We start from the raw sequence: 72,089 nt of genomic DNA, 5'->3' as shown, positions 1-72,089 counted from the left end.
CATAGTCTTTGACTCAGCATCTGGGTGGCTCAGTCATTAAGTGTCTGCCTTTGGCTCGGGTCATGATCTCAGGGTCCTGGATCGAGCCCCACACCGGGCTCTTTACTCTTTACTGAGTAAACAGGGAGCCTGTTTCTCCCTCTCCCATTCCCCCTGTTTGGGTTCCCTCTCTCACTGACTCTCTCTCTGTAAAATAAATAAAATCTTAAAAAAAAAAAAAAAAAGAATAACCATTAGCATAGACATGCTTCATGTTGACAAGTTTCAGGAGCAACAACATGACTGGATGGGGCAAGGCTGAGGTTTTTACAACTTGATCTTTGCTCTTTTGCACCACAGCAGAAAACAAAGCCCAGGATGTCGTATCATGTGAAACTGTAAGTGTTCCATTCATGTGTATTGAACTAAAGTCAAAACTAATTGGGAGTCCATAGTCTCTTATGGTTTGCCTCCCCTTCCAATTTCCCTCAACTTCCTTCTCCTCTCCATCTCCCAATGTCCTCCATGTCATTTGTTATGCTCCACAAATAAGTGAAACCATATGATATTTGACTCTCTCTGCTTGACAACCTGAGGGTTTTGAAGGGGCGGGGGTGGGAGGTTGGGGGAACCAGGTGGTGGGTAATACGGATGGCACGTATTGCATGGAGCACTGGGTGTTGTGCAAAAACAATGAATACTGTTACACTGAAAAATAAATAAATAAATAAAATATTTTTTAAAAAAAGGTATGCAAAAGTTCTAAAATAAAAAAAACTAATTGGGAAAGAAACATTTTTTTTTCATTTGTTTATTTACAGCATAACAGTGTTCATTGTTTTGGCATCACACCCAGTGCTCCATGCAGTACGTGCCCTCGCTATTACCCACCACCTGGTTCCTCAACCTCCCACCCCCCCCCCCGCCCCGCCCCTTCAAAACCCTCTGGTTGTAGAAGAATGAAACTCGACCATTCTCTTACACCGTACACAAAGATAAACTCGAAATGGATAAAAGACCTCAACGTGAGACAGGAATCTATCAGAATCCTAGAGGAGAACATAGGCAGTAACCTCTTCGATATCAGCCACAGCAACTTCTTTCAAGATATGTCTCCAAAGGCCAAGGAAACAAAAGCAAAAATGAACTTTTGGGACTTCATCAAGATCAAAAGCTTCTGCACAGCAAAGGAAACAGTCAACAAAACAAAAAGGCAACCCACGGAATGGGAGAAGATATTTGCAAATGACAGTACAGACAAAAGGTTGATATCCAGGATCTATAAAGAACTTCTCAAACTCAACACACACAAAACAGATAATCATATCGAAAAATGGGCAGAAGATATGAACAGACACTTCTCCAACGAAGACATACAAATGGCTATCAGACACATGAAAAAATGTTCATCATCACTAGCCATCAGGGAGATTCAAATTAAAACAACATTGAGATACCACCTGACACCAGTTAGAATGGCCAAAATTAGCAAGACAGGAAACAACATGTGTTGGAGAGGATGTGGAGAAAGGGGAACCCTCTTACACTGTTGGTGGGAATGCAAGTTAGTGCAGCCACTTTGGAGAACAGTGTGGAGACTCCTGAAGAAATTAAGAATAGAGCTTCCCTATGACCCTGCAATTGCACTGCTGGGTATTTACCCCAAAGATACAGATGTAGTGAAAAGAAGGGCCATCTGTACCCCAATGTTTATTGCAGCAATGGCTACGGTCGCCAAACTGTGGAAAGAACCAAGATGCCCTTCAACAGATGAATGGATAAGGAAGATGTGGTCCATATACACAATGGAGTATTATGCCTCCATCAGAAAGGATGAATACCCAACTTTTGTATCAACATGGACGGGACTGGAAGAGATTATGCTGAGCGAAATAAGTCAAGCGGAGAGAGTCAAGTATCATATGGTCTCACTTATTTGTGGAGCATAACAAATAACACGGAGGACATGGGGAGATGGAGAGGAGAGGGAGTTGAGGGAAACTGGAAGGGGAGATGAACCATGAGAGACTATGGACTCTGAAGAAACTCTTTTTAATCTCTATCAATTTTAAATTTCAAAATTCTACATATGTTGAAAGGTCCTGGGTTTTTTCAAGCTCCTTCTCCTGACTAAAGCAGTAGATGTATAATTCCTGTCCTGCTGGTTCCAGAAATACTATAAATGTAAGATATTCTAATGACTTTAGCTATCTGGGTGGTGTTCTTCCAATACATACTTTTCATTTCTATGATACATTCTATAACACACATATTTAAAACATTTTTCATTTATATGCTTCTTTTTCTTCTTGCTCTCTTTCTCATTTCCAGTCTGTTCTTTCCATTATGAGAAACAGAACTGAGTATTTAAGAGAGGATTCCCTCTTTAATAAAAGAAGAAATCATGTCCTGTATGGCAAATTTTCAAAAGCAAGAAACACTGAAGTCTGTAACCTCATCTCTAGATTAGGATGAATAACTTTAATTACTCAAAGGATATAAAATTGGATACATGCTTTAAATCTATTATTGAAGTCCTTAAACCCTGTGCCTCTGACCTAAGTGATACACACATACATTACGCAATCAACATCCAATGAAAGTAAGTTCCAGGCAACCCATCCCATTTATGACCAATGTCTTGACCTCTCTCATCTCTTTATCTGCTTTATGATTTTTCTTGTAGCCATAGATCTCTGGAAAATTCCCCATACTTGCCCCACCACCATCCCACCCCTTACTGATGACCAGTTTGCCATAACTAGTTTTGATCTTAGATGACTTCTTCAGATATGGTTTTGTCCTTATCTTTGGCCCCATCTTCCTCTGGCTATTGTGGGTAATTAACATTCAAAATGCTGCCCAAGCCGCTGTTCTATAACCCACACCCACCTATGCGACACTGACAGGAGGAGCAGCCTGACTTGCCTGGCTTCTCATGGTAAGAGACTATAAACATTCAAACTTTCAAATTTGAAGGAAGAAAATGTTTGAACCAGCACAAAGTATCACCTTAACATTTGGTAGAGTAGGAATAGAAGGATATATATAGAACAAAACCTCCCTCCCATATGGTCATCTTTATATCAAATAAGTCTGAACATAAAAAAATGGACATGGTTTCTGTGGAGAGGGGCAACTGCTGCCACTTCCATTGATCTCATATAAAGAATGTTACTGCCAGAATTTTGCCAGGGCAACAAGTTAGCACACTGCACTTATCTTTAAGAAATGTCTGTTGGCATCGTTTCCCCCATCAGAACATGTCCATTTACCTTAATCAGTAGACACACAAATAAATGCATGTCAGTGTTCCAAAGATGGACAACAAATGCAAGTCATGGCCAATGTGAGAAAAATTAAAGATGCATGCCATGGTGATTATGAAAGGCATGTCTCCTTAATTAACAGTAATAAAAATAATAATTCAAAAAAAGAAGAAAACAATAATTCATATTTGTGTATTGCTTACCATCTGCCAGAGCTTTCGCTAAGTTGGAACCTTACAAGCATTGTCTTAGTTAGTCCTCACCATGACCTATATGGTAGGAGCTATGACTATCTTCATTTTGCTTAAGAAGAAACAAAAGTTTTTTTAAAAAATTATTTATTTGAGAGAAGGAGAGAGTGTACACACACAAGCATGGGGTGGGGAGGGAGAAAAAAGAATCTTAAGCAGATTCCACACATAGAATGGAACCCAGCATGGACTCAATCTCACACTCCTGAGATCATGACCTGAGCCAAAATCAAGAGTCAGACACTTAACCAACTGAGCCAGTCAGGTGCCCCAAGAAACAGAAGCTTAGAGGAGCTGATACACGTTCCAAGACACAAAACACATGAGATAAATTCTCTTTTTTTTTTTAAGATTTTTCATTTATTTATTTGAGAGAGAGACAATGAAAGAGAGCACAAGAAAGAAGTTCAGAGGGAGAAGCAGACTCCCCATGGAGCTGGGAGCCTGATGCAGGACTCTATCCTGGTATTCCAGGATCATGACCTGAGCCAAAGGCAGTTGCTTAACCAACTAAGCCACCAGGCACCCTAAATTTTCAACGATGGAGGAAGGAATAATAGATCCCAAAAGTCCATTAAGAAGCCATCATGTCTTCCCAATAAGAACATAGATACACCAACCCAGTCAGATGAGTATAAATATTAATTTAAAAAGTCAAAAAGGAAATTAGTAGAAATTTATGTATTGACCAATTCCACTGTCTTTAAAACATCCTAGAAGAAGTTACTCTCCAAGAACTCTTATGTATATTCCTCTTCCTATGTGAAGTGACTTGGGCAGCATTTTGAATGTTAATTATCCACAATAGTCAGAAGAAGATGGGGTCAAAAGATAAGGACAAAACCATATATAAAGAAGTCATCTAAGATCAAAACTAGTTATGGCAAACTGGTCATCAGTAAGGGGTGGGATGGTGGTGGGGCAAGTAAGAAATCATTATTCCTCAGTGACTACATCTTATTGTGAAGAAGGTATTTTCTTCTTCAGATTTCAACCTTTCAAGTTTCATTGCCATTTCAGTTTTGTAATATTTTCTTCTCTCTCCCAAAATTAGCTCAAATGTACATCCTGGAGATATTACCAAGAAATTAATAAGGGGGTTATAGAAGAGGGAAAATCACCTGATTTCATTAGGTGACAGAAATTTGACAAACTCAGATGTTCTGAACCATCATATTTGACAACAGGACTATACAGACTTCAGAGTTAATCAGAAACTCTCCTGTGATAAAGCTACCCACGTGCTTAAAAATGCTGATGAAGAGTGAAGGAAAGATGGGCTGCAACACAGGAACACTTACAACACACACGCTCTTGCAACTAACAATGCAAGTAGTTTTCACTTTTTTGTTTTCATATAAACCTTATAAGTGCTGGAATACAAATGAACTCTTGTGCACAGGAAAACATCATGGGTAAGTGTAGGACAGAGTAATAAAGGAGCACTAGAAGACCTGGCAAGGGATCCAGAAATCTGTTTTTGATTTTTCATCAAGCCCACATCATAACTCCTCTCTATCATGGTTCTAAGTACCTCCCAGAACTCGGGAAAGTATCCTCTTAAAAAGATTTCAGATTAGGGGCGCCTGGGTGGCTCAGTGGTTTAAGCCGCTGCCTTCTTCGGCTCAGGTCATGATCTCAGGGTCCTGGGATCAAGTCCCACATCGGGCTCTCTGCTCGGCAGGGAGCCCGCTTCCCTCTCACTCTCTCTGCCTGCCTCTCTGCCTACTTATGATCTCTCTCTGTCAAATAAATAAATAAAATCTTTTAAAAAAAAAAAGATTTCAGATTAGAAAGGCTGTGGCCTCTCATCCTATATCCTTCTTATCACACACCTTCAAGATCCCACTTATCTCACTGCCATGATTAACCTCAAAGATCATAGTTTAATTCGTCCCACTAGTTATTACTTTGACAAACAAATCTACCTCTAAGGGAACTAGTGAGCAACACTGGACTTGTCTTTATCAAAGCGTTCATCACATTGTGTAAGAATAACTCAGGGCTAGCTTCCCCAGGGCTAAGGCAAGGTCTTGTTCGGTTCCCATTCCTAAAACTGGCAGTGCAGCACCAGTATCTGGAGAATAGGAGGTACACACGCAGTAAATGTTTTTGAAGGAAAGAACAAAATCTTTTGGAAAACACTGGGCAAATATGTCATAATACGTCCTTCCATGTAGTTTATAAAACGTTGGACATGGGGGAGTTGAATGTTTTCAGGCTTTTATTCTAGAAATTTTATTTGCCAAACTATTTTTAAAGATATTTATTCATTCATTCATTCATCATTCGTTCATTCATTTGGGGGGGTGTGGGGGGAAGAGCAGAGGGAGAAGGACAAGCAGACTTCATGCTGAGCATGGGTCCTGAGGTGCGGCTCCATCCCAGGACCCTGAAATCATGACCTGAGCAGAAAACAAAGAGTCAGATACTTAACCAACTGAGCCACACAGGTGCCCTTGCCAAACTATTCTTAAATGTAGTACTAAACTGTAAGAACGAATTGATACAGTGAATAAAAGAGGTGATCTTGGTATGCTTTCCTATTTTAAAAAAGTCACTTGAAGTTAGTTTTCACATCATATAATAGTTCTCTATGAAGTAAACATGTTTAATTTTGAGCCCTGAATATATCAATGAGTGCTACAGAGAGATTATCGTATATGCCCTTAATTCTGTCAATTTCATCTTACAGTTTAAAACACACACACATGCATAAAAGCAGCACAAGAAGAGGTCAACAACATTGCAGGGTAGAAGAATACGCCATTCCAAAATGTAGCACTCTAGCATAAGAATTATTCTGAGCTGAAGGCAACTGAGGAAAAGCAGATACAAGGAAAGCTCCCTGCCGTCCCCCTATTTGCCTATAACAGGACATAAACTGACAAAGATGCCCCTTCCCCCTTCTCTACCAGGAAGGACAAAAGTTGCTCAGCAGAGACAACTTTGGACCCTTATCAACTAGACAGAGATGGCACCAGAGGAATCTGCCTAAGAGACTTCACTCACTAGTCCTTACCTTCCATTAGTTTCCCATATACTGGCCTTCCCACAATTTGTAGCCTCCTAGAGACTCAAGGTCCTCTTCCCTTTGTCCTGTCACTTCACTAAAAATTTATTATTTCTTTGCTAAAATGCTAACCAAACCTCTGAGTTACTCATCTCTAGTACTCCCATGTGATACGTGCAGCACATGTTAATAAACATCTGTTTGCTTTCTCCCATTAATCTGCCTTTCGCCGATCTGACTTACATGGCCCCAGCTAGAGAACTGAAAACGGGTAGAGGAAGAGATTCTCCCTTCCCTTCAGCATCAACGGTGTAAAAATTAAAATGGCATCTGTGGCAAAACGCAAGTATTCTTGTATCAGTGACAACCGTATTTTGCATTCTCACAAGGTTCTTGCATAAAATAATTATTCACAAAGTTTTCTTGTTTGGTTTGTATGTTTTTAATTTCCTCATTACTTCCAACCTTTAAAAAAGCATCACTGAGAATAATATATTCATGAAGAGCAGAGTATATGGAGAGGCAAGAAAATGTCAACAGCAATAAGCCTATCCTGAAGAAGACGACTGAGGGTACACCATCCACTGTGGGTTTTCTAGGGATCACTTAGAAAAACGATTAAAAAGTTTGGATTGTTACATATAGATAACTATTTAAAAACACACACAAAATTAAAGGACTCCTTAAAAGGCTATTAGGATTTAAGCCCACTGATAGAAACAGGATATAACTGTATTTGACATTATCTGTCCCAAATTAACTTTGTGGTAAGCTGAACAGGATTCCTTCTACAAAGGAACAGTATGGCCTATTTTATATGAATTGTTTTAGAAAGGAATAAATCCCTGGGATTATCCTTCTCATAAGGCCTGGTGCTTTGGAGATGGGCATGCCACTTAAATTCTCTGTCTTCTTTGTCAGTTCTAATGATGTGTCTAGACATGCAGAAGGAAGTAAAAAATTGAAGCAATCAACTATATCATTTGGACAGAAAATCACATACAGCTGAAATATTGAGTTGATTGGATAAAATGAAATAGACTTCCCGCCAGTCCTCACTTTTCACTGCTCGCTCAGACACAATTCTTGTCTAGTATATAATAACTGGGCTCAAAATCGGCACAAACAAATAATTTGAAAATGTATGCAATTCAGCTAAATTGCTGGTAGTCAGTTCATCCTCATCACAGAACTAGAGACCCCTAGTCACAAGGAAATAAACCACCAGTTCTCCACGGCCACAATTCCTTGGCCAGAATCTAAGTTTGCATATATAGTACCCCAAAATAACTGGATTCAAATTCACATTTCGGCCAAATATGCAATCTGATCTTTGGGTTTTCAGTTTCTCTACATATTTACAAAATATCTATTTTTTAAAGATTTTACTTATTTGACAGAGAGAGAGAAATAGCAAGAGAGGGAACACAAGCAGGGCAGGTGGAAGAGGGAGAAGCAGGCTCCCCGCTGAGCAGGGAGCCCGATGTGGGGATCGATCCCAGGATGCTAGGATCATGACCTGAGCCGAAGGCAGACACTTAACAACTAAGCCACCCAGGCGCCCCCCAAAAGATCTGTTAACTAAAACCACTTCTACAAATATGAAAGCAAGACCAGAACTTTAGGCATTTGGGTGGTATTTTGGGGGGAGACAGAAAGAAAAGAAGGTTCCAAGAACCTTATACATAAGTTATCTCCTGAATCCTCACCAAAAAAAAAAAAAACAAACCTGTCATTCCTCCATTCAACAACAAAAACAGCATTTGAGTGCCCACTATGGCAATACAGGTAATGTGAAAGGAGATGACCCCTCCTCTCACGGAGCTCACAGGGAGACTGACACTGAGCAACTGTTCAATACTAAGCTCTGGGCTCTAATGAAAAGGAATATAATGCTCTGAGAGTCTATAACAAAGGAAGCTTATCTAAACTAAGGATTTAGTCTCTCATTTCAGAGATGAGGCCACAGAAATTCAGAGAGGTTAAGTAAATTGATCAAGGTTACATAGCCAAGAAGTTTTAAAGATAGGATTCCTTTTCTGCCTAACTCCAGAGCTCTATGCTCTTTCCCTTATGTTTCTCTGGGGCTCACTAAGACAACTGCAGGAAAGAGACAGGACGTAGTCAGAAGCCAGGAAGATTCTTTGCAGTGAATTATATCTCCCTTTCTTCCAGCCCAACCAGTTTAATATTTCCTACAAAGATTCCTCCAAATCTGAGGAAAAGGTTTACAAACGCTCGCAGAATAGTGGTGCCTGGGTGGTTCAGTATCTGTCTTTAGCTCAGGTCATGATCTCAGGGTCCTGGGATCAAGCCCCAGGTGGGGCTCCTTGCTCAACAAGGAGTCTGCTTCTCCCTCTCCCTCTACTCTTCCCCACCACTTGTGTTGCTCTGTCTCAAAAAAGTAAAAATCTTTTTAAAAAATCCTTAAGACTTGATTGATTCTGATTTTGCTCATACACCACAGCTCTCTGGCTCCATGCTGGGACACGATGTGGGTAGCTGAGCTGGTCCATGAATTCCTGGTTGGCAGTTATTGCCCACTGTCCTATGTTACAAACATGATGCAGGAGATAACTATGAAAATACTCTTGAGACCCAGAGTAATCACGGGTGAAGAACGTGGCTATTACTCTGTTGTGTGAATTATCATTAGAAATTAGCATTAGGTTGATTTCACACTTTCTGTACTAGCACATATTGACAACTTCTTCGCATCTTGGTTTGTTACTGTTAGGGTGACCCACTGGCCCAGCTTTCAAGGAACTTTCCTAATTTTAAACAAAAGTCCTAATCCTGAGAAACTCCTCAGGCCCAGACAAATGAGGACATTTGGGCACCTGAGTCACTGTGCTACTCAGGGACCAGAAAGCTATAGGGTGACTATACATTTTGGAAAAAAACAGCAAATACACCTATTTGGTGATCTGGGATTAAAATATATGGGGTGCTCAATGACATACCTGGAAGTTCAAAGAATTTCCCCTCATTAGCAATGTCTATTTCACTGCAATGTACAAGATGGTAATCAAGTGCATTAATGCAGCACTGCCATCCATCCCTGTGTATACATACACACACACATCTGCAATGCATCGTCTCAGACGATTTGCACCTTCACAATCCATTAAATAAACCTGTGCCTTTAGCATACATTGGAAGACAAGCATGGCCTCCACGTCTGGGAAGTATGCACGTCACTTCACACAGCTACACAGTCCACTGCAGTTTTGGCCAACATCACCCACCAGTCCCTTAACCACTCCAGGGCACCCCTCCCCCAGAAGGTCAAGTGTAGTCACTACTTGATGCATCTCTAGACTTTATAGCTACACTGCAGTAAAAGGCCTGCTCTTCTGGCTACTAGGGGTCTACGTAGCGCATATGATGGGTGTTGTTCCTTTATTCCTCTATTTTTGTTTTCACAGATGAAGACCAACTGATGGGTAAAGTTGTCTGTTTGGTTTTATATTTTCCTACAGAAAGCAAAAAAAGGTCAAAACTGATATACAGTGAACTCACGATTCTCTTTACCAGCACAAAAAGTTGTCAAATGTTGAAGACCAAAGTCTAATTGTTGTATGAGATCTATATGGCCTTGACATATTGAGATGCATATTATCACCTTCCTCCAAAGCAAAAATAAAACAAGACAAACAAAAAATTATGACTATGACACCAGAAATTTTACTAGATGAGAAAGCTGCTCTACAAGGAGTCATGCTATCCTCCATCTGAGTCAGTATATCTATTCTCCAATAGGCACAATTTCCAGTTTCAATTTGTGTACTACATTATGAGAAAAATTCAGCCCTCTGGAATCTTAGCACACCCCTTAGGTAATCAACAGAAATCTCATGCAATTAACCAAGGACGGATTTTGGCAAAAGCAAATGGTTATTTCAGGGTGTTACAGGAAACAACCCCACAGCCTGAAAAACATGTCCCTCATGATTATTATAAGTCATTAAAGTATTTTTCTCTCTTCCTTACAAAAAAAAGTGTAGCTATGTAAGTAACACAATGTTATTTTCTTAGTGTTATTACTTGAGTTATTTAATATAAACAAAAATCAATATGTAATAACTTGCTATAAAAAATAAGATCAAGTCTCCATCTTCACACCCTGCTTCATCAAGCAGAGAGAATGCCAGTCAAGCCAGAATTGCTTTAGAAGGAAGAACCCACTTGTTTTGCCACCAGTGTTAACTTTTTTGCTCAATTCTATCTACTGGAGGTCCTTTGGGGGCTCATGTTCAGCACACTTCTGAAGCTAACCAAGGTATATATTACTGGTTTCATTATTAATTTAACAGCCACCAATTATGGAATATTGAATGTATATCAGTCTTTGTCTTAGGCTTGCTGCATAAACTATTATAAATCCTTACAACTATGAATGATAGGAGTTGTGTAAATTTTACTGATAAGGAAAGCAGCACAGGGGGGCTGATTAACTGCCAAGACCACCCAATAGGAAGCAGCAGTAACAGGATCAGGCCACACGCCTGTCAGATTCTGTTCACATATCCATGGTACATAGCATGACACTCAGATGTGTTAAAATATAACATAAATTAATATTTTTGCTTCTCTCAAATTCTTTTTAATAAAAGTTCTTAATTTTGTAAAACACTGGCTTTTTGTTTTGTTTCTTAAGTGGGGGCACAAACAGGTTATCAGACTATTTTTCCTGTGATATCTGAATTTTTCCCCCCAGTGTGTTTGTGTTTTATGGATGCGGATGTTCCGCCCTTGACCACGGACTCCTGCAGGGGGTACGGATGCTCCTGCTGCTGTGGCATCTTGATCTTCAGGTTCTCCCCCTCCTTGTTCAGCCGGCGGCACCCTGGCATGTGTCTTCTGGGGCTGCAGCTCCAGGGGCTTGTACTTCCTCCCCTCGTAGAATGTCCTCAGTTCTCCTGCGGAGTCTGGTTGGTGATGGTGAGAACGCTGGCGATGGGTTTGCGAACACTGAGGTCCTGGAGGGCTGGGAAGCTCGCGGCTTGTCACTCCGGCAGCCCTCCCCAGGACAGGTCCACCTTCAGCTCTTCTTGCCCTTTAAGCAGCTCCTCCCTTCTGGTGTGTAGGTCTTAACTTGGCCATGTCTGTACAATCTACCACCACCACCCCTGAGGGAAGGAGCAGTACTTGAAATACTTCAAACAATCGACAATAAAATAAAAAAAATCCTGAAGCTGATCAAGATGTTAAAACCCAAATAACAGGAGACAGCTAATTTTTACAATTATAAAAAAAAAAACTAGAAACAGATGTGTAAGGTATCAGAATAAGATGATTACTGAAGTGAGGTACTTAGTTCTGCATAAAATTGTTTACCTATAAAATAGGTAAACAAGAGTCTCTAATTCTAATTATACATTTTATAAAAAATGAAAGGTTTCTTAGAAGAGTCAAGTATTTTTTTTCTACCAATTAAGTCTTAAAAGGGATTTTTAAAAATTACTACTATCTAGTGTGTGTCCACTCTGTGCTAGGCCCCGAGCTTGGCAGAATACATATATTACCTTCAAAGAAGAACAAAGCTTATTTCAATCCTTTTGATAGACGCATGGAATAAAATAAAAGAAGATATATTTGACTGTAGTTTTGCCATTATTCTGATTCATTTTTCAGATGAGTATTTCTTATCTGCCTTCTATTTTAAAAAATACTATATAGCATTAACTATTAATGCAGGAAGAGCATTTCTGGAAATTAAGACAAACAAAAGATGATGCAGCCTGGCAAGTTTTGATTTCCAAGGAGCTGGCCAAGTGCAGGAATAGAATGAAAGAAACTAGAGAGAGAGAGCGAGAGCGAGAGAGAGATAAAGAAAGAACGAAGGGAGGGAGGGAGGAAGGAAGGAAAGATCCTTTTACGAGCTCTGTGATACATCAAATACCTTAAGTATTGGCATTTGCAAAACTGCAGTCGTTTTCAAATGAATTCCTTAATATGCTCCTGTTTGGTGGTGCTCTCTGTTGCCAAAAAATCCCTGATATGCAAAAAGCAGTGTTAGAATTCTATGGTATTGCTGAAAATTCTCACGTGTAGAATCTGTCATCCTGCCTTTGTTTTAAATAAGCTGAAGCTGTATTTTGTAACTTGGAATAGGTAACATTCACTTTGGAACTTGTAAATATATACTGCTCTTAAAATGGGAAATATGATTATTTATGATATAATCGACATCACTGCTGTAGGTAAACTCTGAAGTTTGCTTTTGTGTTTTATAGTCCCCTTCCAGGTTTTTGTTTTCATTATTTGAGATAAGCAATACCTACTTTCTGCAATTCTGTTTCTCTTTGTACTGTTTTAAATGAAATGAAGCAATAACTAAAAAGGCACTTTCACTTTATATATTTTTTGTACTGTCACATTTTTTTTTTTGGACACAATATTTATTACTATTCAGCAACTTCTTTTAGCTCTTGTCATACATATCTCTTAAGGGATACAATGTTTATAAAATTCTTTAAGGGAATAGAGTCTAGGAGAAGAGAATTGACCTCAGCCTGGGGGCCCCACCTTCTAGATCAGGAGTTGCCACTAGTTTTGGTATCTTGAGAAATGTTTCTCATCCTTGTGTCTTTCTTCCTTCTGTAGTAAATTGTCAATTTTAGGATACAGGAAAATCTTTTATTTCTTCAAAATGGAGTAACTACATAATCCTAAATCATTTCTCTAAGGATATATCCTGAAAAGCACTTTTGTCCTTGAGGTAGTAGGAGTTTGAAGAAGCATTTAAAGGAGTTTTGAAAATATGTTTATGCTTATGATTATGTTTAATGAAGTTCTTCATTTTCAAGGGTGCCCCTGCTGCAGAAGATATAGAACTTGATGGAAGAGGTGACCCTGGGTTGCCAGGAGTTCCGGGATTCCAGGTATCACCTGTCAGAGGAGGTCTTGTTATTCTCAGTCCTCTAGCTCTGGCTCTCCGTCCCTGTCTGTCTGTCTGTCCTTCTCCTTTTTCTCTTCTCTCTGTATTTCAGTGACTCTGTATTTGTCTGTCTCTCCTCTCTCTGTTTTCCTCTAAATCTCTTTCTCACTGTCTCAGGAACATTTTTATGGTTTGTTTTCTGTTTTCCTTTTTGTTTTGTTCTTTTTATTTAGGTATAATTGACATATGACATTATATTAGTTTCAGAGGTGCAGGGTAATGATTAGATATTAGCACATGTTGTGGAACGATCCTCGCAATAAGTCTCGTTAACCTCCATCACCACAGTGATGAATACTCTTTTTTTCTTGTGATGAGAACTTCACTTTCTTAGCAACTTTCAAATCTGGAGTACAGAGTTGTTACCTACAGTCACTATGCGGTACCTTATATCCCCGAGACTTATTTATTTCTTTTTTTTTTTCTTACTGTCACATTTTTAATGTTTATACCATTCATTCTGATTGCAATACCTGGAATGACTTGAACTCAGAATTTTATGAAGATCACAAATGGATTATATGGAAATAACTGAAAAATACACTATACTCTAAAATGTTACATATATGTGTGTGTATGTGTATGCATTTATAATGAAGTTAATTTATACTCAACATACATATGTATTTTATACACACACAAAGTGCGGGATTCAAAGTGTTTAGTTACTGGTGAAAAGAAATCAGGACAACATCTTTGCTCCTAGGCATTCTAGCCTCCTCCTTTTTCTGGGTTCTGTAAATGTTTTCTTGCCATGTGGCTCAGTTCTGCATTAGTGTTCTGACATTTTACTAAGACCCTGTTATAATAGGCAGAAAACCCACAGATTTTCATTATAAATTTGCTCAAAGCTCTTTTAGGTCACTATAATTTATTATTGTGACAGCACCCATCCTCCAGAAATCTCACTCAACTACTTCCTCCCACTTATTCAGGACCATGGTGAGCTATTTTCTCCTTAAACTAAAAACAATGAGTCCTGGTTGTATGTGCTGTATTTTCATCTGTGAATAGATCTCCTCCAGGTAGGACCTGAGCTGACATCAGATTATCTATCTGCAGAAACATGGAATCCTGACATGCCCAGGGAACCCCATTAAGTCCACTACTTAACGGGTCTTCAGCTCAGAGCATTCCTTTATAATGATTTCAAGCTCTCTGACTGTGAGCTATCCCATATGTAACCAGGTAAGAAGCTCCTTATGTTGCACTGAACTACTCTTCTGTGAGACCCGCTGACTAAATTTGATTGTTCTTTCAACTTATCTGAAATACCAAATGGCCAGTTGGAGAGAACTGAATACTAACCCACAGCAGTGCTGTGTCCGTGAGCTCATTTATTCCTATTCACAAACTCATTTCCATTGGTCAGTGTTTCTCAAAGAGTAGCCTACATATGAGAACCACCAGCAGAGTTCATTAGAAATGCAGGCCAGGCCCCAGGCCCTACTTCTTAAATAAGAATCTCTCAGGGATGGGGACAGATCAAGGTGTTAGGGTTTGAGTTTTTGTTTGTTTTTCTTCATTTTCTTGTTTGTCTGCTTTTGTTTTTTAATTTCCCAGGATGAACCCAGGTGAGTCCTTCACAACGCATCTTCAGGAGAATTACTTAAACCCTCTCAGTTTCCCTGAGCCTTGGTGTTGTCAACGTCAAAATGGGAAGAATAAAAACCATCATTCAGGGCTATTTGGTGTAATACATAGTTCATGTTCAGTTTGACAAATGAAAGATTTTTTTCTTCATTTACTGGATTGCTATTGGGCCTGGAGCTTCAAGGGGTTTTTCTGGTAACTATGGGGAGGAGTTCGTACCCAGCAGCCTTTCCTGGACAGAGGCCAACAGGTGTTCTAAATTCCTCTATGAACAATGCATCCTTTTAATGATATTTTACTTATTATTTAAAAAAAAAAAAAAGAAATAGAGGGTTGCTGATATAAACTTCAACATGAGGTAATAAGTAGGAGTCATAAGTAAGGAGCATGTGTGGGCCTATACAAAAGGGGCTTGTTAAGATACTGGCTTTTAATTTTACATGTCAACGTGGCTGAGCCATGTGGTGCCCAGATACTTGGCTTAACCTTATTCTGGGTATTTCGGTCAGAGTGTTTGGGAATGAGATTAACATTTAAACTGGTGGACTCAGTAGAGCAGACTGCCCTCTGTAAGCTGGATGTGTCTCATCCAGTCAACTGAAGGCCTGAATAGAACAACAACAACAGCAGCCACCCCTGAGCAACAGAAAATTCTCCAGTACACTGACTTCAGACTTCATCTGCAACATTGGCTCTTCCAAGTTCTACAGCAGCAGTCCTTTCAGCTCTCCCAGATCTCCACCGTGCCACCCTCCCAGCTAGCGCTGCACCAGCAGCAGCCTGGCAGCCCACTCTGCAGATTTCAGACTGGCCAGGCTCCATCACTCTGTGAGCCAGTCCCATATAATACATCTCCTTACATACACACACACACACACACCTCTTATTGGATCTGTTTCTCTAAAGAGCCCTGACAAATTCACAGACCTTAAATAAAAGGCCACATTATAGAACCTTTCTTCTGTAGGTGACAGGAAGATTTTGAAGATTTCTGAGCCCAGGAATGGCATGGCCAAGGCTAAGCCAGGCCACAAGGAATCTCGAAGTGATGGGTGGAATCATTTAGAAAGGAGAGACCAGAGAGAAGATGGCAAAGGAACAGGAGGACCCTGCACTGGTCTTGTCCCCACAAACACAACTTGATAACTACCAAATAATTCTAAATACCCTAGAAACCAACCTGAAGACTGACACAACTAAAGGGAGGGTAAAAAGAAGAAACCAGAAGCAGAATGGTCAGTTAAGAAGTTACTAGGAGTGTTTAGGGTGGTAGCATTGAGACAGAAAAGAGGGGAATGGCTGGAAATTTTATTTTTTTATTTTTTAAAGATTTTTATTTATTTATTTGTCAGGGAGAGAGAGAACACAAGCAAGGGGAGAGGCAGGTAGGGCAGGCAGAGGGAAAAGCAGACTCCCCTCTGAGCAAGGAGCCAGACGTGGGACTCAATCCCAGGACTCTGGGATCATGCCCTAGCATGAGCCAAAGCAGAGACCCAACTGACTGTGCCACCCAAGCATCCCATTTTTATTTTATTTATCTATTTGCCAGAGACAGAGAGAGAGAGAGAGAGAGAGAGAGAGAGCCAGCATGAGCACAAGTAGGGGGAGCAGCAGGCAGAGGGTGAAGCAGGTTCCCCATTCAGTGGGACTCGATCCCAGGACCCTGGGATCATGAACTGAGCTGAAGGCTGATGCTTAACCAACTGAGCCACCCAGGCATCCTGATGAAGATTTTTAGAAACAGAATCAACAGAACTTGGTGATTGGTTACAGGTAGAAACTGAGCAAGGATGAGAGAGAAAGCGGTGAGGACAGAGGTTTGACCAGGGATCTAGAAAAACAATGATGGCCTTAACCTAAATAGGAATGCCAAGAAAAAGAACTGGTTTGTGGGGAAGTGCTCATTAGTTCAGGTTGGAAATGCTGAATTTTATTTGCCAGTGGGACATCTAGGACACCTGGAAAACTAAGGCAAGTATTAAAAGAAATATCATGGTAAAAATGCATTGAAACATTACTATATGCTAGCACGGTGTCTCACACTTCACAAGCCTAATCCACTATAATCTCTATAAGCATCATGAGACAGAAACTCTCGACTATATAAATATTCCCTTTGTACAAAGGAAACTGGAGCTTCAGGAGTTTAAGTCCCTTAGGAGACAGCATGCACAGTGAGTCAGAGGAAGAGTAAAAAGGCCAATGTGGCTGGAAAGCTATAAGCAAGAGATGAAAGGGGTAGAAAACTAAAGACATGGCCAGGAGCCAAGTCACGGAGGGCCTCTGGAAGGCATCTGCATTGCTTCTAAGAGTGATGAGAAGTCACTGGGACAGCAGAAGACTCAGGTTCTTGATATAATTTAATGTTTCAGAAGATTCATTCTGACTGCCACGTGGGAATAGACTGCAAAGGCAAAAGTAGACTCAAGGCACCAAGGTAGGAGGCTCTTGTGGAAACCCAACCAGAAGAGATGATGCTTTGGACCAGAGTAGGAGAAATGGGGTTGGAGAGGAAAACATTTTGAAATTAGAACCTCTAGGTTGTATTTAGGAGCTCCCTGGGGTGGTAGAGAAAGAAAGAAGTCAAGGATGACTCCAGGGTCTCTGGACTCAGCAAGCGGGTGCTTGGCAGTGCCATTTACTTCTGTGGGTAGCACGATGAGCAAGACGGAGAAGTCAGAAGGGGACACCATGAGTTCTATTTTGGACATGTAAAAGTTAACAGCATAACTTAGTAGAAGTAACAATAACCCAAATATGGACACCCCAATCATACGCTGACAGAGCAGAATCTGAAACACTGAACGGCACTCTAGATAAACAGTATCTCCCTGTTATCCACGGAGGATCATCACTTTAAGGACTGAGTTATTTTATAAAATCTGACCTTAACCTATCTACACCGTAAGTGCTAAACCAAACTGCACTGCACGAACATGGCATATCCCAAGCCCTAAGCAAAGCCTTGGGGAAGTGCAAGAGATGCATGAGAGGCTAACCTTTTCCTCGTGGAGAGGAAAGCCAATGGAGATTCTGGAATAACAACATGGACCAATATCTAATGGGAACTAACTGTGCTAAGTCGTCACCTGCAAGTTCCCTTTAACCATATGGGATAGGTAGTATTATGGCCCTTGCTGTGTGGAGAATTCATCTAAGTCACATGCTAGAAAGATTTATTTGGTGAGCGCATGCTGAACAGAATAGAGGGAGAAAGATGACATCTGGGAAGGCAGTCAGAAGTCTCGTTACAATAGGCCATGTTTATTCATGAGAGATGGCAGTAAAAAATGAAGAAAATGGAAACATCACTGGAGAGACCTTGATTAGAATGTAAGCCCCAAAAGGGAAGGAACCACATCTACCTTGCTGCACTCGGAGGGCCTGGTACAAATACTGCAACATAACAGACAATAAACATGTGCTAAAGGAAGAAGTGAAAGGGAGAAAGAACGGAAGGACAGAGGTAGGGAAAAAGGAGGGGAGGAAGGTGGAAGAAGATCATTAAGGACGTAAAACTGGCTTTTGACATGACTGCTTAGGAAGTAATCACACTGGAAATTTTTACTGCCGGGCTACCCAAATTTTCTGAGAGTCGGTCTAGCTCTCCTTAAGCAAGCTCCAGTTTCTTCATCTAAGCTCGCCAGCTAATATGGCGATGTTTTGCACAGTGTCACAAATAGGTGTTGGCAATTTAATAGAATTACTACCGGGTATAACTTCTTCCTCATTCTTCAAAGTATTCCTGGAATGTTTAAAGCTATGTAGGTTGTAATGGAGAGAGAAAATACACAATCATCATAACTGTAAAATTTTATTATTGTTGCTCATGTGACAGCTTTACTATAGACCTCCATGTTTTTTCAACATAGTATATAGTTCAATGTGAGTTTGTTTAACAAATAGAAATTAATCATGAACAGACTCCTCTGCTCACAGGCGTAATATTTTTTATTCAACATTTTTGTTATACAAATTATTTATTTTTAGGTAAGTAAGTAGCTACTTTTGCCCTAAAGGTATGTATCTGGACATGCAAATACCTGACACAAAATTTTTTAAAATGAAAGGATATACAAATAGAAAAAAAAAATCTTTGGAAATTCAAATACCTCAGTAAAAAAATGTTCACAATATGCACTGAATTCAAGTGAGACATGTTAAAAAAAAAAAATCTAACATATGTTGTTTTCCATTCTATCTTTTCAAGACTTCATTCTGTTGTTTCCTTCTTTGTTTGCTTTTCCTTTCTTTTTACCCCGTCTTCAAATTGTCATTTATATATGAGTTTGGGACTCGGGATTCCAGTTTTATCACTCTCGAGAATCCTCAGCACAAAGGAAAGTCCTGGATATTCCTGGGATATCGATATCGTCTTCACTGCCTGTCCCTACAGTGAACAGACTGTCATAGATATTCTCCCTTGAAATGAAATAAAACAATGTTTCCAGAAAGAACTGTCCCTGAGAACTCTGGGTATTCTACACTGAGCAGTGTATAAATGTCATTGTGAGCAAAGGTTAAGAAATCAGGGATGACTCTGTTTGGGTAGCAGCACAGAGTACTGGTTATGGGCAGGGCCCTGGAGTCAGGCTACAGAGCTGCAGGTTCGGGCCCCCTGCTTGCTCTTCATTTCTCTACCTCAGTTTCCTCTCTATAACACAGGGATGCTGATGACAATAACAGCACCTAACTCAGAAGACTGTTGTGAGAGAGATATAAACAGCTTAATTTATGTAAAGCATGATGATGCCTGGCACTTACTATCATTTCTTTTTAAAACACACACTGCTGGAGCACCTGGGTGGCTCAGTTGTGAAGCATCTGCCTTCAGCTCAGGTGATGATCCCAGGGTCCTGGAATGGAGCCCCACATCAGGCTCCCTGCTCAGCAGGAAGCCTGCTTCTTCCTCTCCCACTCCCCCTGTATCCCTCTCTCTCTGTGAAATAAATAAATAAAATTGTTTAATTAATTAGTTCATTAATTAATTAAAACACACACTGCTGGGGCACCTTGGTGGCTCAGTCAGTTAAGTGCCAACTCTTGATTTCGGTTCCGGTCATGATCTCAGGGTCCCAAGATGGAATCCTGCCTCAGGATCCCCACTCAGCAGGGAGTGTGCTGGAGGATTCTCCCTCTCCCTCTACCGCAGCCACTCCCCATCTTTTCTAAAAATAAATAAATAAACAAACAATAATTTAAAAACACACACTGCTTAGAAACAAGCCACTTCCATGAAATTTAAAAAAGAAGAATCTTCAGTGATCTTGGATTTAACCAATATGAAGATTCTCACCCAGAAAAGTTTATCTGAATTCTCTAGTTAGGATGGGAATTGTCTACTGCTATGATATACAAAGTTCCAGGAAAAAAGTAAAAATTAAGAAATACATCTGGGAAGATATATCTGGGTTTGTTTTGGTAGACATTAGGAACCTTGGTAAATAATTGTTTTTATTTACTTTAATTTCATAATTTTTTAATAACATATAAAACTCTGACCCTAGGTTTTATCCTGCCCCAATAAATCTTTTTTAAAACTTCCCTCTGGGGTGTCTGGGAGGCTCAGTCGTTAAATGTCTGCCTTTGGCTTGGGCCATGATCCCGGGGTCCTGGGATGGAGCCCCACATCAGGCTCCCTGCTCAGCAGGAAGCCTGCTTCTCCCTCTCCCACTGCTCCTGCTGTGTTCCCTCTCTCACTGTATCTCTGTCAAGTAAATAAATAAAATCTTTTTAAAAAATTAAAATAAAATAAAAAGTTCCCTCTGGCTAAGTGTCCTCTATTTCACATATGAGACACTTATTCTCATCTGAATTCATCTGCAAGCTAACTGAGACCTGAAGTTTTGATGGGCTCCTCTCCATTTTTCTTGCAGACCCAACCACCATACTTCAGAGGCTCTCAAAATTTTTGTTGATTAATTGTTAATAAGTCCTTAAATTTGTGTAGCACTTTATAATTTATAAAGCATCCCACATATACCATTGCATTTTGTCCTCATAAAAAAATGATGACTATTTTCCAGTTTAGGAAACTGGGACAGGAAAAAATTAAATAATTCACCAAAGATCATAAAAATTGTATTAAAAATCAAACTTTGAGTATTGATCCTCAGAGCCAGTCCAGCATTCTTCACACAACACATTCCCCACAACCCGCTCCCCACCCTCAGCCCCCACCAATGGGGGCCTCTCAGGCACATCATGGGTTTATTTACTCATTAAATAAATTAAATAAATTCAAATAAATTTATTTATTTATTCAGAAGTTAAGTGCTTATCCAAGGCCAAGGTTTGGAATTCCAAGCCCTGATTCCTAGACCCATGCTCCTTCCAGAGATGAGAGAGTGAGTTAGATATGGAAGGAAAAGGACAGCTGGAGAGTAAAGCCAATGACTCCCTTTGCTGTGAAAGATCAATATTTTCCCCTCAGATCAATTAGCCACGAATTAATTCTAGTGTAGCCTATAGGAATCTCAGTCCACAAGCTCAGGTGTTCTAGAAATATTGCCATTTTATTGATTTTTAATCAACTGAATATGGCACCAAGCCTGCATTTTCCTCTAAGTCATATGAGCACCCCTTCCCTTCCTAGGTTGCACCAGCTTCAGTGAGGTCCCACATGAAGTGCAGAAAAGGCAGGAAGAGACTGGGTGAACATCCTCTTCCTCCAAAGCCACAGTGGTCCTGCAAAGGCAGAAGCCCCCGTCTCCTTGCCATGAATGGGCCATTAGGGATCTTCTCCTGGACTAGCAGGCCTCAGGCCAAAGGTCTCTCTTCCTTTAGGTGCCATTTTTCCGAGGTCGTCCCATTTTCTCAGCCATTGCCCTGAAGCAAAGCATTTATTCCCACTCATGTGAGACCTCAAACCTTTCTCATCAGTTTGGGGAGAAGCCTCCACTTTGATTTCTCCAGGACCTGAAAGGCCTTTCTATTTCCCTTCTAAAAGGACATTAATTCTTAAATCATCAACTCTTTTCTGAAGGAGGGAAGGAGGGAGGGAGAGAGGGAGGGAGGAAGGAGGTGCTGCTTCTCCTTTCCATCCCATAAAAATCTCTGAGCCAAAACAAAACTAGATCAAGAAATATTCCTAAAACAGAAAAGGAGGGGAAACAACAAGCTAAAACAAGCAGTTGATTTTTCATTCCTGCTACACTACTTTTGCTCCTAGGGCTTGGAAATAAGTCAGGCATGGATGCTAAACAATTTTTCATAAAACAGGATTTAACAAGCCCAGATCCTCAAAATATGAAGGTGAGCACAATAGAAACCACACATTCAGAGGTACTATGCAAATAAAAACTTTCAACAGGCCCTGTGGATACAGTACAAAGTTGTCAGATAAACATGATCTCTCTTGTGGGAGAGAAGGAAGATAGAGGTGATGATGGCTGAGGCCTTGCCCAACAAGAGAAGTCCCTGAGAAACCCACAGCCTCCTTTCTCCCCTACCCTCTCCCCATCTCTCTCACACCTTCAAATGTATCCACCTTTTCATGTGATCACCAAAAGGGGAGTAGAAATAGGTTTGGAGAATCAGAAACATACAATTTTCACTTTTCCAAAAATATCTGACCTTTAGCTAAAGGAAGAGTTTTAGAATACCTATAAAGTACTATTTAGGGGCATAAGGATAAGGATGGAGAGAAAGAGGAGGAATGACATTATCAAAGTCTATTCCCCTAGAAGTCAGCAAAATATAATTACTCCAGTCTCATTTTTCTAATGAGAGGAAAAATAGAAGGATGCTAAGGAATCCAACAGAACACTGTATTACAGGATTACATGCCGAAAAATCATTTAAAACAAAGGTGGAAAAACTTCAAGGGCTCTCCTTTTCAAAGATATAAAGTTACAGACATTGTTTTAAAGCTTTTCAAAGACAAAATACCTCCCTTTGATATCCCTAACCTCTCTGATTGTTCATTATCATTAAGTGTTACAAATTCCTTAGGATGGCCTGGGCCTTATTTAAATTATTTTGTTTACCATAAGACAGTGTGTTTTCATCTGAGATTGAAAAATGTGTTGGGGAGCATCTGGGTGGCTCAGTCAGTTAAGCGGCTGCCCTCAGCTCAGGTCATGACCGCAAGGTCCTGGGATGAAGCCCCACACCAGGCTCCCTGCTCAGAGGGGAGCCTGCTTCTCCCTTTCCCTCTGCCTCCTGCTCTGCCTACTTGTGCGCCCGCTCTCTCTCTGTCACATTAATAAATAAAATCTTAAAAAAAAAAAAAGAATGTGTTGGACTTTGGATTATAATTCAGTATTACTTTATTTTGTTGCCCAAATTATTCCAGTGTTGTAAAATACAGTTTTAAAGAACCAAGTGATATCAATTTTAATACAGCAATTAAAGAAGACAATCCTATAAGATAGATAAAACCCACTTTACAAAAAGGAAACTGAGGCCCAGATATTTTAAGTAATTTTTCAAACTACATGGCTCCAAAGCAAATAAAATTTTACACACCATTGCCTGCAATGGCTGACAGAAACTGGAGAAAGGCCAAACTCAATGTTTATATTGCACTTAAATGAAAAATGAATGGTCTCTTTAAACAGATTATTACAAGACAGAAATGTAATATGGGCCAAACATAATCATTTAATATCCTTCTATCTAGACATACATCAGCTCTTACCAATGACTGAAGAGCAAGATGTAGAGAAACACCAAATAAATGCCTGTAAAGAACAAAAAGACATCTTTGGGGAGTAAACTTAACAATACTAATACTGTTCACCAAGGCATCATCAGCTGGCCCCATGTCTCTAAATTTTCAAAAGTGAAAATTTGAATTTTCTCTCACTCCTGTACTTCTAACTGTCCCATTTCTAAAAGCTCCCTTTAAAATCCCTGGATTACAGAGATTAACTGAATCAAGGGGCAGAGCTACAAAAAGCCATTTAGGAAGATGTAAGAGTCCAGGACAAACACAAATGTGCCTTGGCTTGCTTAGGAATTGTCCATGGTCTCCAGTGGGACAGTTTGGAGAGAAGAGGGTGTAGGGAGAAGCAGGGTGGCTTCAGCCTGCGTTATCCCTGCCCCTCAGAGCACACAGGACCAGCCAAGGAGCTCTCAAAGGGACGCTTGGGAAAAGGGAAGTTTAATTCACTCTTGGGCCTAAGACGACTCCTTTCCTGTGCACTTATCCTCCACACACACAAAAATCTAAATCCTTACAGTCAAAATTTCACCTCAAAAGCCTGAGTAACAGAGCCCACCAATGGCTGGGCCCTAAATCAACTCTTAAATCTCCAAGACCCAGGCCATGTTCAAGACTGAAGAACGTAGAAGCCCTGGGAGTGAGACTCAGGCACTGGCATGTTAAATATCTCCCCAGGGAGTCTAACAGCTTGCTGAGTCTGGAAACGACTGTGTGGAGACTGAGAACCAGCTGCCAGGGACAGAGTGACTGTCCACTCTTACTTCGCTTCTGAGAAGGAAAAAGCTGATGATGATGTGAAGCAAAAACCACTGTGAATGCATTTGTTACATTCTTCTATTACAAGTTTAATTTGTACTTTTAATGACATAATCTTTTAGACCCAATTTGTTCATAGGTTCTGAAAACCCCATTGCAGTTACATGCATCTTTTGCTGAGAAAAGAAGATGCAAGGAGAGGAGAGAAAACAGAGCTATTAACCTTAGTGGTTGTCACTTAGAGGTTCTATATTTCTACATCATGTATCTGTCTTGAGATAGTAGGATATTCTCTATGACTGTCTTAAATATTCATGCTTTGATTCTGGAAGGCGACTTTTGAGGAATAGAGCTGCTGGGGAAATTTCCCGAAGTGAAGCTCTTGATTAAAAGTAACTATTTGGCAGCTGGCAGGAAGGATTCAATGCAGCCTCAGCTGGAGGAGAGCTGGGAGTAAACGGTGGCAAAGGAGACAGAAGGAATCCAAGGACTCAGAAGAAAACTGCATCAAGCCAGATGAACCATTACTACCAGAGGATGCACGAGCTCAGAGAATTTGCAAATCATAAGAGAACATTTTAGCAAATATAATTAGAAATACAAATTTAACTACCACACCCACACAGACCCTATGGTTTACTCCGAAAACAAGCAAATACATATTTATATTTTGTTTCATTATGTCATTTTTTTTTTTAAGATTTTATTTATCCACTTGAGAAAGAGAGAGTGAGAGGATGAGAGGGGAGAAGATCAGAGGGCGAAGCAGACTGCCGGTGGAGCTGGGAGCCTGATGTGGGACTCGATCCTGCAACTCCGGGATCATGACCTGAGCCAAGGCAGTCTTAACCAACTAAGCCACCCTGGCGCCCTGTTTCATTATGTCCTTAGACGAGTTTGGGGAGACAGGAGCACTTTTATCTGACCTAAAGAGGAAAGGTTCAAAGGTTTCAAAGCCTCTTAAAATAGCTTAACAGTAGTCATTAGGAACAGATGGCCCTGATGTTTGGAAAGCCCAATGATTCTCCGAGAATGAGGAGAAACTCATGCTACTCCACATAAAGTGTAAGGCTCCCTCCGCGCTGTGAGCTTCAGCGTCTGTGCACACAGTGACCCTTCAAAAGCATGTCTCTTTGCTAACATAGATTTAGACTGCATCAAATCTAAGAGTCATTTCTGTCCCTATGAAGTGGGATATGGGTGTGTGCCTGTGTGTCTGAGTACACTTAATCACCTGAGTAGTCGGCTGGAGAATGAAGAGGCACAGCTTCATCTCCACAAAAGCCAAGGCTGGGGTCTTCTGCTCATGTCGCCTGTAACTCCAGATAGAACAATTCGGCTTTGGCAAGGGGGCGGCTATGGGTTACTGTGTCCACCAACAGTGCAGAGAAGGGGTGTGAGGGGGGTAACTACTTCTGTGAATGGATTTCACAGTTTCCTTTGAAAGAATGGAAAAGGACATTCGGATATTTCTCACTCTCTCTCTCTTTCTGAAAAAAGAAGGCACACCTGAAGTAGGAAAACAGAGACTGTAGCTGGACTGTGTCTATTAAGTAACAGCACCCCTCCCAAAGCGATTTAATAGTTTAGTCTTCAGGGGACCTGGGTGGCTAAGTCAGTTAAGTGCCTGACTCTTGGTTTGGGCTCAGGTCATGATCTCAGGGTCCTGAGATCAAGCCCCATGTTGGGCTCCACACTGGGCTTGGAGCCTGCTTAAGATCCTCTCTCTCCCTCTGCCCCTCCCCCAGCTCATACTTTCTTTCTCTCCAAAAAAACAAATAGTTTAGTCTTTCCTAATGGACTCTGGGAACAGCCATATTTATCATGCAAGTATTACAACCCTATCCCTTTTTATAATTCTGAGGCACAGATTGATAACTATCATTCAAAAGTCATTCTTCGCTTTTCACAGTAATAGAACCTTTGAGTTTAAACCGGCTACTTGGTCACCCAGAACATAGACAAGATTGCTCAGCCTTCCCTACAGCTAGCTAGGACCATGTGACTATGTTTTGGTCCAATAAGATGATTGTAAGAGTGATGTGTGCAACTTCCAGGCTTCCTTGTAAAAAAGACTCTGCTAGGATATAGAATGACGGTGCACCACCTTGGACCTTATATGAAGCTGCCCTATAATGGCCGAGCGGTAAGGGAGAAGTCTGGGCCCCTGTCCCTGTGAGAAAGGAGAGCTGTGTAACAACTCAGGACTGTTTATATGGCAGAGAAACACACTCCCATCACAGTTAAGCCACTATTAATGTTGGGTCTCTGTTTCCACAACTAAACCTACATCCAAACTAACATAACCTCCAGTTTATTCCTTCAGTAATTTTTTTGTGTTGGCGACATGGAAAAGAATTAAGTCACAGAGCAGGAAAAACACCATGTCCTTCTCCACCTCCCCGTTCTGTGCAGCAGCATCGTATCGCAAGGACTACAGCTATAGTGTCCAGGCCACTGATGGCCTCTGAAACAAGCAGAGCCCCAGGGCCTGGCTGGGAGAAGTGAAAAAGAACATGTGCTACAGAGAAACAACGCAGAGGAAACAAAACGTAAACCCACCCATCCCTGAATATACTAAACGGAGGTGAGACTTGGAGAGGAGATTGACATATAGCTTCCATCCAGTTTTGGACCAATTGGGAGGAGAGCAGATGGGTTAGTGCATGAACTTCTGTAAGGGAGAGACTTGAGATCATGTGTCTATTCTGCTGCTGCTGAGCTGTATGACCCTGGGCAAGTGACTTAGCCTCCCTTAGCCTGACTTTCCTCATGTATAAATGAAGTTAGTAATAGCTACGCAATAGGGCTATATTAAGGATTAAGTTAATGATGTACCTAAATATTTGGCACAATGCCTGGCATGTAAGTGCTCAATAAATAACCTTATTAAGGGGTGCCTAGATGGCTCAGTCATTAAACATCTGCCTTCAACTCAGGTCATGGTCCCAGGGTCCTGGGATCAAGCCCCACATCAGGCACCCTGCTCTGCAGGAAGCCTCCTTCTCCCTCTCCCACTCCCCCGCTTGTGTTCCCTCTCTCACTGTGTCTCTCTCTGTCAAACAAATAAATAAAATCCTTTAAAAAAAATACAATAACCTTATTAAAAAACAAAACAAAAAAATCCTCCTCACTCTAACCAGGGGAAAAAAAAAAAACATCACCTTTCCTCAAAAATTAGTCCTTATTCACTCCTGCTCTCGATCACAATATACCACTTCTAAAGGACCCTCTGTCTCCCCCTCTCTGCAGGCTAAGTCTGAGCAGAATCTTACCATCCTCATAAGATCTTAGCAGCTTATCCTCTCCCTTTTTCCAACTCTACAGATGCATTGTCTTGTCTGTATCACTCATTGCCACTTAATCCCACAGTTTTTCATTATAACTTAAGACTCTCATGTATATTAGGTCTGTCCTCCATTAGCGTCTAAACTTCAGAGTATGTTCTTTCCTTTTAGATCACTTATCCTATTTAGCCCAACATGGTGTGCTCCCAAAATTCTCATTAAAGGAATAAATGATACCCTTCAAACAAATGTGCATGTGTAGCTTACAGAGAGCCAAGTAGAATAAATGTCATTCTATTCATATACTGAGTAACCAAATGGCAGAATACCTTAAACTTTAAAAATCAAATTAATGGAATTTTGACATTTGCAATCATGAGCGAAGCCAACACTATGTACTTTAAATTTTCTCCTTGACAGGAATAGTTCCTTCCCTAACAGCAGGTAAGTTCTAGCTGCAAATTCGGCTCCCTCCACAGCTGTTTTCCCTGCCATTTCAATGCCCATCATGGTGCTGCTATATTTTGTTGGGCTCTAATCAAGTAACATTCATTAATTTATTTCTCAAACATTTATATGCTAAGCAACATTTATGGCATCAAAAATAAATAATTCAAGAAACTTCCAATCTAGGTAGTTTACTACTCACTCACTTCTGGGTGAGCTTTAGTATCTCTGCCTGATTATCCCAAGAACAAATTCAGGGGAGGACCAGAAACACCTGCATCCACTGTAGGTCTAACTTCATGGTACGTTATCAACTCTTACTCTCCACGGGACTGGACTAGAATTAGTTTTGCATATATAAGTCAATGTCCCTGGCAATATAGTTAAGTACTTAACAATTATTAGCTACTAGTAGTAGCAGCAGTAAGTATCCATATTATTAGTATTAGTTAGATTTTAAGTCATAAGGGTCAATGTAATGTCAAAAATAATTCACCCCGGCTCTGAGGATGAATTATGCTTGAAAGCCAGGAAAGGGTGAAGATAAAATGCACAATGTGGTAAGTTTGGTGCAGATGCCCACAACTGGGAACTTGTCAGTTAGCCTTTCACAAGCTAGAGTTAATTAGAAATGCAAAAGTTGAAATGCAATAAATTTGTTGAGTAAATATATTCCTGACGTATCTATCATGTGTTTTCACTGTTACCATATAACAGTAAAAATGGTGTTTACTGTGTGAGCAAACATGCTCCAATGGGATACACTTAATGAGTAATATGTGGAGCCCTATATATTAATGAACATTAGAAATATAAAAATAAAGAAATGCATTTGGATTATTTAGCTCAAATGTTTGGAGAATTTAAAAGGATATACAAGTGGTTAAGACAGTAAGTTGTATTTATATGTATTTTATGATTCTAAAAAGTTTTTTAAGGGTACACAAAACAATGCACATATTCTCAAAAGGTGCAACAACCACAACAATGCCTATAAATTTTCATGACTTCAGTGTAAGTGAAGTTTATACAAAAGTGTTAGCAGTCAGTCACAAAATGAACTAATTTTTAAACAAAACAGAATTACAAAAATTGACTTGTTAAAAGGAGAGAGACTTACAGGTATACATTCAAGATTTCCCTGGTTTTAAAAGGAAGCCCAACCCTACATGTGTAGCTAACTAGAAGCTTCTGTTTGGGGAAAAGATATGAAATATGAAGTCATAATATAAAAATGTCAGCTATTCAAAGCCATGCTTATTTAATAGTAAGATGAATGGTATAGATTCTAAGCACCACAGGAGTCTGGCATGAAGAAGAATCAGTGGTAAGGCGCTGGGAAGTCTTCCTTAAACAGGCAGGCTGTGAGCTGTGTCCTTGAGGCAGGAAAAGCAATGATACTGAACTTCAGGGAAAGGAGACAAGACAAAGATTTTGAGGAACAATAAGCAAGTAGAATAAACAGATAAAATCTCATGCTGGTATGGCTAAATTTATGGCCACTTTCCCCTTGAAGTCATTTCTAGGGGTTGTAATGAGGTCTACGTGGTCCTGGCAGAGCCACCAGTGGCCTGGCAATTTCCAAACCTCACCCAGAAAACAGAAGAAGTAGATAGAGAAAAGGAAGAACATATGGTGAAATTCCTTTTGTATGATGTTGTTGCCATATCTTACAAACCCAAATGTTGTTCATTGCTTCAATCAGTAATTTATTCATTTATATTATCTTAGAAATAATTTAAAATTGCATTACTAAAGTTAGCTCAGAGGCATGATACTCCTAAACAGCAAAGTAAAGAAGTCAGTGAAAAAGAAAAGAGGTGCTTTTTCATGTTTGTATTGGTTGTGACTAAACTATGGCTCAAGGGCCAGTTTCCTGTCTCCTGGTGGTTTCTCAGCTCTTCCAGGCAGCCAGTTCCAGAAGCCCTCCTTGGTTACCCCTCGACCACAGCGCTGTTGGACTGCAACTCATCTCTTTCCATTTCTGTCCTCCCAGCTAGGCTGTGAGCTCCTCAAGGGCAGGGACTCTATTAAGGCTCCGGTTCTAGAGCCAAAGTGCCCAAGTCTGAATCCTGTCACTATTACTCCCTAGTTGTAAGGCTGTAGTAATTCATCTAACCTCTCTGGACTTTCTGATTTATCAACAGGGCCTATGAATTAATACATAAAAGCACTTTGAACAGTAAGTGTCTGGAGGTAATGAGCACTGAAAATATGTTAGCTATCTGATTCCTCCAGAGCCTAACGCAACATCTGGAATATAGTGTATACCCAGGAAACACCTAGAGAAGGATGAATGAATGAATGAATTTCTTGGTGGGGGAAGGGAGGAATGACTTGTGTCCTTCTTCGCATCTCTCTCAGAACCTAATCTAGCACAGTGATAGATTAATATATCCGTATTTAAAGAAAGGCTACTAGGCAAGGATTTTACCTGAAACAAAGAAACAAAGCCATTGGGGTGGCACTCCAGATCCCTACAAGACTTTTGACCACAGATCGTACCTTCAGATTATTCTATTCAGGCATCTCTTTAGCTAACTACTTAATCTACCAACACATGAGATACACATGAACTTTAGCTCCATACCTCCTATGAATACATATGGGTATGTGAAAGAACCCATTTCCCACTCCTAAAATACTGACTGATGTTCTACAATACATACAATGGTGTCACTCCATCTTTCCTGAGGCTTTGAATCATTCTTTAATAAGTCACAGAAGCAACAGAATTTTAGAACTAATCTTTGGTTTGTGAACTACACCCAAGAATCAGCAATTGGCAGGTGTAAACCTGTCCAGAATTTTATGGGTGGAGTGTAGGTGGTGTGGATAATTCCACTCGGATTAATACAAGTGTTACCTAGAAACAACTCATTCCCTACAAGATTATACTGGTTTTAGTCAAATATATGAACTGTATCTTGACTAAGCACTCTTGTATATAGAAGAAAACTTCCATAAACATAAGAATGAAACTTCAATTCCAAAGAATGAAAACTGAGAAGAACACTGAAGTAAAATATATATATATGTATTCTAGTTCTTGTGACTACCTTGTGATCCACAAGGCTAAGGACAAGGCAATAAACATCCCTGAAATGGAGCAGTAATACCTGCCTTCCCACACTGAGGGGCCACTGTCACCATTTATTCATTCAACAAGCTTTTAGCAGGCACCTCCTACAGACCAGGCTGAGAGTAAAGCTCTTGGGTAAAATGATGCACTTGATGCAGTCTCCCAAGAAATGTGTTCACATAGACTGCAAGATGTTACAGGATAGTATTATTACATTATTATAAGCACAGTTGTATTTATTCTTTAAGGAGAATAAAAATCTCTCATCAGGTATTCAGGGGCTACTCCACAGGAAAGCATGCCTCATCTCCATTCCCTCTGTATTTTGATTCTGCCTCCCCAAAAAGGCCTTCCCTGACCATCCTAACTAAAATCTCTCCCCTCACTGTTATTTTTTTTAACCATAGCATTTGTTTCCTTCATAGTAAATATTTGTAATTACATGTGTTTACTTGTTACTTATTTCTGCCACTAAATATTCCATGAAACCAGGGATTTTGTTCTCCTTGTTGTCACGGTCTCAGCAATACCTAGTACAACCTAGAGCACACTGTGTGCTCAGTAAATATTTGTCCCATAAAAGAAAGAACAGGAGGGGCACCTGGGTGGCTCAGTGGGTTAAGCCACTGCCTTTGGCTCGGGTCATGATCTCGGAATCTTGGGATAGGATCGAGCTCCACATCGGGCTCTCTGCTCAGCAGGGAGCCTGCTTCCTCCTGCCTCTCTGCCTGCTTGTGATCTCTCTCTCTCTGTCAAATAAATAAATAAAATTAAAAAAAAAAAAAAAAGAAAGAAAAGAAAGAACAGGAAAACAATCATGTCATAAAGAGCCAGCCCAACTGAAGGGAAGCAAATGTGATGGCTTAGAAGTAGCAAGATTGAAAATGAATCAACAGAGATTTTACACTCAAATTCTTGGTTAGTGTTAGTTTGCATTTGTTGTTTATTCGGAGGTGTAAGAAAGCACATGACTGCCCATACATTTGTTATTTTATTCAGTTCTTAGAAAAACAACAGTTCTTAAAAAATACAACCTTTTCAAGTATGTACTGTTAACCTCATTTTACAGATAAGTAAACTGAGGCTCAAGAGGACACCAGCTCTGGTGGTAAGTGACAGAGTATGTTTTTTGTTATTATTGTTTTTATCACTTCATCCCTGCAGATTAATGATGGAGGAGAGAAAACAGCAGAGAGATTATGGCACAATGGTTTTGCAGAATAAGGAGATGAGAGGTGACAAGACAGTAAAAACTCACCTCCCCAGAGATCGGAGCCCTGAGGCAGTGTCCTCATTCCATGTATGAAGAAACCCAGGCTTGTGGCTCAGTGGGTTAAGCCGCTGCTTTCGGCTCAGGTCATGATCTCAGGGTCCTGGGATCGAGCCCCGCATCAGGCTCTCTGCTCCACAGGGAGCCTGCTTCCTCCTCTCTCTCTGCCTGCCTCTCTGCCTACTTGTGATCTCTCTCTCTGTCAAATAAATAAAATCTTTAAAAAAAAAAAAAAAAAGAAACCCAGGCTTGCTCACTCAGGGAGAGTAATCTGCCTAAGTATTTGCATCCCGGGTTTCTCAGAAGGTCAACAGTGATTCCTGAGAATTCTTTCTCTCTCTCTCTCATATCCCATTTCCCTGTAAGGAAGCTGTTGGAAAGGCACAAAAACCACACAGGAAAAGACAATGTCACTGCACTCAAAGAAATAGGATCTGGCCTTTAGTACAGTCTGAATTGGGTGCTTTACAACCAGATTTTCATGCGTGTGTATTAAACCCTTCTTTGGAAACTACAACAATGGCCCAGAAGTCTGTAGGAAATTAGTTTGTTGCAGAATTTCACAGAGACCCAGAGCCATAGCAATCTCCTTCAGTAAACACAAACTTGAGACTAACCGTTTGCAAAACCTTCTCTGGCGGTGTGTGAGCGCCATCTGGCGCCCAGAGGCAGGATGGTTCCAGCCTCAGAATTCTGGTTTCAGGCTTGACATCCTAACTACAAAACGCCATCAAAATGCTCAAATCACTATACTTTACACCTGAAACTAATATAACAATGTATGCTAACAATACTAAAATTAAAATAAAAACTTAAAAAAATACAGAGCCACCTATTCAGAATCCATGAATTTCCTTGTCAATAATGCATAAGCCAATAATATCCACTGTAACTGCTAAAAGCCTCAATTGTAAATCTGATGTCCACATTTTCCTTTATATGAATTTTATTTTATAGTTGTGGCCTGAGTCTTGTCAAGGCATAGCTCATATATTTATATTTATATAATATCATCTCCAAGTTCATTCATTCAACTAATATTTGTTGAGCACCTATGTCTGTGATACCTCATGCCTGGTACTACGGAGGAAACAAAAATGAAGGAGGAGAAAAAACCCTGCCCCCAAGGAGTTCCCACTCTGGCAGTGGAAATAAAACATCCTGACAACTTAGGCAAGCAAGGTTAACATTGCAAGCATTAGAAGAGAGATTGCAGGAAGCTAGAAGAATATCTAGAAGGAGGCCCACTTTCTGCAGCTGAAAGGACCATGGAGGTTTTACTGAATGCGGGCATGAGAACGCTTGGGGCAACTACTGCCCTAACTTAAGTAGGGAGGTAGTAATCCTCTCCTTCAGACTAGTGGGCTCAAAAAGGGGAGGATTATGTAGGTAAGACAGGCCAGCTACTCTGAAACATGGAGGTCAGGGAAAGCAGAAGGGACCTAATAATACAAGGACCCAATAACACAGAAGGGTAAGAGAGAAGAATGCAACTCAGGCACTTTAAGAATTTTCCCCTTTTGTGATAGGATAACCCCCAGGTGCTAATGATGGGACCCTCCCTCCTAATCCAAGGCAAAAATAATACAAATTATCTATGGGCTCCAGCTCCAGGTTCCTGAGCCTGCAGATCCATCCCTGCAAGTAGGCTGGGAGTGAACTTGAGATACGAATTGAAGAGTGTCTCCCTGAAGAAGAACAAAAGCCCCCTACCTCTGCACTGTGAACTTAAGTAGATGTGCCTTCTTTCCGTCTTTCCGTTGCTTTCTGGTTATGGACCACAGTTCAGTAGTGGTCTTTTAACAAGTACAAATAAGCAGGGATACAGCAAGGCTTTCGGGGGACACATGGGCATGGATCCTAGTTCCCAAATTTCCATGTCTTTTCCTAAAAGTGAAAACCTTAGCAGACTTCTGAAGTGGGACTGGGCCTCCTGCCACCTCCTCTTTGACAATCCTCCTTTCCCTCCACACAAAGGAAAGACACAGCCTTCCCCAGTCCTAACTGGGTTTGTCCTGGGTTTGAAACACTTTCACTTCCTTAAAACCATGGTTTGAGAAAGTGCCTCTCCTGAAACAGAATCCTGTGAGGACAAAGCAAAGCAAGTAAGGTAGGAAATAGTAGAGGTAAAGCCTTGGTCATTCAGTGTCACACTGAAGGCAGTCTCTCTTTGTCTTCTCTCTCTTGCTGATTTTCTACTTTAGGATGAGAATTCAGAAGCGGGATGGCTGTCACAGGAATATTTCTAAATGGAATTGAAAAACTCTAAGAAAGAAAGTCTTTGTCAGAAAGGAAGTCTGATTTGGCTATTTGGACTGACAATAAGGAATTTTTCTTTAATTATGTAGTGGGCATATTTTATGAGTAGATGACTTAAATCTGCAGTTTCTAAAATATATTTGAAGCACATTTATGATATGCAAAATTCTGATAACTGCTTCATTTACAACTACTTAAACTTATGATAAAATGTTTTTTAAATATCAACTATAAATGTGAAAGAGGAGATAAAGGTTTCCAAATTACTTGGAGATAGTGCAAGCAAAACACACAAACAAACAAAAAAAAAACAAACCAAAAAAACGAGAGAGAGAGAAGTACTGTAATAAACCAAAGTAAAAATTACCTAAGTCAAGTACTGGTTGTCATTTCTCACTTCTTGAACCTGGACCTGCCTCTGTGTGACTTCTGTGCATTACAGGGCCTGCAGTCCTTCACTGAATGGGAACAACCAAGCTCATGTACAGCGTCCTTCTCAGGGCTCTGGAGGAGGAGGGCAAAGCAGAATCTCCTTCCTGTCACCTAACCCCAATTTGGGATTTGTTGTTCATTTATAAACACTTTCTATGGTATATAGTGTTTCTTTCTCTGTCTTTCATTTGTTAGTTTAATGTCCTTTGCTTAGAGACCAGATGGCCATACCAAACCCTTCCAGCTTTCCTCCCCACTTCTTTCCCTTTGATGGGGCATGGTGTGCCCACACTCCACACAATGTGAGAGCCGCTAATCCGTGTTCCTTCAGAAGAGATTCATGCTGTAGATTTGAGAAATGCTGAATACCTGTCCCCCCAAGGTTCACAATTTATATTAGTACTGTCTCCTCATCTAGACTGCTGGGACCTTGTCTGTGGTATTCACCTTGTCCACTTGGCAGGTGCTCAATGAATATGATTTGAATAGACCGGACACCAGAGACCCTGAATGAAAGTGTCTATTAAGAACACCCATTCAGGGTTGCCTACGTAGCTCGGGCTGAGTGCCCAACTCTTGGTTTCAGTACAGGTCATGACCTCAGGGTTGTGAGATGGAGACCCGCATCTGGGCTTCCCACTCAGCCAGAGTCTACTTGAGATTCTTTTTCTCTCTCTCTGCCTCTGCCCCTCCCCTTGCTGGTGTGCTCACTTGCTCTCACACACTTATCTTCTCTAAAATAAATAAATAAAACTTGAAAAAAAGAACACCCAGTAGGTATTGTTTAACCCACTGTTACCCAGATTATTTCATCCCAGAAATGTGTGTGTATTATGTGTGTGTGTCACTAAAATGAAAGGCACAGACAATCCCAGAGACGGTAGTAAACTGTCTTGCTCTGCTAGGTTTCCTATGGCCTGGTTAAGAACAATTCCTTCACCTGGCAACCCGTGTTGCCTTGGGAACACTCTAGGTCAGGGGTATACAAAGGAACATAGGAAAACCCATTACCTATATTTTGCTGGCTCCTACACTTACCTAACATATAGAATTCTAAACCCCTCAAAGTCCCTTGCATATTTCCTGAGAAACCCCAAGGACTGCCTCAAATGGACTAACAAACAAGCCCAGTCAGGTGTCATGAGGAGCCATAGCCACCATCTCCTCTCATGTCATAAGGCACCACCATACTCACTGAGAACTACCTCCTCTGGAAAGCACGTGTCATTTCTTCCAGGGACCTCTGCACCCTCCAGCCACTGCTACTGACATCACTGGGTGTCATGGTTATGCCTGGAACCAATAATTCTGCTGCTGGGTACTACCCCGTTTGCCACACACTGCAGCCTATGCTGCTGATAAACACCTTGTCCGCTGGGCTGATGTTCTAGAGACCCTCTATACTCTCTGCAATCCTCAGTGTTACTGCATTCCATCAGGAAGGATGGAGATCCTCTCTCGCTGGTAGTTACACTCTGTTAGCTACCTGCCAAAGGGGTATCTCAGGCCCTATTAGAAATAGGCTTTGTTTGTAGCCACTAGGGAAGACTTTTCCAGAGACACATCTGAACCCCCAACAATGCAGATGAACCAGCCACCAAGCCAATGGACAGCGATGCACTTCTTTCTGTGCTCTCAGGCGAGCTCTTCTCTCCTTCCTCACCTCCCACTTGCACTGTAATCAGACTCCCACTCACACCCCTCCAGTGGAGCTGCTCCTGAGAGGGCAGCGGTGACCTTCTGAATGCTGACATCAGCACATTTTGTCATCCACAGCTCCCTGGACCACTCTACGGCACTTGCCTCTCCTGATTCCCCATTTTGAGATGCCTCCGTTATAGTGGCTTTCTACCTTCAGTTTAGCTTCACAGGCATGTCCTCCCTAATGCACCCCCCAACCCCAAACACCCTTTTTGTAATGGCCAAAGCGATTTTCTTGGCCTTGAAACATTAAGGAGGTAAGTAACACAGTCATAAATTTAAATCTCTCCAAATTCCAGATCCATATATTCAACTGCCCAACAAAGAACTTCATTGAGAGTTCCACAGGTGCTTAAAACTTAGCATGTCTAAATCTGAGCCCATACTACTCCCTCCCCGCCACACCCCACACCGTGGCTGCTTTTCCTGTATTTCCTATTTCTGTTCATTTACTCAGAACTTCAATATGCTTTTCTACACAATTATTTCGATCTTCCCAACAGACTCACAGGAGCATTACTATTAACTTTCAGATTTTCAGGGAGATAAAACTGAAATTTAGAAAGGAGACATACATTTTCTGAAGTCCCACCACTGATAAGACACAAAGCCAGGGTTTGGCCCTGGCTTTATCTAATTCCAAAACCCATACAATATAAATGGACTAAAAGGGCCCTGAACCTGGGGAACCTCCTCTTAATCTTCACACCCCACTTACCTAGTGCAGTGTCTGACATAGGGAAGGTCAGCAGCAAGTGTGTGATCCTTGAATTATTAAATACCTGTTTATCATCACATATTAGCAAGGCCTTATGCTAAGAATCAAGGGAGAAAGAATAAAAGACCAAACACGGACCCCGCTCTCAAAGAGGTACTGTCTCATTTAAAGAAAACAGCACAAGTAAGATTCAGGAAAGCGTGACCCTGTCACCACTATTCTTTAACATTATTCTGTGATAGCTAACCAAATATTCAAAAACAAAATAGAGGGGGAAATATTGAAAAGCAGAAAAAATATTATTTGCTAAATGATGTGTATAGCTGAAAACCCAACTTTAAACATTTTTTTCTTCAAATAATCAAAGTTGAGGAAGGTGGCCAGTTACAAAATTAATACAACAAGGTCAACAGTTACCTAAATATCAAAAATAATAAAAAATAATAATGAAAAAATTACTATTTTTAAATAAGATTAAAAATACAAAAGACCAGCTTAATGAAAAGTGTGAGAAAGCTACATGAGGAAAACTATAAAATTCTTCTGAAATATATAAAATATGACTTAAATGGTCCAAAATATTGTGTTTCTACAGAAGGCAGCTCAGTATTTTCTGAATGCCAATACCTTTCAAATTATATGTTTAATACCATTCCAACTGAAAGCCCAACATATTTTTTGAATAAGAAAAAAATAATACCAAACTCATCTCGAAGAATAAAAATACAACAGCAGCTAAAAATTGTAGGAAAAAAGAGTAACCAAGTGAGACCTGTCCTTCAAGATACTGAAACACATTGAGCAAGGCTATTACACAAAGGACAACCTAATCAACAGAATATAATGGAGAACCTGGAGGCAGAACCAAGACAATGGACTTGGAATAAAAGTGACATTTCAAATCAATGAAGAAAGGAAGAACTATTCAGTGATGATGTTAGACCACAAGCTAACCTCTGGATAAATAAAATGAGATTCCCTATTTCATGCTTCGGTTACCTTTTGCTACCTAACAAGGCAAGCTCCAAACCTCTGGAGCTTTAAAAACAACAACAGTGTATCTAGTCCACTTTTCCTGGGTCGGCAGCTGGGGCTGGACTCAGAAAAGCAGCTCATCTAGTCTTGGCTGCACCTCTGTGTCTGCGGCTGTCAGCTACCACTCCACTGATGGTCTAAGATAACCCGACTCACATCTCTGAAGTCAGCTTGCGGTGAGCTTGCGTGACGGAAAGCGAAGGACCACATGCATCCCCTCACCCTGCAGGCTCACTCACAGGGTGTCTGACAGCACAAGCAGAAGCATGGAAGGTCTCTTAAGGTCTAGTCTTGGAACCAGCACATGGTCGATCCCCTCCATTTGACTGGTCAAAGTGAGTCACAAGGCCAGCCCAGACTGAAGAGGCTGGGAAACAGATTCTCCCTCCTCTTGAGTAGAACTGCAATACCTTACAGAAAGGGGTATATGCTGAAAAGGGTAGAGAACTGTTGCCATTTTTGCAGGCTACCACACATATTAAACTGAATGAACTCCAGACTACAGAAACATTTTAATGTAATTATAAAAATCACAGAAAACCTAGAAGAAAATATGGATAAATATTCATATGAGAAGGGATGAGAGATACTTTCCTAAGCAAGACAACAAACCCTACCTCATAAAAGGTTGACATAGTTGACTATCTAAACGTTTAAAACTTTCAAGACCAGCAAAACACCATAAAATAAGATTAAAAAGTTGGGGGGCCTGGGGTGGCTCAGTCGGTTAAGCATCTGACTCTGGCTCAGGTCATAATCTCAGGGTCCTGAGATCAAGCCAGAGAAAGGCTTCCTTCAGAGGGAGTCTGCTTGTCCCTCTGGCCTTCTCCCAGCTCGTGCTCACTTGCGCTCTCTCTCTCTCACCCTCTCTCAAGTAAATAAAACAATATATGTATTTTAGAAAAAAGATAAACAGTAAATCGGGTGCAAAGTTTAATACTAAGAAACGGTAAATTAATTCAAAAAGAGTTTTTATAAGCTATATGACAATTTTAAAATATAGACATAGGGCAATTCAAAGAAGTGAAAATCAAATTATCCATAAAGATGTAAAAAGATGTTCATGCTCAATAGTAACTCAAGACATATAAACTAAAACAATAATACATAATTGTTTGCCTATGGGATCGGCAGAGAATTTTTTCCATGATAATGCAGTGTTCTCAAAGAGTTTGGAGTAAAGAACACACCGGTGGTGAGAATGTAAATTAGCAGAATCCCTCCGGATGGCAGGTTTGGCAACAGCTGGGAAACATTTAAGTATGCATCCTTTGAACCCAGCTATTCTCCGCGCCATTCGCCCATGGGGCAATCCACTAACCCGCATCGCTTGTTGTAATGCGCGATTACCTGTCCGGTGATCCTGCCTGGCTCTCCCTTGGGGGTCAGTTTGCGGGCCCCCATCTTGGTCCTTTCGCACCATTTCCAGGCCCTCCGGGGCTTGGAGCGTGGGCTGAAGTGGCTGGGCATGACGCAATGTCGCTGTCGTCCCCCGCGGGCCCAGAACTCACGCCAGCGCCACCGGGGAGGGACAGGTGCCGCGCTGGGCACGCAGCTCGCATGCCGAAGCAGTCCTCACGACGCGAAGCCCGTACTTTAGGCACCCCGCCTCCCACCCACTCAGGGACTTTCCGCTCTCCCGACTCTTTGAGGAAGGCGGCCAGCGCTCTAACGACTCCTGCCGCTGGTCCACGTCCCCACACTGACTGCACGGACGGCGTGGCCCACAAGCCAGCCCGCACGTAGCCAGAGTGAAGGCAGTCACGGCCTTTCCCGGCATGCAATTCGGGCGACAGGTCTCGCGAGAGTTCTGAGAGCGCCTCGAGGGTCTTCCCACTTATAAATATTCCCGCGCATACCCATACGCGAGAACGGGTGGGGAGAGACATGTGTGGGGTGGCAGGTGTCTTCCCATGTTAGCTAGAATGATCATTAAGGAAGGGATATCTGGGCAAAATGCTGTGTTAGGGAGTTAGAAATCTGGTTGGAGTTATCCCTGCAGAGGGAATCCCCTATCAAATGCCCTAATTCAGAAGCAAAGCCGAGGGAGTGTGAGTCTCAGCCCAGACGCTGGCGTGGTTGCAGTGGAGTGAGGAGGAGGAAAAAGTAGTAGAGATAAGGCCAGAGAAGGGAGGGGATGAGGCGTGGAAGGGATGACCAGGAAAGAGGAGGCAAGGAGGAGCGGGGGTGGGGGTGGCTGGGAGGGTGCGGCTTGAAGGGCTGGGTCTGGGGTCTGGGGTCCAGCATTGAAGGGGCAGATCCACTCTGACTACTTTGTTAAGAATAGACTGAAATGAAGTGGAAAAGGCAGAAATAAAGCCAAGTTAGGAAGATCCTGAAGCAAGATACGAGAGAAATTGTAGTGGCTCCGACCAAGGTGGTAACAGTGGAGCTAGAAAGAACTGGTCAGATCCGGGATTTTCTGGCAGAGTAGATGAAGGGTGTGAGACAGAGAAGAGGCAAGGCTGACTCTGAAGGTCTGGGCTTGAGTAATCGGAAGGTTAAGATTCCCATTAGCGGTGATGAAAAGTGCTCAGGTGGATTCGATTTGGGAGTGACGATCAGAAATTCACCTTTGGTCATGTTGAGTCTGCGACGTGTTTATCAGAGAAGCAAGTGGAAACGTCAAGTAGACAGTTGCATATTAGAGTCGGAGTTGGGGAGGGAGGGTCTAACGGAGAAATGAGGTTAGGCAGGTGGAGGAGTGAGAGCAAGGATCTCCAACACTGTTGCAAGTCAAAAAACCACCAGGCATGGATTAGGCACGTTTATCATTTCATCGTGGTCTTCTCTTTGAAGTGGGAAGGGAGCTATGGACTGAAGATAAGCCCAGGGGCACCTGGTTGGCTCAGTCAGTTGAGCGTCTGCCTTCTGCTTTGTCATCCCTGGCGGGGCCCTCCCTGCTTAGTGGGGGGCCTTCTTCTCTCTCCCTCTGCTTCTCTCCCTGCTTGTGCTCTTTCTCAAATAACACACACACACACACACAACTTTAAAGAGAAGCCTAAAGTCAAGAAATAGTCTTCACCCTAGTACCCTGTGCTTGGACTCACGTTGCCATGAGAAGTACTAGCTGAAAGTTGCCATTGAATTTCTTCCAGAAACAACCTACTCCAACCCTCCAAAGCTGTGTTCCAAAAATGTAGAGAATCAAAAGAAGGTATCAAGCACATCATTGGGAAGATAGAAATCTCTCAATGAAACCAAAGCTTTACGGAGTTAGCTTGCCCTTTAACATCCTGCTCCACAAGTGAGAGCTGGGCTTCTGGTTCTCAGAAATCACCTGTTTCTAGAGCAATTTTATGCCCACCACTCTCATACACTTTGGATCTAGAAAGTCAGCTCTTCAGACCTCAATTTCCTTATCTGGAAAGGATAGAGATTGGACTAGGTCATTGAGTTTGAAACTCTTTTCTGTTTTGTTTGAAGCAGGGTAGCGGGAAAGCTTGTAGGGCACTGAGCACCCCCCGTTTGGCTTGCCCCTCTCAGAGTCCCAACTTTATGGAGGTTGCTTGTAGTACTGTAGGAGCACAGCTTGCACAGCCTGGACTAGCTCATCTAGGTGGTCCCTTCCCAGCTCTGATGGTGTCTTTTTCTCTTCTAGCCTTCCTGAATATCAGGGTAAGGTGAGGTTAAGCATTGGTGAGGCTCTGGAAGGCAAGGAGTCCAGGAGACATAAGGGGCCTTTGGTGAAGGAAGTGGGATCACCACAAGCAGGAATTCTCTAAAACACGGTAATAAGTCATATAGCATTCCAGGTGGTGATGGAGATGCCATAGCAAGTGACAGAGTAATCTGGACTGTGACATTAAATGAGTGAGGTTTATCTCTCCTTTAAACAAAGGCACTTGGGGAAAGGCTTTGGAGATGAATTCAAGTTCATATGAATTTCCTATCATGGCTGCATCACTAATGGTTGGAGCCCCAGCCTTTCATCTAACCCATCATTCAGATTAAGCTGCCCTTACCAGCATCTGTCCCAAAATAATTAAAATTTCTCACCAATATTCTGCTCTTAAGACTTCAAACAATGGATTTTCTAATCCATTTGACATTAATGTCTGGTATTTGGAGAATTTTTAGTGCCTGCATATACAGAATTTTCAACATTTCATGCTGCAAGTCAAAATGGCTCTCATGTTCCAAGAAGAGGAGAATGGAAGAGACTTCTCTGAATGAGCTATGCCTCTGGAGTGGTTTTCCCAAACAGTCAGCTAGTGTCACTGAATGTTAAGAACAGACCCACCAAAAGGATTCACCACTCCTTGTACCATATTACGCCACCCTGACTCCCCCTCCTGCAGTGACTGAGTTACAGGAGGGTCTGTATCTCCCTTAGCATTTAAAATCACAGCCACCATTAATCACTCCTAAGTTTCTCCCTGTTCAGCAAATACTATGATATATAAAGAAGTATCAGAAGAAATGCAAAATTATCTTGTAAATACCTTGTTTTATAACCACTTTCTCTGTAACTTAAAAATTTGAGTTGACTTCATTCCAGGGAATATTCTCCACCTTTGAGGCCAGCAGGATAAGTTACAAGAGTGGGGAGACACCTATTGATTTTCCCGATACTGCATTAGCATTTGAGGTTGACTAACTCAGACAGCTATTGGCTTTATCTCTGCATAGTACAGGAAGATGAATGAATTTGACTAGTGCTTAGTAAAAAGATGACCTACAAAATTATGGAGCTACTATTATAAATTTCATATGCAAAGGGACCTGGGGGAAAAAAATCCTTTTAAAATCAATTGCCCAGGGGCACCTGGGTGGCTCAGTGGGTTAAAGCCTCTGCCTTGGGCTCAGGAGGCCTGCTTCCCTTCCTCTCTCTCTGCCTGGCTCTCTGCCTACCTGTGATCTCTGTCTGTCAAAAAAAATAAATAAAATCTTTAAAAAAATAAATAAATAAAAAATAAAATCAACTGCCCAAACTTGAATGGATCAAAGCCCTTGAGTTATTTCATCTAAGTTGTGTGCTTATGCAGTTTAAATCTCTCTCACAAAAAAAATGTCAAAATTATTCATATATTTTAAAAAGCATTATTTCATTTCTCATGCACAAGCTCACCAGAAGAAGGAAAAAAAATCATGAACAAATTACCAGCCAAACAAACCATTCCTTTATGACAGCTAGTAATGGGTTCCTAGACCACATCCCTCCACTGCTCCCTCCCTAATTAGATAGGAAAGTGAGTCCTATTTGGGAAAGCATTGCCATGGAATCTAACCCAGTTGGTGTAATGGGCATCTACCACACTTCTGCTACCTGAGGAACTGGGCTGGAATGGGTTGGAGAGAGGAGAAGAATGTTAAAGAAAAAGAAGCTACAGGGCAGAGTTCACTGAGCTTGACCTCCTCTCTTATTAGTTCTGGGTTCTTCCTGTTTCTGAAACCCAAGTTTGTCTGCTCTTGGCTTCAAAGACAATACTCAGAGAGACAAATGTCGGTTGGAGGGGCGCCTGGGTGGCTCAGTGGGTTAAGCCTCTGCCTTCGGCTTAGGTCATGATCCCAGGGTCCTGGGATCGAGCCCTACATCGGGCTCTCTGCTCGGCAGGGAGCCTGCTTCCTCCTCTCTCTCTCTGACTGCCTCTCTGCCTACTTGTGATCTCTGTCTGTCAAATAAATTTAAAAAAAAAAAAGAAATTTAAAAAAAAATGTCGGTTGGAAAGGAAAGGTTGCTAAATTCAGGAAGCCAGCAACCTGGGAAGATGGCAGACTAATGTCCAAAGATCATCACCGAAGATCCAGACCAAACAGTTTTTTCAGGGTAGGCCAGGGAGGTGATGAGGGTCAACATGCAGGAGAAGAAGCATTCTCTACATGATCTCAAGCACACTTGCTGGTGTCAGGGTTGGCAATTTTCTAGCGTGGTCAGGTTTGATCTTCTGGGAACACCAAATTCCTTGTTTCCCCAGGGTCAGTGTTCCGTTGAAATCTCAAGGAGGCTACAATGAGTCAAACTATAAGCCAGCGGGCACAGATTAGTGAATTGGATATACAGCCTTTGGGCTGCCTGGAACACAGTTACATTCCAGATAACCATATAGAGCTGAAAGAACAGGGACAGCGTCAGCCATCCAAAATCACCATGAAGCTCTTAGAGTCACTCTGTGTCCATGTCATGACTGCCAACTCTGAACTGAGGAGGTGACGCATCAAAGCCAAGGGTTTATCTGAAGAGAGAGGAAAGAAAAAATTAAGAAGCATAAAAATTTAAGGAAAGGAGCCACAACATGAATGAGTTTCACAGAATAAACAGTTGAGCAAAAGAAGTTAGGTACCAAAAAGCACAGACAGTATGATTCCTTTTACGTGAAGTCCAAAAACCGGCACAAATAATTTTGCCATCCTGGGGGCAATGAGAGAACCTGATACCACCAGAGCACTTGCTTGAGCTGCTGTTTGGATGGGTATGCTCAGTTTGCAGAAATCCATCAAGCTATAAATTTAGGATATGTACAGTTTTCTCCATGTATGCTATATTTAAAGAAGTGCGAAGTTAAAAACCTAACGGGTAGCAGCTGAAAATATGGGCCGAAGTAGAATGTGGCTGATTAGAAAAGTGTTCCATCCAAAAGCAAATACTTTATGGGGAACATTCAAGATAACTCATCGGAAGAAAGCTTAAGACTTATTATGCTCCAGCCCTTGATCAAGTCAGAAAATTAAAAAAACAAAACAAAACAAAAAAACACTAAACTCATGCCTTTCCCTTTTGTGCATTCCTGCTTCTCTCTGTCCTATAGCTGTCTGTATGTTAAGAATTTTTCCCTTTACCCAGGCCAAGTGGGGGCTCTGTACTATAAACCTGTAAACCCATCTCCAAAGGCTTACTTTACAAAATAGGAGAAGGTATATTTGAAAGGACAATTCCTGACTAACAGGAATTTTTCTTCCCAACTTTCACCATCCATAACTATCTATGAACAGAGACAAATCATCTCCAGGGACAATATCGTCTGAACAGTGCTAATACTCAGTAATATAAATAATTGTTCTATTTTTCACTTAATTTATTCCTTATGGTACTAACATCTACAGTACACTGCATCCTTAATATCAAAACAAAAACAAATTTAACACCCTGCCTCCTGGGGTGCTTGGGGGGCTCAGTCTGTTGAGCATTTGCCTCTGGCTCAGGTAATGATCTTGGGGTCCTAGGATTGTGCCCCATTCCGGCTCCCTGATGGGGGGGAGGGCTTCTCCCTCTGACCTACCTCCATCATGTGTACACTCTCTTGTTCCCTCTAATAAATAAGTAAAATCTTTAAAAATAAATAAATAAGGGGCACTTGGGTGGCTCAGGGTTAAAGACTCTGCCTTTGGCTCAGGTCATGATCCCAGTGTCCTGGAATCGAGCCCCGCATCGGGCTCTCTGCTCAGCAGGGAGCCTGCTTCCTCCTCTCTCTGCCTGCCTCTCTGCCTATTTGTGATTTCTGTCAAATAAATAAATAAAATCTTTTAAAATAAATAAATAAATATAAATAAAACCCAGGGTTTTGGTTGCTCAATTTCCTAAAAAGAGGGCCAAAAACAAAACAAAAAACAATAATGGTTACTAATTACTTTCCAAATTTTTTTTAAAAGATTTTATTTATTTATTTGACAGACACAAAGAACAAAAGTAGGCAGAGAAGCAGGCAGAGAGAGAGGGGGGAAGCAAGCTCCCTGCCAAGCAGAGAGCCCAATGCGGGGCTAGATCTCAGGACCCTGAGATCATGACCTGAGCTGAAGGCAGAGGCTTTAACCACTGAGCCACCCAGGCACCCTTACTTTCCAAATTTTTTCGGGTGATAATTTAACATTTTTGAATCTTTTCATTGTCCTGATATCCGAAGTGGGCTTTTAGATGTGTGCTAGTGCCTTGCCTGACACTGAGTGAGTCCAGGGCCCCCTCACTACTGCTGGATGGTACGATATCCCAGTTAGCCTGCCGGTCGCATCTTGCTTGCTCTCAGGGGGAGCTACTCCGCTCTCTGAACTGAGGAAACGTCTGAAAGCAACAGGCTAAAATAATAGTGATAGATATATTGCCAACAGGATGAAACTTGGCATTACTGAACCAAGACATCTGTTGAGGTCACTTAGGGTTTCTCAATATTTTTTTAAAAAATAGATCAAACAGTTTTATCTAGATGTTTCAACTTTGGAGACTAGAATGAAGCCTTAAGCCCTCTCCTCACAGACAAAAAAAAGTAGGGGAAAAGAAATTTTACGAGAGTTGTGACAAAGTTGAGCACCAAAGGATTAAAGACCCTGGAATGGGAATCACCAAAGGGGCTGTATGTTGCCTTTTCTGGAAATGTGACAGCTAAGATAGACTCAAATTCTCCACATCTTGGGTCTCTTGCGTATCTTCCCACAATGCTAACCACGTGGTAGAGGCACAATTTTTTTTTTTTTTTAATAAGCAAGAATCTCATAAAAATGAGCCTTGAGTAATATTTTAGGGTTCCATCTATAGGAGGTACCTGAGAACAGACAAATTCATGGAGATAAACTACCAGGAGTTGGAAGAAGAGATGAATGGGGAGTTAGTGTTTAAGGGGGACAGTTTCGGTTTGGGATGATGAGCAAGTTCTGGAGGTGGATGGTAATAATGGCTGCACAACCATTTGAATGTCCTTAATGTCACTGAATTGTACACTTAAACATGGTTCAATGGTAAATTTTATATTTTGTATATTCTAGCACAACTTTTTAAATTTTTAGTAAAAATTTAAAATGCACAAAAAGTTTAAAATAAAACATAAGCATTGAGTATTTGGCTACATAAGGATAGTGACCTGTGATCTCAGGAGGCTCTGACCTCTTTATGGAAGTAGCTAGAACCCGGGCATCTGGTATGTGGAAGCCCCACAGAGGAGAAATGCTGGCGTCAGGGGCTGCCTATCCATAGGTGACAGAAGCCATCTCTCCCGTTTGAAGACGGTGTGTTTTCTAGTATCTGGTTCTGCTTCACATGGAGGAATCTTTCATACATTTGAAGACAGTTAACTAAAAAAACACTACACAGGACAGGGGCTGGGGTGGGACTCAAAAGTTCTGGACGTTGTTGCAACCTGGGTAAAGAGCCCAGTTTCCATTTCCACAAACTGAAGCCATGAGACCAAATGACACACGGCCTCTACCAGCTCTGCGATTTCATGGTTCTAAGTGATGCTTTAGCTTCTCTTTCTCAGACAGTTCCAATGTAAGTGCAATTGTAAGGGCCTATTTAGCCAGAGTGATGCCATCCGGTTAAACAGTAATTGTTGTTGATTTGTTGTTTATGCAGTAACACTTAATCTGACACTGCCCCCCTCAGGGAACTAACTTAAAAGCAAGTCTGGGAAACTAGTCCCAGGTAACAAAGTCCAAATACAAGGGTGGGTCAGGCCACGTGAAGGTATCCAATCAGTGGGGGCACATACTGTCTCCTTAGCTACCAAGGAGTATGGGCACCGCCCTTTGGGCGCCTTTTGGGGGCCAATTCTGACCAAGGTGATAGGCTAGTTCAAATATCTATTGTAGGGTAAATTGTGATTCAATTGATTCAATTGGTCACTTATGTGTGACCTAGCATGACTGTGCAGCTTTCTCTGTGTGTTATAATCTCATTGGCCACCTGTGCGTGGCCAGGCCCAACCACGTGGCCTTTGCCCTTAAAAGCTAGCCTGGAAGGCAGAGAGAAGTCGCCTCTTTGGTTGGTTTGATTCTCAATGTTTGGCGCGAAATAAAGCTTTGCTTGACCTTCGCTTTGTATCAGTCTCGCTCCTTTGATTACGGACCCAACACAATGAGGAAAACAGGTTCCCATCTCATTAGTCATCACTGTTCTGCTCTGAACTTTCAAGGGTCTTCTTCTTTTCGAAGGAATAGTGATCCAAAATGAAAACCGCCAGGTTCATAAAGCCAGTGTGAGTGCTGACTGTGGAGGAGACACCATTTGTGACTTCTAATCACAGCACAAAATCACTGTGGCTTTTTTGGGAGGCTTGCTTTCTTTTTTAGTTTTTTAACTGCAGTATAGTTAACATACAGTGTTATATTAGCTTCAGGTGTACAATACAGTGATTCAACACTTCCATAAACCCATGGGCTCATCACGACAAGTGCACTTTTAATCCCCATCACCTATTTACTTTTTTACACCATACACAAAAACACATTCGAAATGGATTAAAGACCTAAATATGAGACCTGAAACTATAAAAATTTTAGAAGAGAGCACAGGTAGTAATGTCTCCAACATCAGCTGTAGCAACATATGGTATTTCTAGACAGGTCTCCTGAGGCAAGGGAAATAAAAGCAACAATAAACTATCAGGACTACATCAAAATAAAAAGCTTCTGCACAGCAAAGGAAACAATCAACAAAACTAAAAGGCAACCTACTGAGTGGGAGAGGATATTTGTAAATGGCATATTTAATAAAGGGTTAGTATCCAAAATATATAAAGATTATTTTTTTTTATTTTTTAAAAGATGTATTTATTTATTTGACACAGAGAGAGACACACACAGCGAGAGAGGGAACACAAGCAGGGGGAGCAGTAGAGGGAGAAGCAGGCTCCCTGCAGAGCAGAGAGCCCTCCGCTGGGCTCAGTCCCAGGACCCTGAGATCATGATCTGAGCCCAAGGCAGACGCGTAGCGACTGCCCCATAAAGATCTTTTCTAGTTTTTAAAGCAATAATATACTGATTCATTTTCAAACATTAAGAAAATACAGTCATTGGGAATCAAGTTGTATAGTAACATTTAACTATTTTCTTTTTCCTTAATCAGCCAGGTGATAAAAAGCAGCCTGATTGCTTTTCAATACGGAAGGATGAGAGTATGAACAAAGACACTTTTTATAACTACCTCCCGATTTAGAAGCAATAAGGAATATTCAGGGCTGTTTACCTAACCTGTAGGTCCTCTATTCAAATTAATTCATTCCATTCAGTTATTCAAAGTGCTTTTAAAAAGGAAAGCTCTTTTTAAAGTTTTCTTAAAACAGTTAAGAACAGCTGACACCACTTCAAATGAATTAACTATGTCTGTATTATAGACTGTGTATATAAAATGGTTAAGGTGGGTTCAGGTTAAAGAAGTTTTCAGATGTCTGGGTTTTGCTTGAATGATGCCAAATGATCAGTCTAATTGAGCAGTTCACTCTTTACTCTATTGATTTGATAATTAATAAAGTTGGTATAACAAAAAGCTTAAAAGCACTTGAGTGTAAGAGGACTAAGTCACCTTAGAGAATAAAATGGTATGAAAACTAGAAATCAGCATCTCAAGGAGGGATAAAGGACTGAAATTAGACCAACAAAATAGAAGTTGAAAATACATTCCCCCATAAAATAACATACTGACAATATTCCAATTGAATTGGCTTCATTAGATTGTTTTTATTTTTAAGATTTTCTTTTTTAAATACATAGTGGATTGGATTCCTAAGTCGTATTTCAAAGATCCATACAGGGAAACCAATAATGCTTCAAATACATAAGACCTTAAGAACAGATTTCCTTCAAAATTATAATGGCAAAATAATATACAAAGATGTGTAAAATCTTTATTAAATAAAACCTAATAACAGTATTTCCTGGTATAAGAGAATGGATTATGAACTAGTTTATAGTATATAAAAGTTCCTAAAGTAAAACAAAACTTACAGATAAAATCTGTCTACACACATTGTTATTTTCCTTTTATGACTATTTCCCCTCTATCTGGACAGCCTCTTTCCATATACCTATTTCCTTGTGCTGTTCCATGCATCTTCTCAGCTATGTTCCTATTCCTGGACAGTGACTCATTCCCTGTAGAGTGTCTTCAAAACAATACTGCCACCACAAAACTCCCATTGCTACCAAGTTCTGATCTGGCCTGCCTCTTCCAGAAAAAGGCAATAGGGAAATACACAATAGCTCCAAATGGTAATAGGCCTTCTGTTGTCTGATTAGGTACATTATGTAGATGGCTACTTCCTCATGCTAGAAGTGAGCTATTCCTGATTTTCACTGAATCTGATACTTGTAGTCAACAGAACTAGCACTCCAGACAGGAAGATACAGAAATAAAAACAAAGACAGAGAAAGAAGGGAACATATAGATCTTTTCAGCCTGGGAACAAACATCCTAAGACATCTAAAAGTTCCATTAGGTAACCGGAGAGTATCTGAAGGGGGGGGGGGGGGGGGGCGGTGGTCAAAAGCATTAAAACTTAGCTACACTGACCTGAGAATTTTATATAGGACTAACGCCAGTTAGTCTACAGTCTATACAGTTAGTCTAACTGGCGTTAGTCCTGTATACACCAGAACTAACAGCGGTACCCAAGTATAATGCAGGGGTACCAAATACCTGTTAAGGGGTGCCTGGGTGGCTCAGTGGGTTAAAGCCTCTGCCTTCAGTTCAGGTCATGGTCTCAGGGTCCTGGGATCAAGCCCCACATGGGGCTCTCTGCTCAGCGGGGAGCCTGCTTCCTCCTCTCTCCCTGCCTGCCTCTCTGACTACTTGTAATCTCTATCAAATAAATAAATAAAATATTATAAAAAAAACAAAAACAAATACAAATACCTGTTAAAATAAATTGTAAACAAAACCCAGCACAGATTAAATCTGAACAAGTTCTTTTCTACTTAAGACAATGATGCTCAACTTGGAGACCACCAGCCCCTACCGGCTTCCAATGAGGGCAAGAGGTTCTTGAATCCACATACATAGCCAGCATTGCCAATGGACTACCATATGCTTCTCAAATATAGGGCTGACTACTCCTCAAATGTAAATAGTTGCTGATGTGATTGATGAAATCCAATATATTCAAAGAAAGTACTGAATTTATAGTTAGTTCATCACTGGATATTTTATATTCTCAGCTAATATACAGGAAATATACAACCAGTCAAATGAGTGAATCCTTGAAAATTTTGCCATCGTAAAAAGTTACTTCATACAACAAAAGTGTTAGGAATCGCCAGCCTCAGGTTCCATACTGAACTCTCCAGACAAGGTTTGAGGTACCCAATTCCAGCACCTCATACATAGGCTGAATTCCTTTCACTGTGATGAATGACAAAAATACATGCATGGTAGTAAGATTTGCTGATAGGGATAAAAAAATGACTCAGAGTAATAAAATTTGAAGTAACAAAAGGAAAACAAATAAATATATACACATACACTAAAACCCATACAAAAATATATGAATTTAATATATTGGGTCTCCTCCATATATCTACTAATCTACACTGAGGATACTGAAATGCTCACTTAGCATACACTGCCTAGCATCACTGTCAGCTAAATGAGCTAACAGGGCTGTTTTGCACTTGCTTTCCCACTTCTGCTCTGTAAAGAGCTTCAGGTTCATTAGCAAAATGGTCCTTCTTTAAAAACAGTAAGAACAAATGTGGAAGGAAGAATAAGTATGAACTCATTGGCAAATCTATGGCAGGTTGATTGCCTGGTCCTCCTTGAATTTGGGGATCTTCTTAAATTCACTTTGCTTCTTGAAGAAAAGTTGGGCCAGGATGTGGTCTGCAGTGGCCTGGAGATAATCGTCCATGTCAAGAGTTTGCAACTGGTAGTGGAAACCAAAACAGGATATATCAGCACCAAAGTACTCAGATTCCTATAAAGATCTTAGAGCCATCACGGCACTTGCAAGCCAGTGGGGTACTTGACTGTGGAACTTTATGGCCACCACGAATTCCTGTGAATGGTCACCTTGTAAGTCTGTCTTCCTTTGCCACAGGGAGCTCAACTTTTCAATTCCGAGAATAAGGAAAGTCCAGTTGATGGCTAGAGATGTTGAGGCATTGGAAACCTTTTTTTGGATGGGGTGTCTATCCTACTGAAAGGGAGTTCCTTTGAGAAGGGAAGACACTCTGTCTTCCCATGAGCAGGGACTAGAAACAAAAGGGCTTCTCAGGGCTCTGTGCCCAGCAGCACACAACAGAGGCAAACCCCACTGCCAAATAATAGGTCCTCCTACTCCACAGCCAGACGCCGGCCCACCTCCTCTGGGTTGATAATGTCTGCCTATCTGGCCTGGCTGTCCAGTGGTTGGGTCTGAGCATCTGTCCTTGTTCCCTCTATCAAGCTCTTTCCTTTCTGACACTAACTCTCTCAGTCAGCCTCTCTCAATTGGGCTCTCTGGAACTGTCTCGCTGTGTGTTTCTGTCTGTCTCTCTCTGTCTCTCTCTGTATGTCTGTGTGTGTGTTTTTCTCAGTTGGCTTGGAACTTGAGGAATTAGGAGAAAATGTGAGATATGCAATCCCTTTATCACCAGATGAGAGTATCTGGTTCTCCTCCTCTTCACATATGTTCTGCCACTCATTCATTCATTCACTCAGCTCACGTTTACTGAGGGCCTCCTGCGGTCCAGACACCTTGCTTAGCAGGATATTTTGCCATCAGAGACACTCAGCAATCTCTCTAGAACTGTCTTATACTCACCTGGTCTCCAGTGCTGAAGGCAAGAAGGAAAAGCAAATCCTCATCGCATGTGCTCTTAATGTAATGTTGGGTTCCCATGGGGAAAAATACCACGTCTCCAATGTGAACATCAAACTCCACGATACCCTGAGTATTAATAATGCCCACCTAAAGAGGGAGGGAAAACTGTGTTGAAGTTAAGCAAATAAAATCAAATAATCATTAAGGAGAAGTATTAATAATGAAGAATAGATGAATAAAAACATATAGTTATAAAAGGACTTCTTAGGGAGGGTAAATAGGAGAAAATAGAAGCCATCTTTTACATAAAGTCTCCTGTTTCTGAGATGTAGCCCCCCAGAAGTCAAAAGACACTCTATTTAAGTAGATGTTCCTCAAAACGCATTAGTGAATTCAACACTGTGGAACATCGTGCAATAAGAGCATCAATCACTATGTTCTAATGAAGGATTATAAATTCCCTAATCAAGCAGAAGGCTCACATCTCACTGTTTTTCTGCCCTCATGCCCTCCTCCTGACTTGCTGAGGAAAATTCAGCCTTCCAGGACAGCAGCACCCTAATAGCTCCCCTTAAAAGGATCAGAAACGAAATATGCACACAAATGCACGCCCGTGAGCACACAAGCAATCCAAAAATAAAATCTGATCCTTGAAACAGAATTTGAGAGTGATTACAATGCCCTTTCCCAATGTACCCAAGCCTTCACCTATAAAAACAAAACACTTGTGCTAAGGAAGACCTAGCAAGTGCAATTCAGTCTGGTTTGGTTCTTTCCGTCAGGATAGAGACAGGAACAAGCTAGAAGTCCACTTAGACCTGGGTAGGCCATCGCTGATTTCCCCAGGGAGCCCTGTGATGGTCCAGAAGAACTACAGTCAAGTCACGACCATAACGTGCTATTCAGTTTGGCTTTTCTCATGATAACCATGTGACTGAAGAGTCACCGGTTTCACCCAGACAAGTGTACATCAGGAGGATCCTGCATAAACAAAGTATATGGCCACCCTACTGACACTTCACCTCCCCAGCCATCCCCACTCATGTCACACTGAGTGGACACAGTGATGTCACAGTCCCCAAAGAGCAGCACACTAAACCTTATATTCCCTAAAAATGCGAAACTCTGAAAATGTTTCAAACCCTTCACCCTACATGATAACTTCTTTATCATTTCTGACATGGGCTGAGCCTCTTCTCATGCTAATATCAAAGTTAGAAGCTACCCAGCATGGCCTGCATAGTATTTTCTTTTCTTTTCTTTTTTTTTTTTTTTAAATTTTTTTTTTCTTTTTTACAGATAGAGAGAGAGAGAGAGAGATTACAAGTAGGCAGAGCAGCAGCCAGAGAGGGGAGGAAGCAGGCTCCCTGCCAAGCAGAGAGCCCGATACGGGGCTCGATCCCAGAGACCCTGAGATCATGACCTGAGCTGAAGGCAGAGGCTTAACCCACTGAGCCACCCAGGCGCCCCTGCATAGTATTTTCTACGGAAACTGTCTAGAAAGCCATTAGCACCAAGTCTTTCAATGTTACCAACAACTGAACCAAACAAAGAAAAACCTGTTTGCTTCTTTCTGCATTAAAAAGGAAAGTTCAAGAAGCTGTTTGTGGAGAAATTACCTTTGCACATCCACTTATTACATATCCCATTTCATTTGCATTAAAATGAAAATGCGGCTGTCGTAATCCATTGTTATAAATTCTGAGTGTACACAAGGTGAGAGCATTCTGATGCTTGAAAAAGGAAAAGACATATAAATCCGGTTATTTAGCAAACATCCCATTCAGCAACTTAACCATTCACATCATCCTAATTACAGCTTCTCTTTCTGCAGCCCTCACTGAGAACATACAATTTTTTTTTATCCCTTATATTTATTACATCTCTTGTTCCTTAAAACAACCTTGTAAGGTTGGTAGTGTTAATCCCTCCTTTTTTGCAGGTGAGGAATTTGAAATATAGATTGGCTAAGTCATTTACTTAGGGTTGGACAATGGTGGGCCTGGGATTTGAATCAGGGGATTTGATGGCCCCGTTGAACTCGTAGGCATTATGCAATGCAGCCAGTTGAGCTTTTTTTTTTTTTTTAAGATTTTATTTATTTATTTGACAGACAGAGATCACAAGTAGTCAGAGAGGCAGGCAGAGACAGAGAGAGAGAGGGAGGAGGAGGAAGCAGGCTCCTCCCTGCAGAGCAGAGAGCCTGATGTGGGGCTCCATCCCCAGATCACCCCCAGTGCCTGTGTTATATTAATGTAACTATCCAGACCAGGAAGTTAGGTCCCAAATTCACGCTACGGTCTCAATGAATAGTTTCCATTAATCAAATCTAGTAATGTTTGACTAGATTTTTCCTTTGCCTTTCTTCCAAAAGAAGACTGAATCGGGGCACCTGGATGGCTCAGTGGGTTAAAGCCTCTGCCTTCGGCTCAGGTCATGATCCCAGGGTCCTGGGATTGAGCCCCAAGTTGGTCTCCTTGTTCAGCAAGGAGTCTGCTTCTCCCTCTCCCTTTGCCCCTCCTTTTCTCTCCCCCCCCGCCAGCCCCTACCAAGCTCTCTTGCTCTCTCTTTCTCGGACAAATAAGTAGAATCTGTAAAAAAAAAAGATTTTCTCAATTACCTGATTCAGGAATTCACCAAAAATTTTTTCATTGTTGCTTAGTTCGCTTCCATTTTTCCAGTATTGTGCCAGTTGTATTACTCCTCCTGGAAATTGATATTCTTTTGAACCTGAGTCAGAGGAAGTTTAAAAAACAAGACAAAGTAAGGTATCCACAGGGGCGCCTGGGTGGCTCAGTGGGTTAAAGCCTCTGCCTTCAGCTCAGGTCATGATCCTAGAGTCCTGGGATCGAGCCCCATATCCGGCTCTCTGCTCCGTGGGGAGACTGCTTCCTCCTCTCTCTTTGCCGGCCTCTCTGCCTACTTGTGATCTCTGTCTGTCAAATAAATAAATAAAATCCTTAAAGAAAAAAAAAAAAGTGAGGTATCCACAAAGTGGATGAAAGGAATCAAAAGGTACAAACTTCTAGTTATAAAATAAGTAAGTCATGGGGATGTAATGTACAGTATCCAACTATAAATAATAATACTGTATTGCATATTTGAAAGTTGCTAAGATCTTAAAATTTCTCATTACAGGAGCACCTGGGTGGTTCAGTCATTAAGCCTTCGGCTCAGGTCATGATCCCAATGATCTCAGTCCTGGGATTGAGCCCCACATTGGGTTCCCTGCTCGGCGGGAAGTCTGCTTCTCCCTCTCCCACTCCCCCTGCTTCTGTTTCTTCTCTCACTACTGTGTTTCTCTGTCAAATAAATAAATAAAATCGTTTAAAAAAAATTCTCATTACAAGAAAAAAAGATTCTATTTCAATAAAATAATTTAAAAAAATAAATACAAAACCTAATTTAAAATTTCAAAACTTAATTTAAAATCTCCTATTTGAGGGGCACCTGGGTGGCTCAGTGGGTTAAAGCCTCTGCCTTCGGCTCAGGTCATGATACCAGAATCCTGGGATTGAGCCCCGCATCGGGCTCTCTGCTCAGCGGGGAGCCTGCTTCCTTCCCTCTCTGCCTGCCTCTCTGCTTACTTGTGATCTCTGTCTGTCAAATAAACAAAATCTTTAAAAAATAAAAATAAAATAAAATAAAATCTCCTATTTGAAATCCCTTAATTGCTCCTCTTTCCCATCAAAATGAAGTATAAACTCATCAGCATGGCTTCTGAAACCTGCATTCTTGGACCCTCTTCTCTCATCATCCTCGTCTCCTGAGGCACCTCCAGTCCCAACACACACCCCTCACACTTTGAAATCTTCTACTACGTTTTTTTTTGCTTCCATTCTTTTTCTCTCATTTCCTATTCTTTAAAGAAATGTGTTTTTTCAAACTCCTCTTTAACTCTACCCACTATAAAAAAAAAATTACATCTCAATCCAACACCTATACAATCACATATACCAACACTTAACTAGAAAGATTTTGCAAAATAACATACTATACCTTTAAGGTCATAAAAATATCTCCACACAAGACTCTCTGGAGACTGAACATAACTAGGATTTATAACCAGTTCTGCCAAGTTGGGGGGAAGGTTGACACCCTGGTCCTCTTTCTGCTTCTGGAACGTTCTAATGAAATTAATTCCACCTTCAGGCTGAAACACATAAGAAATCATACACGGTATTTGTGAAACATTCTACAAATTTTAGTAATAGAAGGGTAGGTAGCTGAGGATAGGGCACCATTGTGGTTTTTCAGTGGCCCAGTCAAAGAAACTGACCTCAGTCAACCTGAGGCTGTGATATTCATGAAAATCCTCCAAGTTTTCAATGCATGTTGGCTTTTAATGTGTTGATGTTTTATAATCATTATAATCCTATAAAAATATACACTGGTTTTCATATTTACAAATATTCTCTTAATGACTCATTTTTTCCACTTCTCCCTACAACATTCAATCAGGATCTGCTGTGAGGTCAATTTCAAAACTTCCCTAGATTGATTTCTAAATCTGTCACAGAATTTCTTCCAGTTGCCACTTATGGCCATTACCAATTCTTCTGATCACCCATTTGGATCATTAGCATACACAGTTATCTGCATCTGGCCCTCTCCCTCTATACCCAGCCCTATGAGCAGCCCCTCCATGATAATAGAAGTATTCAGAAAGACCAAAGCAGCTTTCCTTCAGGAAAACAATGGGCTTCTCTGCATTGAATTAGGAAAACACAATTACATCATCTGCAGCAAACTTCTCCCTGAATGAGCGTATATCTTTTCAGAGATCAAACAACAGTCATTTTTATTAATGCTATCAAAACTTTTCTACCAATTCATTATAGTTTCCTGTAGAAGTCCTTCATAAAGGAAAGTAAAAACTCAGTCAGTTCCAACAAGTTGTGTACCTTTAATAGGAATACAAGTTATGTTCTTGAGTTCATTACCCAAATCTTACCCTACTAACTGCTACCCTAGAAACACAAATACTCATGCTTTCTTTGTGCCTATGTAATGCAAACCCTCAAAGAAGGATTTGTGTTCAGCAGTGGTACAGACCTTAAGTGACCTGGAAGCAATATCTTCAGGTACAGAAAAAAATACATCATCAACATCCAGTGTCTGAAGTTCATCATGTGTGGAAAAGAAGAGCAAGAAAAAGCAGTCTTCATTCCCCACATTCTTAATCCAGTGTAGAGTATTTTTAGGGAAGAAGATCACTTGGCCAGCTGTAACATTGTATGTAGTAACTACACCACCATCATCAACCACCCCAATCCATGCCGTCCCCTGAAACATAACAGAAAACACATACAACATCACTTTAGAGCAATGTTTCTCAAATCTTTTTCATTACACCTTTTTTCTCGATTTTTTAAAATATATTTTTTAAAGATTTTCTTTATTTATTTGAGAGAGAGAGTGAGAGAGAACATGAGATGGGAGAAGGTCAGAAGGAGAAGCAGATTCCCCGTGGAGCTGGGAGCTTGATGCGGCATTTGATCCCCAGACCCCGGGATCATGACCTGAGCTGAAGGCAGTCGCTTAACCAATTGAGCCACCCAGGTGCCCTCATTACATCTCTTATAAGGTACCATTTTGGTCTTTTTTTACTAATTACCATCCTATGAAATTTTGACACTACAGATGTGCTATTAATCTCGATACACCTTACATTCATCATGCTTGTGCACTACATGCATAACTGACCTTTACACATAAAAAAAGTGAGGCGTTTTACCTTCTAAGAACCAGTTTTTGCTCCCATCCCCAGGGGGCAATATCACCTCTACTGCGAATCTGGAATTCTAAGTTCATGCTTCAGAGTTTGAAAAGACTACAAGCACATGTGTGCGTGTTCACAGGTGGTCATGCTGACATGCACATTCGTGTATGTCCATGTTTCCATGTGTTTGCAAACGGATGCACATTATTTCCTAGATAAAAAGTCTGCACACAATTCTAATAATAATACTAAGAGTAATAACACAGTGCTTTTACTCTGTGTCCAAATATTTTTCTAAGGCACTTTACCTGACTTAACTCAATCATCCCTTGTATCAACCCTATGAAGCAAGTACTATTATTATCCTCATTTTATAGAGAGAAACTGAATCTGTAAAGAATGTACAATTTTCCCAAGATTACTCTGCTAGTCAATGGCAAAGCTGGGATTTGGACCTCCAGCAGTCTAGCTACAAAGTCTACACTTTTTTTAATTGTGTTAAGAACATTTAACATGAGACCAACCCTCTTAAATTTTTAAGTGTTCAATACAGTATTGTTAATGATAGACAAAATGCTGTACAGAAGATCCCTAAAACTTAATTCTCTAGTCAAAATATCTAGAAATAGAGATAGAATGGTGGTTGCCAGAGGCTGGAGGGAAGTCTATACTTGTAATGCATACTACACCATACTTTGATTCCACTTATAAAATCCTTTTTCTCATTCTCTAATCATCTCCACAATATTATTCTGTAAAGTAAGTAGAAAAAGTAATTTTATTTCTTCCAGAGTTGGTCATTAGGGAAGCATCTACAAGAAGTCTGTTGTGGGGCACGTGCACGCCAATGTTTATAGCAGCAATGTCCACAATAGCCAAACTATGGAAAGAGCCTAGGTGTCTATCAACAAATGAATGGATAAAGAAGATATGGTGTACACACACACACACACACATAATGGAATACTATGCAGTCATCAACAAAGCCCCAAATCCCGCCATTTGCAACAATGTGGATGGAACTAGAGGGTATTATGCTAAATGAAATAAGTCAGTCAGAGAGGGACAATTATCATATGATCTCACTGATTTGAGGAATCTGAGAAACAAGACAGAGGATCATAGGGGAGGGGAGGGAAAAATGAAACAAAACAAAACTAGAGAGGGTGACAAATCTTAAGAGACTCTTGGTCTCAGGAAACAAACTGAGGGTTGCTGGAGTGGGGGGGTACTGGGAGGGAGGGATGGCAGGGAAATGGACACTGGGGAGGGTATGGACACTGGGGAGGGTATGTGCTATGGTGAGTGCTGTGAACTTTTAAGATCTACTCTCTTACCAACTTTCAAATTTACAATTCAATATTATGAAATAAAGTCACCATGCTGTATATTACATCTCATGATTTATTTATTTTATAACTGGAAGTTTGTACCTCTTGACCACCTTCTAGCTCACATTTAGATCACATTAGAAACTCTCTCTGGACTTTCCAGAACAGTTCTCCAGACTGAGCTGGATTCCAGGCCTGTTATCTACTGGAACATGCTCCAGACTAATTTCCCTACTTGAGGTTTGTTTTTAAGGGTGTCCCCTTCCACTTACATGCTTTTCCTTCCTCCTACAACTCTGCCACTACTCAGCCAGAGCCATGGAAACGAATCTTTTGGAGACTGTCCTCTTTTCTTTTCTTTCTTTTTTTTTTTTTTTAAGATTTATTTATTTATGGGGGGGGGGCAGGCCAAGAGAGAGGGAGAGAGGACCAAGCAGACTCTGCACTGAGTGCAGAGCCTAACAGAGGGTTCCATCTCATCCCCTGACATCATACCCTGAGCCAAAACCCAGGGTTGGACATTTAACTGACTGCACCACCCAGGTGCCCCAAGACAGTCCTATTTTACATATTCTGTATATGTGGAAAAAGACAAAATGGCAGAAAACATGGACTTGTCCCAGGCCAACTATAGTTTATCTTTAGAAAACTCAATCCTTGTGAGCCTCTGTTCTCTCAAAAGAAATAAGAAGTTTGGTCTCAGACAGATAAAACTCTAATCTCTCTTCCTGTTGTAAATTCTAAAACTGAATGGATTGCATAAACAAGGGATATTACGAACACCAACAGAAATATGTCACGTAACACTGGCTGATCTATTAATAGGATCACCAGGGTAAGACCAAAGTCCGAAAGTGCCGTGAGCAAGCACTTAGTCACTATCCCTCCCCCAGTATCTGGACTACAGAATGCAACAATCAATACTTTTTAGAATTAATGAATTATTTGAAATTCAAGTGAGAACGCTCATTTCACCTCTAGCTCTCTTTCACTTGACTCCTAGACAATTCTATAAAGTCTGAACCACAAAAGGGCATGTAATTGGCCTGATCTTGGGAACTCCAGGCTGAACATCAGCAAACTGCTTTTTTCCTTAGAATAAAGCAGCCATCTCTTTGATCACTGGATCAGAGCTACAAGTTTTAGCTTTGGCTCAAAGGATGGAACGGTGATCTTATTTTAACAATAGCAAATGAAAAATGATTTCGTGCTGAAGAAAGAAGTTCAAAGTGATGCCAGGAATAATTACAACAAACAGGTTAATGCTTCAGGCCACTGCTAACAAATCTAATTGAATATACAGCCAAAGCCTGGGTGTTGTCTGTCACTTAGCTAAGTAGGTTTTACAACAACTAAAATAATAGCTTGAGGACACACAGCATAAACACTTAGGGGCAGAACACAGGCAAACTGGTCATACCTGCACAAGGTAGCCATGTTCATTAGCATTGAAGTGCCAGTGAGGGGCCCGGAGACCGTTGTTTTTTATTCTCAGGGTCCCCAGAGTCATCTGTGATCTCTGACTGTTCAAGCTGCTGCCAAAGGCCTCTTCTTCAATGCTGAGGTAGTCTTTGACATTGTTCCTGTACCGGGCCCACTGGATTGCACCACCAGGAAATTCAAACACCTGAAACGTCAGACAAGCAACTGTCAACACAGAGGTCACCTGAGGAACAAGAGGCCACTGTGGCCTTCAGAGTAAGAGATAGGCGAAACAGAAAAGATTGTGGTGAGCAGATGAAGACTGGAGGCCCAGAAGGGAAGAGGAAGAATAGGTCTGCAAGACTTGAGGAATGGCAGGAGTGCCTACAGAACGGTGGGTTGAGTCCCTGTCAGACATGAAAAGAACACCTCTTGACAAGAGAATAGAGAGCTTTGCATTTGTCTGTCTGCAGTCCTCCCCTCTGGGCTGACACAGAGCTATCGATGAAAGAAAAGCTTTTCCTGGGGCCAGTATCACGCCAACACTCCCTCTCCTCTATGGCTCACCTCCCTTCATCTAGATGGCCCACAGTCAGTTCCTTCCAGTGAAGAGAGAACAAAGCTTAGTAAACAGGCAATGGGAGGTTTGTTTTGAAATCACTGTTAGAAGAGATGATTCTTTTTCTAAATGTGTGATTCATACCTTGGATTTAGGCAAATGATTAAGAAACTGGAATTTTGGATCAACAGCCTTTTGCACTATGGGAACCGTTGTTTGCAGAGGCCGGGCTTCCAGTCCTAGGTGGACTTCTGAATGTGGCTGAGAGTTGTGAACATAAACCAAGGAAAGTATCAGTACTCCTACTGCCATGGTGACGGTACAGGCCAAGAGACACACCAGGAAAATGCTCATCAGTGACCACTGTCTTTTCTTCTCCTAAGAGAAATTTTGAAGCCATTATTCTCTACTCTTGATACATTAAAAATATTGCCTCCTTTCTCACTTTGGCTTATATGTTCTTTTACCTAAAAAAATGCATTTCTGGGATAAATATACTCAGTAAAATAATACATGTGTAAATATGAGTTTAAATAAATACAAACACACACACACACATATCTCATATACCTTGCCTGACACCCAAATAAATAAGAAAAACAATAAACATAGGAAAAGCTGAGGCACAGAATAAATTATTAGAAAATTAAGTAGCCAGTTAAGTTTGTATGTAAAATGCATTTGAGTGCATAGCAGTCTCTTCACCTGAAAATTAAAGAGATTATAAAGACTAGATTTTAAGAATCTTTTAGTTCCAGAATATACATATGTAATCACATGAACAGGAAATAGGCATGGGAAAAGTAACATACCAGTAAACTGGCCTGATAGATCTTAGCCCACTCTCCCTCCCTCCTTCACTTAAATGGCTTCATTAAACACCCCCTTCCATATATTACCTGTCTGAGCTACTAACTCATCTACCAAGTCCAAGTCCAATATTTGTACTGCTGTGTTGCTATTTCCTCGTTATCACGTTACAAATACATGCTACAAACAACAGTATTATTTCTGTGAGTTACAATCCACATTTCTGAAAGCTACCAAAAGAATACACACCTTAACTTTTGGAACAATTTGCCCTCATTCCTCTGACCACAAAATGGCATTCGTAAGTACTAATGTCATGGTTTCCTGTCCACTGCCCTCTGAATTCCTCTCTAAGCAGGTATAGCTTTGATTACTAATAACATAGATGTTAGCATGTCAACATTCTTAAATGGTATATTTTGTATAGCATAATCATTGATTAACATTCACAATTTAACATTGTATGAGGATATTATACTGAACAATAACCAATTCACTAATACCGTGAACAACAAATTCATGAAAAGTTGAACCATTACAAAGCTAATGGAGATGTGAGCTAGGAGTTGATAAGATGGAATGCAAATCAAGAAATGTCCAGAGCAGGAGACGCTACCTTTCAAAAGTGGGTCACTTGAGGAAAGCTGGTCTAAAAAGGGATTCTTTCCTGACTCTGCATAAAGGTTTGAGGGAAGCTGATCTCAAGGTGTCAATCTCCACCTTACCATTCTGGAGATTGTGTCCATCTTCCTTGTAGAAAAAGTATTCTGTGCTGCATCTTCATGCATGTCAAAGGCTGAGTTGTCCATTTGCAACAGAAGCAGCCAATTCACTAAGAAAGAAAGACAGCGAGATGTAGCTTTAGTTGATGGGGAGATCCCTGAGAGGTGAGGAATGATAACTCTCCAGTGAGGGGTTACTAATATATAGCTGAAAGTTAAGGAAACAAAATAAGGAAGTTATAATCTCGGTTTAAGGGAAAAAACACACACACACACACACAGAAAAACCCCAGAAAGAATTGCCAAATTAGAGACCAATAAAATACTTTCGTCCCTCCTCATGTCTTTGTCTACTGATGACGCAAACACAGATAATGATAACTGACATTTCCTTCTCTCACGGTGCGCCAGGTGCTGTTCTAATCACCTACATTACGTGACTGAACTCTTATAGTGACTCTCTCAGGTACTCCCAGTCTTCATATTTTGTGGATGTGGAAACGGAGACGTGGAAATGGAGACAATGAAACGCCATCACTGCCCTGCTGATACCAGCATCAGAGCAAAGCATCATCTCTCAGAAGATTGTTCATGACGTTAGTTCTCTACAGTTTCAGGGTGGGTGCTTTGTCTAGTACAACCTGTTTTCACCCAAATCGGTCCTGCCTCTAACCAATGGACTGATTTTCCCATGTGCTTTCTTGAACAATTTTGTTCCCTGAAAATTAAATCTTCATTCAAAATTCACTCGCATCATATTTTCTGGGGACGAGGGGTGGCCCGAGTCACCTAAAAACCATTCCTATAATCCCCAAAGGGTCATCCATCCTTCTTTCCTTTCTATCTTATCTGTCTTCCTCCAGTGAATATGGCTGAATGCCTACTGTGTTCCAGACTGTTTGCCACTCCTGTGAAACAGCACGAAGCCTCTGAATAGCTTCTAGTAGGAGAAATGGAAAGGAAAACACTACCAAAGACTGTGCTGTGTTCTGACAGACGTATGCCCAAGGCTCTGTGAGGATAGAGAAGACAGCGATTGTGTCTGAGATGGGGCTTCTCCAAAGTCAGAATTTTGAGCTGAGCCTTTGAGTCCCAATACGGCTTCACCAGGTAGGCCCAGTTAGTCCATTACAGTCTAGTCCATATTTCTGGCTTGTCTCTAAGAAGCTCCGGAACAAGGGATAAAGATGTAGACGCTATCTGGGTTAGCCAGCTCAGGCTCTGACAAGGCTGCAGGTGGTCACTCTTTGAGGCGATGGAGAGCTGACACGGGGGCCTTCCTATCACGTCTCCTCAAATCTAAGATCCCTCAGTGCATCATACCAGTTAGCCTTTCCCTACCAAGACCTGGAACTGAAATGAATGGTACTGATTTTGAGGTCATAAAGTATTTCGAATAATTGTTTGTCTGTGGAGCCAGTAAGGTGATGTCATCCTGTTATCAGGTTATATATCTTATATACCTTATGTTCCATAAAATACAGTGTTTTTCCTGTTCAGTGTTCCCTGTGCATTTGTTAACCGGAATACGTTCTACACCTTAACATGTCTGAAAATGGGATGTGTTTTACAATGGGTGGTCTCTCCAACTAAAGGAAAGTATGCCAGTTTTCCTTGGTCTTACCAGCAAATGGTACTATATGGATCTTCAAAGCAAGTTTTACACAATTTTGAATTTTACCATTTTTCTTTCTCAGGAGTATGAAAACACAGTCCTCTGTCACCAGCATTATCTGGGAGCTACATTTAGCATTTATTTAAATGGCAAGACAAGCAAATCATCAACCAAACTATATGAAAACTCACTTCAGCACTAAATCAAACAATGCTGCAGCTGGATGAGGTCCTTTTTGTCTTTGCAGATAAGAAAACAGAAGGCTGGGCCCTAGGTGGTGCAGGTGGTTAACCATCAGACTCTTGGCTTGGCCCAGGTGGTGATCTCAGGGTCATATCTCAGGGTCCTAGGACTGAGCCCATGTTAGTCTCCACGTGGAGTCTGCTTGAGATTCTCTCTCCCTCTCCCTTCGCTCTTCCTGCTCATGCTATCTTGCTCTTTAAAATAAATAAATTAATTAGAAGAAAGAGAGAGAGAGAGAGGAGAAAGAAAAGAAAGAAAGAAAAAGAGAGAGAAAGAAAACAGGGATCAGAGAGACTAAGTACTTTTCCCAAAGTAACACAGTAAGTCACTGGCAGAGCCAGAACAAATGTCCAGCTCTCTCAATTTCAGCCAAAGATTTTCCTATTTCTTTTTGCTGTAGGGGAACTTCATGCTTTTGATATACATGTAAATAGTGAATTGAAGCAAAACAGCTAAAAGGTGGAATATTATCAAAATCATTTTAAGATATATGAATGTAACTCTGTGGTGCAGCCCTCGGTAGTGGGTATGCTAGCCATTCACATAACCCTCAGAAGTGGGGTAGTTTCTACTAGACCAGAAATTCTTGGCAGACTGGGAAGTAAGTAGGCAGAACTGCTCATTGAACCGGAGTCTACAACTAGTGGCCAAATCACCAAGCCAGTGCCAGACAGTAATTAAAAGGAAAAGACTGGTGACCCCATTTTTCAAACATCCCATTTTTGTAACATACCTAATCACACATCTAATAGTCATTTTCATTTATATTTTTAAAGATTTCATTTATTTACTTGAAGAGAGAGACACATCGAGAGAGGGAACACAAACAGGGGAGTGGGAGAGGGCAAAAGGAGCAGGCTTCCCGCCAGGGGGAGGGTCCCATGTGGGGCTGGATTCCAAGGACGCTGGGATCATGACCTGAGCCAAAGGCAGACACTTAATGACTGAGCCACCTAGGCGCCCCTAATAATCATTTTTAAATAAGAGTCATACTACTGGGGCGCCTGGGTGGCTCAGTGGCTTAGGCCGCTGCCTTCGGCTCGGGTCGTGATCTCAGGGTCCTGGGATCGAGTCCCGCATCGGGCTCTCTGCTTGGCGGGGAGCCTGCTTCCCTCTCACTCTCTCTGCCTACTTGTGATCTCTCTCTGTCAAATAAATAAATAAAATCTTTAAAAAAAAAAAAAAAGAGTCATACTACTTGGGGTGCCTGGGTGGTTCAGTGGGTTATGCCTCTGCCTTCAGCTCAAGTCATGATCTCAGGGTCCCGGGAGCAAGCTCTCTGCTCAGCAGGGGGCCTGCGCCCCTCTGCCTGCCTCTCTGCCTACTTGTGATCTCTCTCTCTGTGTCAAATCAATAAATAAAATCTTAAAAAAAAAAAGAGAGATATACTACTTACATGTTGAGGTCGAAGACAAACATGGGTCAATGACACACAATTGGGAGGAACAGTTAACAAATGCATGCTCAATACTTTTATTGTGACTTCAAAATGTTTAAGCTATTATACTTCCAAACATAAGTACCTGAAAATATTTTCTGAGGTTCACTTATACTGTCAAATATAACAATTGCTCAATTGAAACATAATTAGGAGATACAAACATTTGTTATTCACCTTCACCAGTGGGCAGGATTATCCCCAAAATATTTAACCATGTGTAGGGCACAGGCACTGAGCAGTTAGAAGAGAAGCAGTTAGCTGGTGTGGCCACCAGATAAATGTGTACTAGGTGAACCTCAGTCTTTCCAATAGCTACAAGCAAGACACAAGTTTATAGTAGAATGGTTAAGAGTACAAATTCTGGAGAGACAGACCACGAAGGTTTGAATCCTAACTCAGCACTTACTAGCTGTGTAACCTGGGGCCAGCTGTTTAGCCTCATGTTCTTCAGTTATACAATGGGACTAATAAAGATGCCTTTATAAAAGTGTGAGAGGATAAACTAGTTAATATATGTAAAGCATTTAGCACAGTGTCTGCACACAGTAAATGCTTAATTAATGTTCTCCTGATTCTTTTTTAATAAGTACAAGTAGACTTGCTATAATACCTATATTTTATTTTATTTTTAATACCTATGTTTTAATATAGCATAAGGACATTTGAGCTCATAAACCCTCGACGACCCTTCATAATAATTCAAAGTTCCACATCCTCACTTGTTACTTTGAATAATTTATAAATTGTCCTTATTTTAAAAATTGGAAAATTAGAGTAAAAAGACCTGCTTATAATAAACTAATAGAATTTTAACTAAGACCAGGTTTTCTTACTGCCATTCCAAGGAGCTTCCTATCTGGACCATATCTAAACACTACAAAGCTGAAGCAGTATAATCCTTCTCTTTTAACCCCTTTATCTTCTTCCAATCTACCTTCCCACATTTAATATTATTTAAACCATGGTCACTTTAATCTCCAAAATGGGCAGTGCTGGGAAGAGGGTGGGAGTCCTTAATATCTATCAGTAACCATCAGATGTCTAACAAAAATCTTTTTTTTTTTTTTAGAATACATAACATTTTTATTTCAATAGCATACAAAAACCTCTGCTCTTATATTGTTCTGTCTTTCTTTATGTTGTTACTATCACAAATTAAATCTTTATACATTGTTTTCAATAGCACAGATTTAACAATTTTTACATGTTTTTAAAAACAGTAGGAAATAAAAAGTAGAATTATAAGCCAAAAATACAATGCTGTTTTTTTATTTGCCCACACATTTATCAGAAATCTTAATTTTTTCATACAGAATTAAATTGCTGTTTATTGTCTTTTCATTTTAACCTAAAGGACTCTGTTAGATATTTTCATAGAGCTGGCTTAGTGATAATGAACTCCTTCAGCTTTATTCTTCTGGGAATGTTTTTATTTCTCCCTCATTTTCGGAAGGAAAATTTTGTCAAATATAAAATTCTTGGTTGTCAGTTTTGTTTCAACACTTTTTTTTTAATAAGAAAAAATTTTTTTAAATTTAATTTTATTTTTTTTATAAACATATAATGTATTTCTATCCCCAGGGTTACAGGTCTGTGAATCGCCAGGTTTTCTGTGCATTGATCAAAAATCTATTTTTTAAAGTAGGAAATAGAAATCATCATTGGAAGACCACAATAATAATTGCTGCAGGCAAGATCCCTTTGGCGGGTGCTAAAATTACTGGTCGAAAGTTTAAGTTGAAAACAGAATATTTGTATACTCTTAAAGTATCGCTCCCAAATGTCTGATAATTACACAAAAGGACAAATAGTGAGTTCCAAGTGGACAATCCTGGAAAGCACCATCCTTGCCAAATGAATAAGGTTAGCATCATCTGTGATACTTACTGACATCATGTACCCTCTGATATGATGTCCAAGGACAGATTAACTCTGGTCTATGGTAGCCTTCCCAATAATGCATAACTCTCAGTCGAAGCATGACAAAACATCAAACAAACCCAGACTGAGGGACATTTTACAAAATTACTGACTATAATTACCGACTCTTCAAAAGTGCCAAGGTCATAAAAGGCAAGGAAAGGCAAGAACTGTCATAAATTGCAAGAGACTAAGGAACAATTACAACTAGATGGATTGGATCCTGGAACAGAAAAATGACATTATGGGTAAAAACTAATGAAATCTGAATAGGTCTGTAGTTTATTTAACAGTATCATGTCAGATTTTGAAAACTGTTTTGAAAATATAAGTAAAAACTAGTGAAATCTGAATAAGGTTTGTAGTTTATTTAACAGTATCATGTCAGATTTTGAAAACTGTTCTATGCTAATATAAAGAGAAGCTGGGAGAAAGCTGCTCCGGGGATATCTGCAACTCCAAAGTCTATGATTATCTTAAAATAAAAAGTAAAAAAGAAGGAAGGAAGGACAGAAGGCGGGCAGAAGGGAGGAAAGAAGGAAGAGGGCGGGAAGGAAGGAAGGGGGAGAGAAAGAAGGAAAATCCTGGAAAATAACAATTACCTCTTTATGGGGCACATGGCTAGTTTATATTTCCCAACAGATGTGGTCATGCAGCTGAGTTTTAGTCAGTGAGATTTGAGTGGAAATGCTGTGTGCCATTTCCAAGCTAAGACTTAAAAAAAAAAAAAAAGGTTAGCCCCCTCATCATGCCTTTTCTGCCTTTCACCAGCTGGATGCATAGATGCCCTTTGGGACAGCAGAGCCACTCGAGGGAAGGAGTCGAAGTCCCTGGTTCACTGTGTAGATAAAACCACCTACCAAACAAGAACTCCCATCTCAAACTCTTACATAAAAAAAATAATAAAGGTTTCTTTTCTATTGCACCAGGATACATCTAGGGCAGTCTATTTTTTACCAAAAAATAAGACAAACATATTTATACCCTTTCAAGCCCTTATTTTCACTGAGGTTTGCTGCCAGGTGTATTTTTGCTTAATGTTTATCTCCGTCATAAGAGCTAGGAGCATACTAACAATAAATTTGGCAAGTGCTAAGTGTTGCTGATTGCACTATCTATCAAAGAGGAGTACTTGGGTGGCTCATTCAGTTGGGTGTCCCACTCTTGATTTCAGCTCAGGTCATGGTTTCTAGGTTATAAGATCTTGCCCTGTGTCTGGCTCTGCACTGGGCATGAAGTCTGACTGTGATCCTCTCCTCCCTCTGCCCCCACTTCTCATTATCAAAAAAAAAAAATCTATAAAGGGATTAAGATCCACGGGTGCCCGGGTGGCTCACTTGGTTAAGCATCTGCCTTTGACTCAGGTCATGATCTCAGGGTCCTGGAATCAAGCCCTGCATTGGGCTCTCTGCTCCCTCTCACTCTCCCTCTGTGCTCTTTCTCTCTCAAAAAAATAAGTAAATCTTAAAAAAAAAAATTACAACTTTTCATTAAATAATGAGTTTATTTTCCTGGAACACATCCAATCAGAAAAGAATATTGTTTTCCTTCAATAAACTGGGCCAACTAGATTTTGCAAGCTGCACTGGTAGGAAGAAAAGACAGGGCTTCTAAGTTCCGTTAAGAATATTTCCCCAAATTCCCCCCATCTAAGTTATCTGTCTTCTATAATCATTGCAGTAGAAAAGACTGATAAGACAGTGTTGGGCAATTCTGATTACTTCCTTTGAAATCTCTACCAGTAACAAGATTGATCCTTATTCTCATTATGCAAATGTTTATCTGTTGTTCAACTTTCAGATGATCACTGGATATCAGAGATATATGAGTACGGGCTATATCCCAGACACTGCAGAGATTACCAAAGTCTTAGACGACATAGACCCTTGCCTCAGAGACTACAATGTAATGATTCATTCCAGCCAACAGATGCAGAAGGAAAACTGAACAGGGAAAATGTAATGTTTTATGGCTCCCTGATAAGACAAGGAAATCACCTTACTCACCCCACAGATAAAACTTACACAATTACCTTAAAATGCTTTGTATCCTCAAAATCAATGCCATACTTTTAATTCCAGATCTTAGCGGGGAAAGGCTCAATACATACTCCCCTGCTCCCACATCCCACCATTATCCATTCCAGAATGTTCTCAGGAAGAACTCTAACATTACAGGTATTGTGTGGGTATGAGCTTCTACAGTAAGTGTCAGAGAACACTGGAAATGAGCTCTGAACTTAGGAAGTTAAGAAAATGAAAATATTCTACTCACTCAACTCTACATGACAATCTGATCTTGGACTAACCTTGCTAAATCAGTTTCCCCATGTGTACAAAATTAAAGCCAGATTAAATGGTTTTATGACACTCTAGTTCTACTCACTTGAATTGAGGATATAATAATTTTGAACAACAGCATTAAACTGCTAGCTTCCCAACACTCCCATTTTTTCAAGATTCCATTGACATAATGATTCAAGATATTCAACATTCCAAGTTTTCTGCAAAATAAGTTGCTTCGTATGTAATTTATAGTGCCAATCTGTGGAGGCTGAGAAAAATTAAGGTCATCCCACCTCAGGTTTAGCCTTAGCATAAGTACAGCTGTCTTAGCTCCGGCAGCCATCTCAGACCCAAGGGCTGTGCCCAAGGGCTGAACTTTCCCCTACTTTACTTTAGTTCTAAGGACCCCCACCCTGCTTTGGTTCCAGAGACCCCCACCCTGCTTTAGTAACAGGAACCCATAAATACCCCTGCCTTAACTAAGCTCCGGGTCCAAGTTCCTACTCCGCTGTGTCAGGGATACTTGGGCCCAAGCTTAAGCTTGTTAAGTAAACCCTCCTGTGATTGCATCCATGTTGCCTCCTTGGTGGTCTCTCGGATGCGAAAACTTGGGTACAACAAATCTAACAGACTATTAACAGAGAAAGGCAACTCCAGGAAGGCCATTGAGTGATTATCTGACCAACAAAATCAACTGAGTTCAACTCCAGAAAACTTGTTATAGCTGAAGGGGAGCAAATTTTGCCACTCCAAGATATGCCTCTTTGGCATATTGGTTATTTTAAGCTGGTTATTTTTTACAAAACAGTGGAAATGAGAGAAACTCTGAAAACCAAGAAGTTACCCTTCCTAAAAGGTATTTACATTTGTAAGGG

General features: G+C 40.8%; 1 protein-coding gene and 1 pseudogene across 3 annotated transcripts; both read right to left on the bottom strand.

Annotated features, from left to right (window-relative positions):
* Positions 1-39,984: 39,984 nt before the first annotated feature.
* On the bottom strand, positions 39,985-40,592 carry LOC123953919 (annotated as a pseudogene).
* A 4,191-nt stretch (positions 40,593-44,783) lies between these two features.
* On the bottom strand, positions 44,784-63,836 carry LOC123954305. 3 transcript variants are annotated; one of them, XM_046025387.1, is made up of 9 exons: positions 63,714-63,836; positions 62,323-62,556; positions 61,618-61,824; positions 58,200-58,430; positions 57,144-57,297; positions 55,765-55,874; positions 54,764-54,877; positions 53,145-53,291; positions 44,784-44,879 (listed from the first exon to the last, which is right to left on the bottom strand). In XM_046025387.1, the coding sequence occupies exons 1-9, from the start codon at positions 63,795-63,797 to the stop codon at positions 44,862-44,864; spliced, it is 1,299 nt and encodes a 432-aa protein (XP_045881343.1). In that variant the 5' UTR covers positions 63,798-63,836; the 3' UTR covers positions 44,784-44,861. The 3 variants fall into 3 exon arrangements, with proteins under 3 accessions (XP_045881343.1, XP_045881342.1, XP_045881344.1); XM_046025386.1 differs by lacking the exon at positions 44,784-44,879 and adding an exon at positions 51,161-52,265; XM_046025388.1 differs by lacking the exons at positions 44,784-44,879; positions 62,323-62,556 and adding an exon at positions 51,161-52,265 and having other exon boundaries at positions 63,714-63,823.
* Positions 63,837-72,089: the final 8,253 nt, after the last annotated feature.

This window comes from Meles meles, chromosome 12 (genome assembly GCF_922984935.1).
Source record: "Meles meles chromosome 12, mMelMel3.1 paternal haplotype, whole genome shotgun sequence".
Lineage (NCBI taxonomy): Eukaryota > Metazoa > Chordata > Mammalia > Carnivora > Mustelidae > Meles > Meles meles.
The sequence above is the reverse complement of the archived record's forward strand: the minus strand, read 5'-3'. Positions and strand labels throughout refer to the sequence as shown.

Bases quoted from the DNA above. Each gene is read 5' to 3' on its own strand.
- LOC123954305 (XM_046025386.1), bottom strand. From the start codon at position 63,797: ATGGACAACTCAGCCTTTGACATGCATGAAGATGCAGCACAGAATACT. The intron at 58,431-61,617 runs GTATGACCAGTT...GTTATGTTTCAG, and splicing joins AACATGGCTACCTTGTGCAG to GGGACGGCATGGATTGGGGT. The intron at 57,298-58,199 runs GTCTGTACCACT...TATGTGTTTCAG, and splicing joins TTGCTTCCAGGTCACTTAAG to CCTGAAGGTGGAATTAATTT.